The sequence below is a fragment of the Benincasa hispida genome, chromosome 4, assembly GCF_009727055.1.
Source record: "Benincasa hispida cultivar B227 chromosome 4, ASM972705v1, whole genome shotgun sequence".
NCBI lineage: Eukaryota > Viridiplantae > Streptophyta > Magnoliopsida > Cucurbitales > Cucurbitaceae > Benincasa > Benincasa hispida.
Window position 1 is genome coordinate 64,819,964 of NC_052352.1, and position 62,941 is coordinate 64,882,904.

General features: G+C 35.4%; 2 protein-coding genes across 2 annotated transcripts; one reads left to right on the forward strand and one right to left on the reverse strand.

The window, feature by feature from the left end:
• The first annotated feature begins 1,012 nt into the window (after positions 1 to 1,012).
• LOC120075468 (CASP-like protein 5B2) lies at positions 1,013 to 5,139 on the forward strand. The gene is made up of 3 exons (XM_039028884.1): positions 1,013 to 1,905; positions 3,025 to 3,157; positions 3,874 to 5,139. The coding sequence occupies exons 1-3, from the start codon at positions 1,784 to 1,786 to the stop codon at positions 4,072 to 4,074; spliced, it is 456 nt and encodes a 151-aa protein (XP_038884812.1). The 5' UTR covers positions 1,013 to 1,783; the 3' UTR covers positions 4,075 to 5,139.
• LOC120075467 (mannose-1-phosphate guanylyltransferase 1) lies at positions 4,979 to 8,610 on the reverse strand. Its single transcript, XM_039028883.1, has 5 exons — positions 8,407 to 8,610; positions 6,771 to 6,904; positions 6,402 to 6,464; positions 6,080 to 6,319; positions 4,979 to 5,895 (listed from the first exon to the last, which is right to left on the reverse strand). The coding sequence occupies exons 2-5, from the start codon at positions 6,879 to 6,881 to the stop codon at positions 5,224 to 5,226; spliced, it is 1,086 nt and encodes a 361-aa protein (XP_038884811.1). The 5' UTR covers positions 6,882 to 6,904; positions 8,407 to 8,610; the 3' UTR covers positions 4,979 to 5,223.
• Between the last annotated feature and the right edge of the window lie 54,331 nt (positions 8,611 to 62,941).

Genomic DNA, 62,941 nt, shown 5'->3' on the forward strand with positions numbered 1-62,941 from the left:
ATGAAGTTACTTCACTAGAAAAATAAAAGACTACTTTTCAACATACTTAGCTCTTTTAAACTCTCAAGTGAAGATCAATCAAAGACAGAGCTCTATTTTCGTCTATCCTTGATAGACAAAGATAAACGTTTATCTCTATCTATCACATAGAGTTCTATTTTTGTCTATCACAAATAGATAAAGATAAACGTCTATATTTGTCTATCTGAGATAGAGCACTATCTCTGTCTATATGAGATAGATGGGTAATAATACTATACATCATCAATCATTTATGCACTATCAAGTTGAATAAGATGTTGATCACATTCAAAATTTTAAGAATCTAATGTTCCAACTATATAAGCTATTATATACAACAACTGGCTTCCAAAATAGCTTCGCAGTGTTGTATACAACAACTTGTTGGACTTATGGAGGAAAAGTCCAATAACTTGATTTATGAATTGGGCATACAAGAATAGTTGTTGTCCTTTTTTTTTTTTTTTTAGAACAAAGTATTAAAGTGAAGAGAATACTGTGAAATTCAAAAAAGAAGGATTGTTCTTCACTCTGTAACGAAATGTGTGACATTACAAGACAACAGAAGAAGGAGAAGAAGAACTGTATTTGTGTGATCAATGGAATCGACAAAGAAGAATGAAAACTTCCGAGCTGTGTGGGGAAGAATAATGAAATCGATCAATGAAGAAGAAGAAAATGAATTAAAATCGGCGAATGATCAGAATTGAACGAAATTGTTTTGGAATTGAATGAAAATGAAGCTCAAAAGAAGAAGATCGGAAATCGCCATAAGAAATCGAGGGTAATTTTGAATTTTTTTAAAAAAATATCTGTTGATATGATTTTTTGCCATAATATGTAAATAGTTTGTATATTTTTTTTCTTTCTATTTTTTACTATTAATTCGTTTTTAGTAGATTTTCCCCCTCCTAAAGTACCACTATTGTCAATAGTTATAGACTATATAGATAGATATATAAATAGGTTAAAATTATTGACACAAAATTCCAGTTGCATCGAAATCTTTCTTCTTGCAGCAGCCGCACGCCATTCTTCTTCTTCTAGGGCTTCAATACATGGAAAAATGGTTTTAGGTTTAGCTGATGGGCTGTGATCTTCTTCTCCGTTTCCTTCTCCATTTCCGATTGCCGATCACAATCGAAGTCTCAGAGATATAATCGCACAGATAGCTACGTTTCGTCGCTATCGCCGCAGCTTTCAGGACTGGTCGATTCTGCTCTACACAGAGATGGGGGCATAGAAGTAATTTCTCACGGAGAATAACAAATAAATGGAAGAAGAAAAAGCACCGATACGGTATTTTGTAAACAAAAGGATCGACCGAAAGCTTCTTTCGCTTTCCATCAGGACCGCTTTTGTCGAAAACCCCTCTAGAAAGAAGAAATTTTGCTCAAACAACAACCCGTGAACGTGAGTGGAGATAAACCTTCACATCGGTTCACCGGACGTGATATCGCTACCAATAAGGTTGCGCCACGTCCTTAAGGTTCGTTAACGAAAAGGAAAAAGGGTGACAGCTTAGCTTAGCTTAGAGTCAATGGAAAAGAACATTCCTCATCGGGAGTCAAAGATCTCGCAATTCCACCATCCCAATTTTCTTCTTTTCTAATTCTTTCCAACAAACCCATTTCTGGGTTTCACTTTTCAGATTCAACTCTCGGCTGAACTGCTGAGTGCTAAGCCATTGAAGCAAGTCATCGTTCTTAATCTTCTCTTGTTTAGGAGGTTTAGAAGCTCCCGATTTAGAAGGAGAGCTGAGATGTTTGGGAGTCCTGGAAGAATGAGCGGGCTGGCACTCAGATGTGCGCAATGGCTCTTCGCTGCTGCGTCGATTGGGTTTATGATCACTGCTCCTGGCTTCTTCAACTCCACTGCCTTCTGGTAATAATGCTAACCCTTTTCCCATCTGTACAATTTCGTTTGTTTGACTAAGAAATGTGGACTCATTCTTGCCTGGACCCCTTGTATTGTGGGTGTTTCTGAATTTAGAAATTCAATTCAATAGGGGAAAGTAACGAAAATATTGCATGGTTTGCCTGCGCCATTTCCTTTCTTGGAGTATTATTGATTGTTGGGTATGAGATTAAGGTCTTTCTCAAATGACTGAGAACTTCGACCCTTTCGTTGTTCTTACTATTACTTGTTAATTACAAAGTTTCTTACATTATGTTTTTTAGTGCCTAGACTAATTAGAATTCGCAGATTTATTTTTCCAGGTCTATTTCGTCTGTACTAATCCCTTGCATCATGCCTTTAAAACTTGTTTTCTCTTGTATGTTGATTTAATTACTTCGTTCTTTATGACCTAAGGAGATTTTAGCTTGTTGGCATTACATTCCTGAATAGTAGACTAGACTGAAAGTTGTTAAAATGCAATACATATGTCCTGCATGTGCTGTGGTATTTTTTGGGCAGACCCCACGAGCAGTGTTATTGATCTTAGTCTTACAGTCCATCCTAGCCTCCATTTTCGTTTATGTAGGCTACTAGTTGTTTGCATCTAAGTTGCCCATTTGTTTTTATCATAATGTTACTGTTTTATGTGGCAATGGTCCTTCAGTGAACTAAGTATTTGGACCCCGTATTGTGTGATTTAGGAAGAATAATGCAGATACCGGCAGTCTCTATTTTCTAATGGAATTTCAAATATAGCTGTTTGCATCCTTTATTCTCTCCGTAGTGGATTTTTCCCCAAAACTCTTCTTTTTATAGGAATCAACTTTTTAGGATTTCATTTACGTTAGGGATGTGTGGTAGTTTGCAACTTAGCGTACTCAGGGGAGCTCACAGTTCCTGCCATGCTTTTGAATATATGGAACTTTTCTGGTGCCAAAACTTGCTAATGCAAGAACTTTCCACTTCAAATGTTAATTAAACTGCTTCCTCTGATTTTTACCTCATATTTTCATGGTTTTATGAGTCAGCTTTAACCACTCTATCTGTAGTTCTATTGAAAAGTGGTGGTTTTTGTCTAATTTTGGCTCTGTTTATTTCGATCAGTTACTTAATTGCTTCCATGGGGCTTCAAATTCTTTGGAGCTTTGGACTAGCATGCCTTGATTTGCATGCTTTGCGTATGAAGAAAAGCCTGCGGAATTCAGTTCTATTGTGTCTATTTGCAATTGGAGATTGGGTGAGTATCTCTGTCCTTGAACTATCCAAATACATAAATATCACAATAGAATGGACTCAAAACTACTGAATGTTGTTAATATCATTTTATATTTCTAATTTCGTGAAGATTTGGATCGAAATTGGGTGAGTATCTCTGTCCCTGAAATAGTAATGTAAAGGTGTGTGTATTTCGATCAGCTTTAACCACTTAATTGCCTTGATTAAGCATTTATGCTGCTGTAGTGAAGTGTTTATAAGCATGAAGACATTTTTTAAGTGGAATAACTAACTTCTATTGAGAAGAATAAAAGTACACTACGAGAAAATTGATCTATCTATTTTTCTAATTAACTATGTCAAGTTTGAGAAAGAAGAAAACTTTTATGACAAAATCTTTAGACATCCCAATGAATATTACAAGACCTATAACCAAATGATCCGTATGTTATGATTTCTAAAATGTTGCTGTTAGTTAAGTAGTGTCGTAGTTTCATAGTCGTCAAGCCAGTAGATGTAAGCATATTCCAGAATCGCATTCAGAGACCTTGTGATTTTCCAGCGTAGTTTAGCAGCACTATAGATATAAATGGATGTAATAGGATTCCAGATTTTGAAGAATCCAAATTCTAAAACCAATCGAGAATACTATTACCTTATGGAAAGCTTGCTTCATTGATGAATCCACTAATTTCTTTTAGCATGGCAACCTCATCAATTCATCTACTTGGAATGCAGGTCGTAGCAACGCTTTCACTTGCAGCTGCATCGTCGTCTGCTGGTGTGGCCATACTGTACTCAAGGGACTTGGACTACTGCAGATTACCTCCTCATATTCCTTGTAGCAAGATCGAAATATCTGTGGCTTTTGCTTTTATCTCATGGTTCCTACTTGCTATATCATCTCTGGTAACATTTTGGCTATTGGGCACAGTATAATAGAGCATCACAGGCCCCCATTTTCTCTGAGGCTTTCTCCTTAAACGTTAATGAGGCTTGAAATCTCTTCTGTTTTTTGATATAGTAGTCTCCTTAACCTTCTCTTTTGTAAATTGATGATATATTTGCACCAGAGTCGTGCCCTTTTGTCCATTTTCAGATGATATTAGGTTTGCATATTTCTATTGGAGCATACCACCTTTTATGGGATTTTTGTACAGATGGCTTTCTTTGAGGCCCGTGAAATTACCAAAACAACAAAAATACACACGGCAAAGATCTCTCTTTCCCGCTTCTCGATTCTTCCTCCATCACCTCAATTTGCATCTTCTATGGTTAGAAATGTTTTCACTGCTCGATACTTGTTCTTGCTTGCAGAAGTAGAATCAAAAGAGGAAGAAGTTTGGATTTCTTTTAAACAAAAAATGGTCCTGAGAATCTCGAGCACAAATCAAGAAATGAAGGCCATCTACGTTGATTTCTCACCTTTTATCTTCAATTTTTCCATCAATTTAATGGTTATGTGGGTACATACTTATTTTATACCTATTTATCCATAGGACTGCTGTCTTACAAAGCAAACATTCCATAACGGTTGTGTAAATATCAGGAATATGAAATATTTGAAAAAAAAATAACAAAATAATTAAAATACAACAAATGGAGATAGGGAGATTTGAACCTCCTATTATTTCAAGGAACAGCTGAAAGTTGTTATTAGCTGATGCAGTATGCTATATAGTTATGCGAAAGGTTAGAATCTGTCTTTCTTAATATCAAGTATCAACCACTGGGTAACTCCTACTTCAAGCAACTGACGCCTGACGATTATCAAGAAGCTGAAGCAAATCATTTTTCTTTGGAGAAGAAAAAAAAGAAAAAAAAGAAAAAAAGAAACTGAAAATTTATCAATAAATTATTTCCCCTATATACACAAAAATATTACATTGTATGACCATGACAAGAAACGTCCTTTGATAAAGGAAATTGACCCTTCACTCACAGAACTTGAACTAGCAGACACTGACATTACGCTGCGCCCATGAAGAAGAAGGAAAGAAAAAAGAAAAACTAGTAAAATTCGATCACGACAACGTTAAGACACTGCTCTCAAAAAGGGATCCCACTAATATGCAAATACACACACCTTTACATTACTATTTCAGGCTTCAAAATGCTAGATTTGATTTCTTTGTGCGGCAGGACAACTCCACCATTACTGTAAATTTCATCACCCACATGAACGTCTTCTCCTAGTATTGTCATATTCTCTACACGTGCCCATTGTCCGACCGTAGAATGCCAGCCTATGATACTACTCGATATGCAAGCATGCTTCTTGATGCGCACTCCACGCATTACAGTACATCGAGATAGCCTAACTCCCGACTCAACAACACAACCAGGACCAATGGCAACGTCTGGACCGATCAGACATCCTTCACCAATCTTAGCAGTCTCATCCACCAGAACATTCCCTACAATGTGAGACCCAACGGCCAACATTGATGAAGAGTTCTTCCTCAAAGAGTTTAGGTAAAGTCTTAATCCTGTAATATAATCTTTTGGCTGTCCAATATCCATCCAAAACCCTGGCAGTACCATTGCATAAAGCTTTTGTTCTGCGGCAATGCTAGGAAACACTTCTTTCTCAATGGATGTTGGCCTCAGTTCAATTCGGTCTAGAACAGAGGGGTTTAACAGGTATATTCCCGCATTGATTTTGTTGCCCACAAATAGTTTTGGTTTCTCGACAAACCTGTCAACTTTCCCTGTAGATTCTTCCATGACCACCACACCGTATTTGGAAGGCTCATCCACCTACAAGAAGATTTAGATATCAACTACTGACTTGAAGGAAGGAACTGTCAGATGATGAAGAAAAACATATCTGAATTTAAGTGTCTTTTTAAAAAAAAAAAAAAAAAAAGAACGGAACAACATTTTTCATTAATGAAATGAAGAGATACTAATGCTCGAATATATCAGAATGAAAGTGTTTTACCTTGGTTACCATGATTGATGCCTCTCCCCCATGACTCTTGTGGAATTCAATCATTTGTTTAAGTGGGTACTCACTGATAACGTCACTATTGAGGACAAAGAATGGCTCGCCTGAATCATTTACCAGTTTGTCCCTTGCAAGGGCCAGAGGGCCAGCTGTTCCAAGTGGTTCTGTCTCCTGAGAGCATGTGATTTTGATTCCAAGCTTTTTCTCAAATTCTTTCAAGAAATTCAACATTACCTGCAGAAATAAAGATTTATTACATCTATCACTGCAAATCTCAAGTAAAGTAGGTGAATAAAACAGAGTTCTATTTCCATACTTCTGGCTGATAATTGATTGCCAGAACCACTTCTTCCACTCCAATAGCCTTGAGAGCTTCTATCTGGACAGTGACGGAGAAAATGGCTTTTCAGAACAGCAGCACAATTAAACAAAATCATATCCTTAAAAGCAGTTAACATTGCGACATTTTCTAATTTATATTCGTTTGGGATTTGCCAGAAAATGTATATAAATTACCCATATCTAATTTATATTACAACTAGAATTAGAAAAACACTAATTTGATCTCAATATTTCTTTGAAATAAATGGTAAAATTTTAACTATCATATTAGAAGGGTTACTAGAAACTTATTGAACAAAGGGGTCGCGGAGGGAGGAGGATAAAAGGAAAAAAAATAATAAACCTGGTGCAGGATCATGGGTTTATTCGCAAAGTCAACAAGTGGCTTGGGGACACTGAGGGTCAATGGCCTCAAACGAGTTCCAAATCCTCCAACAAGAATAAGTGCCTTCATCGTGATACGGTGATTTCTGCTTTCTGTAGACAACGACAATGAAAATAGTTTTGACTCGTTAAAGAAGACGAGAATTTCCAATGTTAAAAACGAACCAAAAAGAAGAAAAATGTACATATATCTTAGTATGACACCCAGCAGTCAGTAACATCCAGAAGGGGAGCTAGAGAGAGATAGATAAGAGACTCCTAAGCACTTGGGAAAATCTATTGAGAAAAGAGACCAACAAAAATTTGAAAGAACTCCAAAATACAAAAGGCAGCCAAGAGATTAAACAGATCCATGTGATTCCCACAATAACTACAAAATATTTGGCTGTCAATGAGATCTCGGAAGAACAATGTAGCATAATAAATACTGCCAATATTTGAACGTCTCCACATATGGATGGTTGGTTTTTTACATCGTTGAAGATTTAAATAGTCCAATTCCAGATGTACCACCTTGTCCAACCTTACTCACGAGTAACCAACCAAAATTGTCTCACAAAAAGGCAATAGTTTTTTGAAAACAATTTTCAATATATGATGTTTTCGGAATATAAGTTTAGTGTTTGGCTAGTTGGTTTTTGAAAGCTTTCTACCCTACTGATTTTCTTTTTGAACAAATGAGGTGTTCTTCCCTTTTAAAAACAACACATTTCTCAATCTCTGCAAACACAATGACATTGAACTTCACAATTTTTTTAAGACCAATAACAGATAAATCACTTTGGAAACTGTATTTAAAAAACAATCTCCGAGGAAGTCTTCCTTCTCCACCAAAAGGATTGAAATGCAGTAAACGTCAGAATTCAGATCGAAAGATGCTTTAAAAGAAAATGCCTAACAAAACATTTTGACATGCTGCCCAGTATGATTTCATTTATTTCCTCACATTAGGATTAACCAACAAAATTATTTTAACATCAGCGATACAACTTTTCTTTGAAACTAAAGCAAAGACGTTGCACGTCAAATTACTCTCGTCTTTGTTTCCTCAGATGACTTGTAAGAATGAACTTAACAGGCGAATCATAAAAGATACAAGGTTAAGTCCCGAAGCAGATAACTTGAAGCATTTACAATGAAGTACAGATCTGAATGTGAGAAAATGATTATAACCTTAACCGAATGATTCATTGTTCATCTCATAAGAAACCATTGTAATACGAAAAAGCAAAAAGCAAAAAGGTATACATAGAAGAATTGCCGTAGCCTTATCAGATCTGACATCTTAATAATCAAAGCACTCATTCGAAACAAAATACGTCAATGAAGTAGATCCAATTAACAACTTTCTAGCACAAAGAAATCAAATCAGAACAGTCAAACACTTCCAATCAAACCGTAACCACATTATCAAATTCAACCTTCAGTAAACACGAAAGAACGCTTTCGAAAGCTCCAAAATCTCTTCCCGCTCTAAAAACTCATGGAACAAGCAATAAAATAACGGATCTAGCCAAAAAAAAAAAAAAAAAAAAAAAAAAAAAAAAAAAAAAAAAAAGAAACAAGGAAGAAGTCGAAAATGAGGAGAAAATTACCGTAGATCTACGGGGATCAGAACCCGAGCTGAAACGGAAATGAAGTGGAATTGCTGCGACTTGTGAACGGACCGCGAGAGCGCTCGTTTCAGAGTTTTTCCCGCGGTGGGATCTTAACGGTTGGTCCCGTCGGGTTCTGATCGCTGGAAGCCTGCCGAGGGAAAAAGGCAAGCCTTATCGGCCTCCATAAATATGCGAATTGAACAAACATGACCCTATCGGATTTCAATTAATTAATTAATTTTTTGATTGGTTGTATCACGTTTCTACTTTCTAGTGGTTGAAGGAAGTGGTTCACGTCCGCTAAGGCCTTTTGTTTGGGAAGGTGGTTTCAAGTACAGCCAGCTCATCACAAATTTCGTGGACAGCAGCCGTAAAAGCGTAAATTTGGGAGACGTGGCCTTATGTCATTGGCTGTGATGCTCGTAGAATCACGGTCGCGAGTTAAATCTTGAGAGTTAAAAATAAGAGGATAAAATGGAAGTGTCGGTTGCGGATTTAAAATTGTTTTCCATGGATTATGAAAGGGAATATGCTTTCAATTTTTGCCCGTCTTTTAATATAATACTATCATTTTTGTCTTGAATAATAAATAATTTATAAATTAAAAATAAATGGTTAGATTACAAATTTAATTCTTAAATTTTGAGATTTATATCTATTTAATCCTTAAACTTTTAAAAATGTCTAAATAGTCCCTAAATTTTTAAGTTTGTTAGATATGCTATTGAGTTTTAAAAAAACGTCTATATAAGGTTCTTCAATTTTTAATTTCATGTCCATTAAGTTTCTGAATTTTGAAAAATGTCTATTAAATTTTTAAACTTTCAATTTTGAATCCGATATATCCTTATTTTTTTAAAAAAAAAAAAAAATTCACATGTACAAAACATAAATTGAAATTTTAAAGTTCTCATTAGACATAAAATTCAATTTATATCTAATAATAGATCAACCATCAATTAAATTTTTTAAAAAGATAAAATGTTTTTATCAAAAGCATATTACATACAACATTCAAAGTTCAGAAACATATTAGACACAAAATTTAAAATTGAGTTATTAGATATAAAATTGAAAGTTAAAGAATGTAGTCACGTTTAAAAGTTTAGGAATAAAAGAGATACAAACTTACTATTCTAGAGACTGAACTTATAATTTAGTATAATAGTTGAGGTATGCATCCATTTAGTCCTTAAACTCGTGAAAGTGTAAAAATAGTTCATAAATTTTTAAGTTTGTCAAATATGTTCTCGAACTTTAAAATTAAAGTGTTTAATAGATTTTTAAACTCTTAATTTTATGTCTATTAAGTTTCTGAATGTTGAAAAGTGTCCAATAAATCCTTAAACTTTCAATTATGTATCAATAGATCTTTAAAATCAATATTATATCTAAAAGATCAATTATTAATTAAATTTTTTAAAAATAAAATAAATATATCAAAAACGTATTAGATATAAAAATAACAGTAACATACTAAACCCTTAAATTAGTGACTTAGTAGATAAAAGATTGAAAGTATTAAGAATAAATAGATATAAATTTAAAAGTGTAATAATAAACTTAACCAAAATAAAAGAGAAATAATTATTGAGCGTATTCATTACTGAATCTTGTGTTCAACTTTGCTTATTTTAAAGGCCAAAGAGATTGAATTACTCATTGGGCAAGCAATCCAATGTTGTCCAAATTTTGAAAAGCTAATTCCAGAATTGGGAACTGTGCTGTAAATACCAGAGGTTGATTCTTTTGTAAAATAGAAATGTATTAAAATTTTCATTTTTTTCATTTTTTTTTTTTTTTTTTTGGGTTGATAGTTTGACTTTGAGATGATGCTTTGATAAAATAGGAAGCAAAATATAGAAATTAGCTAAGGTTTGGCAGTAGATCCAGGCCCCAAATGCGCATCATTCATCCTTCCTCTTTTGTTTTTGCTTCTTTCCTTGTTGTCAACTTCTTTTAGAGACAAGACAAAACCATCTTTAATTAATTATTTTTTTATTTTCTATTTTTATAAAATTAAACTTTTAAATGAACACTAGTTCAAACTATAAGTGTTACTAGGGTGCGACAATAAGTTTCTATATTTTGCTTTTTCAATTTCTATCTATAGTTTCAAAAACCATGCCAAGTTATAAAAAATAAAAAAAAGTTTAAATACTACTTTGTCTTTGTATTTTTGGTTTTTATTCATTTTGGTCTCTCTACATTCAAAATATTCATTTTGATTCCTGTACTTTCAATTTTTGTTTATTTTGGTTCTTGAACTCTAAAAAAAGTAACAAGGAAAAATAAAGGGATCAAAATGATAACTTTTTAAAAGTATAAAGACCAAAATGAATCAAAATTAAAAATGTGAAGACTAAAATGAAAATTTTATAGTATAGGGACCAAAATGTATCAAAGCTGAAGGTTTAATGACCAAAATGAACAATTTGAAGTATAAATATCAAAATGAAGCAAAATCAAAAGTATAGGAATTAAAGTAGTATTAAAAAAAAGCGCTTTTATTTTTAGAATTTAACTATGGAATTTCAATAGTTATTTAAGGACGGTGAAAATCATAATTAAAATTTGGGAAGGGAACAATCAAATAAATTTCAAAATCAGAAAACTAAAATCGAATTGTTATAAAAAAAAAGGACCTTAATTTCTACCATTTGCGATTTTCAACCAATTTCGTAAAATCTCCTTACAGACTACTACACTAGTAGATATATGACAATCTTTTTAATTATTATATTTACATGCCAATGAAATATTTTTTTATTTTGTAGACAATGTTATTGAATCTAAATATATTGACTTCTTTTAAAAATTTGAACATCCGATCTAAGGAAAGAAGAATAAAAAAACTCAACTCTTTTATTATTATTATTATTGTTTTTCTAAAAATGTAAAATTATGGTTCTACTTGGGATTGAAGATTAAATTTATTGTATGAGAATTTGAACATATAAGAAAATGAACTATATACTAATTGAGTAATCGAGGACAAGTTAACAGTGGGATGAAACTGCATATAGGTAAGAAATATGTTTTAACCTCTCAGCTCTTATTTTTAACAAAAGAATAAACCTCTCAACTCTTTTTTTTTTTTTTTTTTTTTTTTTTTTTTTTTTTTTTTTTAATTCTCTCGACTCTTTTTTTTTCCTTTTTTATAATTCTTTTTCTAAATGTATAAAATTATAGTTTTTTTTTTTTTTTTTAGAAAAGTATAAAATTATTAAGATTAAAATAATGAAAATGTATCGAAATCTAGAATTACAAATACTAGATAAAAATTTAGGATAAAGCTCTGAGAATGAAATCTATCTTTTAAAACTAATGTCCCGTTTATCCTAGTAAAAACTTAATAAATCAATAGTAATGTAAAATGTAGGCCCCATTTATTTATTTTACTATTGTTTACTTGTGTTTGCATCTGCCACATGGGATATACTTCCAAATCTGTAATAAAAAAATGTAAATTGATTGACGTGGAATGTGCTCAATCCAATTGTCAGGAAATTACGTTATAGCGTTATTGTTACCATTACCTTTACTGTTACCATTATTATTACTTTTCCATAAGCAAAATCATTAATTTAATATTTTTACTGTTACCATTACCGTTACCGTTACTGTTTGACTCTCAGAGATAATGGTAACGATAACAGTAAGTGTGACAAAAATTCATAATTCTAAAGTAAACACGATCGAAAGTAATTCAATGACATTTGCGATTCAGGTTCATTATAGTTGATCCATCAATAAAATCTTATTACCATTACACCAATCTTCATTACGATTTAATAAACATAGTCTAAAGGTTTGAATTTTTTCGATAAGATAAGTGACATTTATTTGAGTTGATTAGATGTGATTTTTATTTAAAAAAAATATTTGGCAGAATGTTTTTGAAGATCGTTATTAGAAATAGATAAATTCTTTCAATATCGTTTATGTTGTTTTCCTCGATAAAAATGTTTTCTAGAACCGAATTTGATTAATGAAATTGGTGGACAAAGTTTGACTTTGACTATATATTGTACAATTACCATTATCTGACGCTTAAATTTACAATATATAAAATAAACTTTAAAAGATTTTGTCAAAAAATAAATAAATAATTACGATAACTTAAAAAAGAAAATTTAAAATATTTTAGGAGAAAAATAAGAAAAACTATTTATACATAATAGTAAAATGTTAATATTCTTTGATAGATGTCGTTTTAACTCTATCAGTGATATATATATATATATATAATATATATATATATATATTATTTTTATAATAACTTATCTTTTATGTGTGAAAATTAAATTAAGAACAAAATCACATAAGGAAACAGTAAGTATGATCTCAAATGTTTTTTTCTTAAATTTTTATAGTTTAATTTTAGAAGAAAAAAAATTAAGTAGTCATTAACATTATCACATCAGCCCCACCTCAAAAAAAATAAAAAAAAATAAAAAAAAGAAAAAAATAAAAAATAAAAAAGAAGAAAAAAGAAAAAAAGAAAAAAGAAAAAGGAAAAAAGAAGGTGATTACATTTATGGGTAAAATTGAAATTTGGGGGGGATATTACGGAAACCAACCAATTTGTTGACTGTTTTGAAATTTTCGTTTCTTTTTTTAGGATGAAAATTCCGTTGTTGGCGGAAAGATTGCCCATTACTAACTTTCCTTTTTCTTTTCCCTTACATATATTTTTAATTTTTTATTATTAAGACCAAAATTGACCGATTCATTCTTATTGAACCTAAACTATTCGTGTCACGTGGAGGTCTCGTGAGTTATATAATATTAAATTTTTCTTTTAAAAATATTAATTAAAGTATTATTTATGTGTTGAATATGGTATTTATATATTTCAATTTTATTTTAATAGGTTCATAACAAATTAAGGAGTGACTAGATAAATAGTACTTTTTTTAAAAAAAAATCATTTTTATTCAAAGTCTATTGATAATCTATTTTCTCTTCGGAGGATTCCCTTTAATTATTATTGAAAAATAACGAAATAAATTTCATGGAGTTGGAGAAAAAGATCCAAATACATGTTCTTATTTTTCAATAATCTATTGCAACAATGAAATATTCTCTATAAAGACTATAAATGTCTTGCTTACGTATCATTAAAGTGCATTAACATAAATATGATAGTAAGAAAGAGGTAATATATAGTGTGTATTTGATAAAATGGTTTGAAATTCACTTTAAAAGTGTTTCAAAAAGTTATTTTTAGTTGTTACCAAATATTTCAATTTTTTTCCTAAAATGTCTTTTAAATTAAACACTTAAAAAGTTAAAACCAAACACACCCTAAAAAATCTCTGAAATAATTGACTATTAGATGTATATTTAAATTGTTATGTCTACTGGAACCTTAAACTTTAATTAGTGTCTAGTATATCCATGAACGTCTTCAAAATTTGAAACATCATAGGACTAAATTTATAATTTTGAATGTCTATGAATAAAAGAAATGCAAATTTCAATTTCAATTAATTTAAATTTGATTAAGACATTTAAATGGATATATTATAATTTAATTCTTATAATGATCATTATCTTTTAATTTTGTATCTAATAATAAACCTGTGACATTTTAAGATTGTTGAATATGACATGTAACTAAATTGAAAGTTGAATAAATTATTAACACTTTGAAAGTTATGAGCATTAAAAACAAAAAAGTGAAAACTTAAAAGACATCAATTCTTAAATGAAAAGTCATTATCCGCCGTGGATATTCGAATTTAACCTTTTTTTTTTTTTTTTGTTTATTTTTTTTTTTTTTTTTTTTTTTAGTAATGTTAATCAAATTTGGTGCAGGTAAAGGGAAAAAAAGGCGAAGAATGCTTACTTACCACCAACCTTTTGTAAGGCTGGTGTGATATGGTCTTTTTTGTTTTGTTTTTAACAATTATATCATAAATTCTCTCACTCAAGAGATAAATGAAGACAAAGATCAATGTTAATTACATCTAATAATCAACTAGGATAATAAGAGTTCCAAGTCCTTCCTAAATCTTCTAAATTGAAAAAGATAAAAGAATCAAAATGAGACTTAAAACAAGCAGCATAATAGATAGACTACATAGTGAGCAACCTGATTTCTAACATGAGGACAAAAAGAGAAAGAGACATTTCCTCATCGCTTATCCAACACAACAATCTTGTCAATTGCATTCCTCACCTCAGAGAAGTTAGAAGAGCAGTTGTTAATCAAGTTTATCAACTCCCATGAGTCAAATTCAACCATAATAACATTGGGGAGGGTGATAAGGAGAGAAGAAAAATGGTTCAACCTTTCAATAATTGCTTGAGCCTCCAACTTCTTTATCGACCACTCTTGGGAGATCTTTCAAAACCTAATAGAAATGGAAGATCCAAAGAAGTAATGGGCCACTCACCAAACACTATTGCATAGCATTCCAAGAGGCATCAACATTCATTTTTCACTCGTTCGTCCTAAGGGGACCACAAAGTATGACAAGTTTGGTTCTTCACTCCAAAGAATCTATAAATCTATAAAGGAAGGGAGGGCAAATCAAGTCCAGTCCCTCATTAATTTGTGAGTCTTACTGATGTTGATAGTATTTCAATAGCTCCAAATGCTCTGGTTTATTCAAAATTGGTAAGTTTTTTTAAAGGATTTGTGTGATTTGGTTTGTTTTTATATTTATTCAAATTATGCATTTGCTTATCATTAAAATATACTTTTAAAATTTAATAAATAAAATGCATTAACGTCGCTATTTGTGAAAGGCCAAATAACATCCTAGTTGCTTACATGTTCCTTGATAATTTGGTAAAGCTGCCGAGAACATGTGTTTTCATCAAATGAACCAAGTAACCCCCATATGGATTTGGAACCTACTTTACTTTTAATTATTTATTTTGTTTTTATCAAGCAATTTATTCAACATGCCTTAGACTTATTGTTAAAGTCATTTTATCTCTCCTTGTCTATTTGGCATGTCTCATTATTGTAAAATGTATAAATGAACGTACCAAATAAATTAATTCTATGTCTAACTATATTTTAGTTGGAATATTTCATATATAATAATAATGAAATTGTTTTCCATTGTATTCTTCTAATCAAATGTATAAAAAGAAAGAATCTACGTTAATACAGTACTTTGAATAGAGGTGTTTCATTCTTAAAAATTTGTTTGAAAGTTTGAATGATTTTTTTTTGGATTTTGTTAAAAAATATAGTATTTTTTCAAACTATTGACAAAAATTGGGTATATGAGAGTATTTTTAAAAATAGGTAAGTATTGAAACTATTGACAAAAGTAGGGTAGTGAAATCGTGTACGGGGTACACGATTGCCACGTGGCAAAATCGTATACGGGATACACGATTACCGTTTAATCTAGTCAGCACCACGTCGGCTGACTGGTTGACCGATCGCATGAAAACTTGTGGACCGAGTCCACGATTTGTTTTTCTTTTCTTTTTCTTTTTTTTTTTAAAAAAATAGATTGATTAATTATTTTTTTAAATTGGAGATGTATAACAATATTAAGACTTTAGGAACGGGTCCACAAATTACTTCATTATTAAACTTAATTATTTATTTAATCTACAATGAAAACATAATTATTTTGCACTCATATTAAAAAAAATGTCATGATAGTAAAGAAGATTTACAATTAATTCTTTAATTTATAATTTGAAAATGAAAGTTTACATGAAATTTAAAAATGACCCCTTTAGCCCTTATCCCTCACGGGGGTTGTTTTCGTGTCCCTCTAAATTAGGTTCACCCTGCTGTCGTTGTCATATACGAGGAATACGTCTTCGATCGGTGTCAGCAACATTGAGTTGTCTTATTTGTTGAATAATACCTTCTATGTTGACAAATGTTTGCTAACACATTGAACCCAAGTCTGGTAAGTTGTGTTGCACTAAATATTGTTGTACATCTCCGATAAAATTATTCTGTACAATGAAAAAAATAAATATTAAACAATTTTCATATCATATATATGGAAAATGTCTGATTTTAAATCTCTTACCATGCAGTAATAGTAAGCGCTATTAGGTGTGATAAATCGCCTCGTGATTAAATTGTACCATGAAAAGTAGTCATTTGATACAGCTGACCCATTTGTTAATTCTCCCTGTGCACAATTATCATGTCGTCCATGCCAGTAGGATATACATTCTGCATGGATTCGACGCTAGTTTTGATCGTGCTTACCTCTCAAATCAATCTGGTGTAGTGCTGGGAGTGTATAGGACAACGAAGGTATCGTTTGTCGCAGACCGAATTGTCTCAACACACGATCTGGATGGTGCCACTCTACTATATGGAAGCATATAAAGGGCTAACGGTCAACCAGATGTCTTCATCATCACGACAGTAATTAGGTAGGATGACTAAATCTGTTGTGTGTATGGTGTCCAAATAATTAGACACACACAAAAAAAAAAAAAGAAGATAAGTATACATCCAAAATGTTTTAAATATTCATTTATATATACATTTGTTACCTGATTGTGCATCAGTCTGTCAAATATTTTTCGATACACGAGCAATATATTTGCTAACTGTTCAGAGACAGCTAATACATCACTTCATCTAAAATTATAAAAAATATAATTAATTTATATTCTTACATAAAATGATAACGAAATAAATATATAAATGAAATAATACCTGGCACTAAGTGGACGATGATCTGGGGCCTGTAACTGGACTTGTGATGCTATAATTGGAAATCTATCATAAGCCCACACCTATAGTAGTATCAGTGGCCTTGCTATTTCCATCGCTTGTGCATTGGTAGCCCGACAAAGTTCTCTATACAACCATGCAAGACATGCACCATCCCACGAGTACGTACCATCATGCTCGAAATCAAACAGTAGTGGGAGGAACATGAGATGCACTAGAGTATTTGACTTGTCAGCGAACAAAAATCTTTCAATACGCTGCATGATGTATGCTCGTGCATACCTACGTACACTGATGTCGTCGACATCGGGAGGTAATTTTGGAAACTGGGACGCCAACCAGGGGATACTCAATCTTGATCCTTTCAGATCATTTGGTAGAATGCCTAAGAGCTCTTCACAAACGTTCTTCCAGTCATATTGTAGTGAACTTGTCGATGGTTGCCCGTCCACTCGTAACCCAAACTGTATGGCAACATCCTGCAGCGTGATTGTACATTCCCCACAAGATAGGTGAAATGTGTGGGTTTCTGGTCTCCAACGCTCCACTAGAGCAGTAATAATGTATCAATAAAGCTGGATAAAACCGAATTGTGCAACCTCAAGAAAACCTGCCTGTTTAACGTAGGGAATAATGTGGTGATCAAATAGAATAGTATGTTGTGCAGACGCCTCCCTTCTTCGACAACTCAAAACTACTGTGGAAGAACTATCCCATACCGATTGTGAACGATGCGTATTTTATTGATATAATTGTACAGGATTAGAAGGATCAGACTCCATTACCTAAGAAGTTCAAATTACATTACATAATAAAATCCATCACATAAAAGATACATAAAAAGTACATAAAAAGATACAATTACATGAAAAATAAATTCATTACATAAAAAGTACAATTACATAAAATGAAACAATTACATAAAAAATATAAGTACATAAAAGATACAATTACATGAAAAATATAAGTACATAAAATATACAATTACATAAAAAATACAAGTAAAAAAAAAGACACACCTAATGACCCGAAGACAAAGCACTTAATGTACGTCGTGGACAAGTACGTCTGTTATGTCCTTCTCTTTTGCAAATTGTACATCGAACTTTTTGGCTTGCCTCTCTCCAATCCATTTCATTATGAATATGTGTACTTTTTGGCCAACTCTATTCTCTTAGTAAGTCTGCATTTGGACGAACTTCTGTAAATGATAATTTTGGCCAATAATCTAGGTGTTCTATTGGATGGAAGCGACCTTCATAACATCGCTTGAAATTGGACAATTTGTAGCATTCATCAATAAGTGGTATGTATGTCATACACATGTAATTACAAACTACAATTACATGAGAGCATGGAATCTTGAATGACTGCCACTTATTATAAGAGCATGTTCCTTCTTTCAAGCTCAAAACTTGGGTGTGTTGTCTTTTATAGGGAGAAATCATACTTATGCCAGTTCGTACTTCAAAAGTTTGACTTTCCCTGTCAATAGATGTCACCGTATGTACAGATGCTCGTTTTTTCCACCTCTTAAGTTTTCTTAGGGCATATTTTGTATACATGTCCCCACGATCGAGTGCTTCACTGATTTCTTGTCTTCGACGTTCAAAATACAGTATTATACGATAAAATGTTAGCCTAACCAAAGAAGTAATTGGTAACATTCTAGCACCTTTGAAAACACCATTCATGCATTTAGCTGCATTGTTTGTCATCCACCCATAGCAGTATGCACCATCATGTGATTGGGTCCATTTTTCCAAGTCAATATCTAAAAAATATTCAAGGCATTTAGAGTGCAATTATTTCAATTCTTTCATGCACCGAATGAACTTGCGCCTTTGGTGTTGATTTCCTATCTTAAACACAAATCTTTTAGTTGCTTTGATTTATATTTCGTATTGAAATTACTGGCAACATGACGAAGACAATATCGATAGTACGCTCTAGGTTCACTCCAACCAATTTTCTCATTATTAATTACAGCAAGAATGCCCTTATGTCTATCAGAAATCAAGCAAATACCATCTCTTTGTGTAACATATTCACGCAATGCCCACAAAAACCATGACCAACTGGACGAATTTTCACCTTCAACAATAGCAAAAGCAAAGGGAAATATATGCCCGTTTGCATCAATAGATAAGGTGGTCAATAATTTCCCTTTATACTTTTCGTACAGATGAGTTCCATCGATCTGGATTAATGGCCTACAATGTTTGAACCCTTCCGGACCAAAGGACCAAAAAACTCAACTAAAAATAGTCGTACCTAGCACATCAGAGGGAAGGAAAAATCAATCTGTTCATGTTCCTGGATTGTAATGAACAAGAGCAGTCAACCAATACGGAAGCTCTGAATATGATTGCTCCCAATCACCAAACACAGCAATCAACGCTTTTCTCTTGGCTTGCCACACCCGTCTATAATTAACATTATATCCATATTGTTTTTTAATTGCTTCTTGGGGTAGGGCCACAAGATCAGCTCTAACCAAATTTTGGATTTTGATACTCATAAAATTTGAATTGAATAATCTTGTGTCAATTTTGAAAACAAACACGAGTGTTCTCCTTGAAGTTTGGTGATTTCGAACATCCCATAAGTTTTACGCCGACATGCTCGTAACCTCCAAGCACAACCATCACTCCACTCCATGATTTACATCTGACATACCAAAGATCTTGATTTGATTCCATACAATAATTTCGTAGTGTTTTGTCACACAATATTTTTTTACAGCAAGCTGTAAATCTTCTTTAGTATTAAACAACATTCTTTTTTGTATTAAACTACAATTATCTACACCTATATTCCTTTCCTCCAAAGTAGGCCCTAGTTCATAGAATTTGTAATTTTCCAATCTATTTGGGTGAGCATATCGACGGTACCAATTTAAGATTATGTTCCTAATCATTTTCAAATAATTCATCAACTTCAACATCAATATCACTGTCTCAATCATTTCTAGGTTCAAGAATAACTAAATCTTCAGGGCACATCGACATATTTATTATGATTTTTTCAATTGTTATAGTTGACAAAAAAAAATATGTTAATATGTCAACCCAACAAAATCCAATTTCTAAGTTCAACATATAAGATCTAAATATTATACATTTAAATCAGCCCAAATCTAATATTCATAAACTATATATTTAAATCAGCCCAAATCTAAGATTTATAAACTATATATTTAAATCAGCCCAAATCAAAGATCCATAAACTATACATTATCAGCTCAAATAAAAACAAAATAATATATCCATGAATCGTACATGTAATTCGGTCCAAATGCAAACAAAATAATATATATAGGAAGATTATATATACTATATATATATTATATATATATATATATATATATATATATATATATATATATATAAACCAATCTTTATTTTTATAAACATATAAATATATTTCTAGATTCAACCCAATAAAATAAATCATGGATCCATAAACTACACATTAAGTTCAGCCAAAATGCAAACAAAATGATATATATATGAAATTATATATTGGAAAACAACGTAGAAATTTTTTTTTACCACAGTCAAAGAGAGGCAGAAGCTTTCAGACGATTTTTGACGGACGGTTAAATGAGGCAAAATGATACGTTTGGACGCGCAAGACAAAAGCAAATGGAGAAGGTTTTCAGAGGATTTTGGACGGAGAAGATGAAAGCAAAGAGTGGACGAGAGAAGACGAACGTAAAAGGTAGAAGCTTTCAGATGAGGAAGAAGAAGGGTCGCACGACGATTTAATGGAGAAGGAAGTCGTGTACCCGGTACACGACTTAAGGTAATCATATACGTACACGATTACCTCAGTCAACGCTGCATGACTGCCACATTGGTAGTCTGCGCATGCCAGATCAACAGGCACTCGTGTACCGGGTACATGATTTAGGGCTAATCATGTACCGGGTACACGATTTAAAAACCTATTTTCGTTAATACTTTCAATCCTACCCTATTTTTGTTAATATATATTAAAATACCATTATTTTTTTAAAAAAATCATTCTTTAATCTTTTTTATGAGATCAATTAGGTTATAATTTTTTTTTTATATTAATTTGAGTTTGAATAAGTCAAATCCAAGTGATGTGGGATAAATTGATTATGAAAATACCACCGTGTTCTTCTTTAAGAAAAAGTTATCTATATCCATCTAACTCTTATATATTTAGGCCAACTCCATTTTTCATTAATACAATGTTTGTCCATTTAAGCTCCAATACGAATTATATCGTGGGATACATGTTGTCAACCAATACTCCTTCTCAGTTCACAACCACAACAATTAGAAGCGTTCATAGTTCAGTTTGGTTTGGATTTAGCCAAACCATTAATCAAACCAAAATTGGTTAAAATTGAACCAACCCATTATAAGGTCCAAACAGTTTAATTTGGGATTAAGCCGATTTTTTTTTTACACAAATAATGCTATCCAAACACAGAACAAAAACAAATTAGGATTCTTTAACAAAGAAAAATTGAAAAAAAAAAAGAAAAAGAAATTTAAGGAAGAGAGCAACAAGAGGGAAATAAAGTTCAAACAAAGAAGATGAGGGGAGAAAGGGAGGCTAAGGAGAGAAGGACGACAGTGGTTTCAACGACGAAAATGGATAGTGGTGTTGGAATGTATTCCCTAAAACTTCATAGTTAATATGTTATTTGAAATAATGGTTGATTATTTTGTATATGAAATTATCCATTAAAAAATATCCAAAGTTATTTTATGAAACTTGAATAGTATGTGGGACATACAGGTAGATCATGTTCAGGTAATAACCTAAATGGTTGTAGTATATGGATAAACTTAGGTGTCTTATCCTAGTGACACTACGGATACAACTCATTTTGTAATTGTTATAAAAGTTGTAAAGTGTTACAAACGTTTTGATCCCAATCGTTCATGTGGAGACACACGAGTGGAGGTGTCCTATACAAAGAATTTGTATAAGGCCGGACCATAAAATGATTAATCTCTTTTTATAACACCGTTGACTGAAGAGATTAACATTTCATAGGAAGACCATAGGTAACTCGACCTCAATCCGGAGTGAGTTATGAACTTCTGTATGTAAGAGCAACCATTTGATTTGTATGGATGAGAGTGGCCCGAATCACCAACTTAATAAGCCTACCATTTGGTATTTGGCTGAGTAGGGAGCTAGAAATTGAAGGAAATCAGACATGAGGATTTCAATGAGCAACAGAATGATCATTCCAAATTCCATTCGAAATTGAACATACACAATTACACTACACAAACAGAAACTTACAAGTCATGCACAATACGAAATTACAACATGCTTTACAATGAAATCAAGAGATAAAGTATACATACCTTTGGAGACTCATGCTTCAAACTCCCTTGATCATGAATGCTCGTTCAGTCTCTAAGACAGCAATACATGAACGCTCAAACACAACGACCGCAACATAGCAAGATCAACAATAACCACCACACAAACAATGCAAGCACACAACGAACAGCCTCCAAAACCTCGAACTTAGTCGAATTGAGTGAAGACACTACCACAATAGTTACCTTGGTATTCTTGGTATGAGAATCCAGAAGTGTAGGTTCTGTGTGGACTTGGTTAGAGGAAGAGATTGGAGGAACAACAATCGTGTAGACGATTGAGCAAGTGAGAGATGAGAAGTTTCTATCGTATAGACGAATGCTTAATCATGTAAAAGAAGGCAACCTATCGTATAGATAATGCTCTGTGATCGTTTAGCTACGACCAGCTGAGTGAACTATCGTATAGTAACACTCCACGATCGTTAGTCTCTCCGTGAGCTATCTTTTAGTGAAACGATTTCACTTGATAGTCTTTCCATAAGTACCTTTCCGAATTAAGCAACGCTTCTAAATTTAGGAATTTTTTTTTCCTTTTATCTCACGGCTACCATAAAACTACCAATAATCTCCCACTCAATTGGTTATTAGAGAAAAAGAGATAGTTATCCAATAATTAATATCATTATAAATATATATGATAACCAACCTACCATACTATATTTATAACCTATAATTTTAATATTTCATCTCATGAAACATATAAACCATAGTTCTTTTTCTATTTTATGGTACTTAATGTAAATTATATTTACATTAATCCTCCACTTGATGTATCTCATACATCATACTAATTATATCATATATAATTGAATTTCCTCTTGTCAATTTGAACATTTCAAATCAACCCCAAGAACTGATTCTCAACTTGAATCCATTGAGCTACCAAGGGGACCATATGGACTGTAGCTTGAAGCTTCAACAGTACGTGAATAACTGACTAAATTCTTTAGTCACGGGATCTACCATCCGTTAACTGTCGGGTACTCCATTAAAGACCGACAACTACATTCTCCTTCCTACAAATATATTTTGTGTTCATATCAACCAATCAACAGTGCAATCGCCCTTCACAGTGTTGGGATTGGTGTCCTAATTCTCCTGGAGTCTCGTAGTTTTTAATATGTACACATTGTTATGAATAAAATAAGAGTTATTTTATTTGGCATTTACTCATATCCAATAAACAAAGCCCCATGGTTATTGTATGTAAACTTAAGCATGTATATGAGATACACAAGTGGATCATGCCTTAAGTGATAACCTAAAAAGGTATATAGTATAAGAATTAAGGAGGGATACCTGATCCTAGTGACACTACGGATACAGCCCGCTTTGTAGAGGTTTGCAAGTGTTGTGAACTACTATAGATGGTAGATCCTGACCATTCATGTGGAGACATGCGAGCGGGGGTATCCTAAACAAATAGTTTATATAAGATCGGATCATGAGATGATTCGTCTCTGTATATAACATCGTTGATACTGGAGACTTACATCTCACCTAAACGACCATAGGTAACATGACCTCAATCCTGAGTGTTTTGGGAACTCCTGCCTTTGAGGGCGGTCCTTTATTAGTATGGGTGAGAGCGGCCATATTGCCAACTCAACATGCCTATCTTTTTGGGGATTTGTCTGATTTGAGAGCTGGGAACTCCGTTACATAAGATGGAACTTTTCCGAAGCAGGAGTAAGTAGATAGATTGCTCTCTTAAAGGCTGATTCGAGTCTTGAACATAGTGGCCACAGCTTCTCTTTGAAAGAGAGGACACGGTTATAGTAGGACTATGACTTATGTTCATTAGTGGGATCGGAGGTACTTAAGGAGTTAGATGTAACTACAGAGGCATAACGGTTACTGGCCCAGCTATACTTACAAGCGATCTATGAAGGGTTATCACACTGTTGATAGAGATGTCCATGGGGCGGGGTGGGGACAGGGAAGCCATCCCCGTCTCTGTCCCCGCCCCCTATACTATTCCCTGTCCCCGCGATTTTTCCTGCGGGGAATGAGGTGGGGATTCTGCGAGGATCGGGTTCCCCGCGGAAAAGAAGTCCTCGCCTTTGTTTTTAATTTTTTTAATCATATATGGACTTTTCCAATGCAATTTTAATTGAAACAAAATATTTCTTAGTGCAAATTTTAATAGAATATCATCAATTTTTCTATTAAAAACATCAATTCATAATCCATCAATTATTCTCATTAAAATTCAATATAAACTTAAATAATAAAAACATCCATCTCATTGAAATTCAACTTAAACTTAAATAATATCCATTCCTAATCCATCAACTATTTTAAGAAAAGTTACAACAGGACAACAAACATATTTGTTTAAGACATAACAGACAACAACATGACAATAACATAGCCAAACCAAGCCGCCATCAACGAATTTCATCCAACTTTGCAAGAGATGATTCCTAAAAAAAAAACACACAAATATTATACATATTAATATAAATCAATATTAAAATAATAATAATAATAATAATACACGAACTTATAACTTACATCATCTGGATCTCGATCCTCAAGAACATTTTCCAAAACTTTAGCATCTATAGGAGTTTGCTTATCTATTTAAGACATGTAAAAGGAAAATTAGATCTCAAACTGTAAATAATAAAAGCTTTCTAAATAAATTAAACAATTCATACATTCCGCCCATAACCAATCTTGAGTACACATCAAAGCTTCCAACAAATTTTCATGAATTTGAGAACGATTTGGACCTACGTGTCTACCACCAATATTAAATGAAGATTTAGAAGTAACAATAGTGACGAGAACGACTAGAATACCTTTTGCAATTTGATACAAAATAAGATACTTCACTCCATTCAACTTCCACCATTGCAAAATGTTAAAGTCATCCGACCGCGGTAGAAGAGACTCATCCAAATAATGATCCAACTCTGATTTGACATTATCAACATCATTTTCAACATTATTAACAAACTCTTCAAACTTGAGATATCGATCTTTCCTATTAATAAGAGCAGTTGAACTACTACTTCCATCTCACCTTGAAGTCGAAGAAGTACTAATTGTAGATCTGGAACGTTGAGGTTCTTTTATTATTCTTGAATTTGAACTATAAAACTTCATCAAATCACAACACAAGTCTCTAACGCGTTTAATTTCAATAGTATAATGAGATCCATAGAGTTGAGAAAAATAAAAATGGATCAATCTCATCTTAAATCTAGGATCTAATACTGTAGCTATTACCAATACACCATGAATCACACTCCAATATTTTTCAAACTTAGCAATCATTCTTGATTCCATTACTTGTACCTCCTCAACATTAGAGTTAAGTCGCTTAGAAAGTTCCAATCTAATTTCACAAACTTATTCAAAAAAGACATTGAAGGTTGGATAACTTGACCTAGAAAACAACTCAGTCATCAAGTAAAATTGTTCTAATCTATCACACATTTCTTTTGCAAAATTCCAATCAGTATCTGAAGGAAGACAAGTGTATAGTGATTCATGTTGTTTTAGATGAGGGAAAACATCCTTGTATTCTAAAGCAGTTTTGAGCATCACAAAGGTTGAATTACATACACAATCAAGACTTAGTTTTTTAGTGCATGGAATTTGTACTTGACGAATTCCTTCTTCAAATTTTTCCTTTCATTTTGGAGAAAGAGTCCAAAAATGAACAGTACCTCTAATTTTTTCTATACCATCTGAAATTACAGCCAAACCATCTTTCACTATCAAATTCAAAATATGTGCACAACAACGAATGTGGAACAAACTTCCATGCAACTACAGTGTCCTTAAATCTAACTTCCTTACTAAAATGTCAACCATTACATCATTTGTTGAACAATTATCTACTGTTAAAGTGGATAATTTACGATCTATGTTTCAATAAAAAATACACTTCATTAATGCTTCAGAAAGTAATTGTCCAATATGTGGATGTGGCACGTGTACAAACCTAGTATAGTAGTATTACGTAATAATATGTTAAAATGAAAACTACCAAATGAACAAAAAATACATAACAATATAAAAGATTTAAATTACCTTAAAAGTCTGCTATGCAGGACCCAAGAATCATTAATAAAATGTACAGTGATTGCCATGTATCCTTTCTTCTGACTAGACGCAGTCCACATGTCCATAGTAAAAGTGACCCTAATTCTATTGTTTTCCAAAAATTTCATTGTTTTAATTCTCTCTTCTTCATAAACTTTTATTATATCACTCCTCATCGTGGTTCTTGAAATCATCTTAAACAACAGTTGAACACCACTAAAAAACTTTCTAAATCCTTTCTAATTTTACACCACTCGCCTTGAAGTCGAAGAAGTACTAATTGTAGATGTAGAACATTGAGGTTCTTTTATTGTTCTTGAATTTGAACTATAAACTTCATCAAATCACAACACAAGTCTCTAACGCGTTTAATTTCAACAGTATGATGAGATCCATAGATTTGAGGAAAATAAAAATGGATCAATCTCATCTTAAATCTAGGATCTAATACTGTAGTTATTGCCAATACACCATGAATCACACTCCAATATTTTTCAAACATAGCAATCATTCTTGATGCCATTACTTGTACCTCCTCAACATCAGAGTTAAGTCACTTAGAAAGTTCTAATTTAATTTCACAAACTTCTTCAAAAAATACATTGGAATTATTGGAGTGTGATTCATGTAAAATTATAGCACAAGCAAGATCTCTTCTAGAAGCTTCATAATAAAAAAGGGTCGGATTTAGGACTACTTTTCCTTCATTGGTTTTAGTGGGTCTCAAACATGATTGCCTAATGTCTCTTTGTCTCCGTAAGGGACAAATTTTGAAATGGTCATGTAAATGCTTTGTCCCATTTTTAGATTCACTTCCTAACTTTTTTCCACAATAATTACATATTGCTTTCATTGTGTCATTTATTTTTTGTCTTTTATAATGATTCCATACTACTAACGTCAACCTATTACTTTTTAGTACATCCTCATTATCATTGGTATCTAATGTAATAGGCTTAGATTGATCATTACCACTAGAAACACTGTTTATTAGGGTTCATTCGCTCATGTTCATGGATGTTGGAGTTGAACCACCTTGTTTTAACTCATTATTATTCGATAGAGTCATTTTCAAATTTCACCTACAAATAGTCAAATAGTAACAAAACAATCACAAAATCGAACAACTAGTCAATTTCATACATACAAAATATATATAGTCAACTAGTTAACTAGTCAATTTCATGGTGAGGGTGTGATTTGCGATTTGCAGACTGAGTTGAGTCGTGCGTCTGCGTGCCGCGTGAGGTGAGGGTCTGAGGGATTCCTTAGAGTTTTATAATATATATATATATATAATATAATTAATATAGTATTATATATATTATATATATACTCAGGGCGGGGCAAGGAGTCAGGACGGGGTCGAGGTCAGGGCTAGGGCTGGGGAATATATTCCCCGTCTGCGGCCCCAAAATGTAAATGGGAAAAAATTCCCCACTCCCTGCCCCATTCGGGGCGAGTCCCTGCGGGACCGATGGACATCTCTAACTATTGATTGGTTGATGTGGACAAATAATATATCTGTGGTAAGGAGAGTCTAGTTGTCGATCTTTAGTGGGATGCTTGACAGTTAACGGATGGTGGATCCCGTGACTAAGACTTTAGTCAGTTATTCACGTACCGTTAGAGCTTCGAGCTACAGGTCCATAAGGTCACCTTGGTAGCTTAATGAATTCAAGTTGAGAATCAGTTCTTAGTGTTGATTTGAAATGTTCAAATTGACAAGAGAAAATTCGATTATAATGATACGATCGGTGTGATGTATGAGATACATCAAGTGGAAGATTAATGTAAATGAGATTTACATTAAGTACCATGAAATAGAAAAAGAGCTATAGGTTATATGTTTCATGAGATGAAATATTAAAACTATAGGTTTTAAATATAATACGGTTATTGTATATATTTATAATAATATTAATTATTTGATAATTATATCTTTTTTTTCTAATAACCAATTGAGTGGGAGGTTATTGGTGGTTTCATGGTAACCGTGAGATAAAAGGAAAAATGTTTTCCTAAATTTAGTAGTTGTTGAATTGAGATCTTCCATTCTCGAAAGACTCACGGTTGGCTGTTAAGTGAATAGGATTCACTAAATGATAGCTGAAGAGAGACTAAACGATCGTGGAGTGATACTACATGATAGTTCACTCAGCTGGCCTTTAGCTAAACGATCGCGGAGCATTTGTTAAACAATTGAGCATTCGTCTATACGATAGACCTTTGTCATCTCCCACTTGCTCAATCATTTACGCAATTATTATTCCTCCAGTCTCTTCCTCTAACTAAGTCCACAAAAAAGCCCACACTTTTGAGATCTCACACCGAGAATCCAAGGTAGCCATTGTGGTGGTGTTGTACTCTGCAATCAAAAGAGTTTTGAGAGAGAAACTGGTTTGAAGAAAGGTTCTTCAACAAGGTTGCAGCAGTGAGCTTTTCTCCTTCATCCCTTGATTCAAGCTTGTTTTGAGTCCCACAACTCAATCTAGAGCACCAAGCGAATAGTGGGGAAGATCTTGAGGTGGTCTACAATAAGATATGGAGAAGATTGTAGCTGAAGATGGAGCTTTGAAGAAGTTCTACAAGAGGTATGTCTTGAAACTCAATTTTTCTACAAAAGCATGCTTTATATTTTGCCAAAATTAGTGAATTTGAATGCTTAGATGATCTTTGTGCTTCCGCTGCTATTGATACAATCCTATAATTGGTATCAGAGCATCAAATAAGCATTCAATTCGGTTTCATTTTGGTTTGGTGGTGTTTTATATGAGAAATACGAAACTGGTGCACTAATATGGTTTTTTGAGTTTTGGCTGTTTAATTATCTTTAATTTCTCATTTAAATTTGTAATTGGCTCTTGCTTGATGAGCTTTAATGTGTTCTCAAAAGTCTGTAATTTATTTGGAGTCATTAGAGTTGAAATTAAGCTGTAAATCGAAGAAACAGGCGAAGAGGCCGAGTTGAAGTTCTAGAAAATCAGTCTCTATTTTTATCGTCGTTGAGGTTCCAGTTGCTAAACGATCGTCTAGCTCCAGACGCTACATGATGTGAAGAAAAGCTAGACGATCGTATAGCAATGGGCGCTGGTCGTTGTGATATTGAACACTAGACGATCGTGTACCTGCGGGAGCTAAACGATGTGTTCAATTTGCTATACGATAGCATTAAGCGATCATTTAGCTTTGGCATGGGAACTAAACGATATGTTGAATTTACTATACGATGATACTATGCGATCGTTTAGCAACGATGCGTGCTAAGCGATGCGATGAGGTGCTACGCGATAGCGCTGAGCGATCGTTTAGATGTGGAGCTAAGCGATCGTGTAGACGAAGTGCTAAGCAATTCGTTGAAGTTTCTATGCGATGGAACTAAACAAATCGCTTACCTATGATGTTGGACAACGCGATGATGTTCTATACGATAGAGCTAAGTGATCGTTTAGCTACGACGGATACTAAATGATGGCATGAAGTGCTAGACGATGGTGTTAAGTGATCGTTTGGCTCTATACGATAGAACTAAGCAATTCGATGAAAAGTTATACGATAGCCCTAAGAGATCGCTTACTACGATAATTTATCTTTGATCGGGAGCTAAACAATGCGTCGAGTTGTTATGCCACAACATTATGCGATCATTTACCTCTATGCGGGAGATAAAGGATGCGACTAGTTGCTATGCGATAGCACTACGCAATCGCATACCTTTGTGCGGCAGATAGGCGATGCATTGAAAGTTATGCGATGGCATTAAACGATCATTTACCTTTTGCTCCGTTAAACAATCAAGGATTTACTAAACGATCTGGCAAAATGCTAGACAATGGTCGTCATTGCTAAACGATGAGACTTAGCAAGATGTTGAACATGTGCAAGGGCTGCTAGTTCAACCAGTTCTCTTGTGGTCTGGTCCGGTTCAGCTTCGAATGGTTCTTGGCTGGTCCGGTTTAGACGGTTCGGGTCTGGTTCAAGCTACTTGAGTTCGTTTTGGAGCAGTTCGAGCGGCCCGGGAGTGGTTCGGAAGTTGTTTTTGTAATAATTAGGTTTTGTTTGCTTGTTTTTTTGCCAAAACTAAAACCATATCAGTCTGTGTTTAATTATTTATACATTTGATGTATGTTATAATTAAATAAATCTTGTATCTGCATATAGTATGCCATTTAGATTTAAAATCCCACCATAGGAAGCATGTTACATGCATTGTATGTTATAATTGTTATAATATATAGTATGCATGTTAGGGTTTCTTGTATTTAATATAAATGTTATATTAAATTTGAATGCCTCAAGTATGTTATAGATGAATAGCATGTCTAAGTTTTATAAGTTGTTATAAAATTGGGTTAGACATTTAAAATTCATAAACAATAGCTGCATGCTCATGTAGGTTGACCACATGTTTTAATTATTAAAACTTATAAACCCTAGGTTACAAACTCAACCGGTATATAATCCTGTCTAAGGCTAGGGGTACTTAAGTTGACGGTTTACGAAACACCTCCTACCTAGGGATTATGGCCGAATTATTGAGCATTGGTAACCAGTTTTATAGGCATACGTCAGTGATGTGAGGTAATAAAATGGTTTATCACCTAGACATCGTAGGTTAAAGTCCAATTATAAGAGTTATACTTGGATAAACCACATAGACTTAGGGTTGTTTTATTAGCCGAAAAGAACCTAAGTATAAATCTACCCAAAATAGAACACTTCAGTGGCAGTTTAATAACTTCTATATGATAGAGTTATTAGAAAACTTCAGTGGGAGATTAATAACATATATGATACGTTATTTTTAGCTCTCACGTCTCTAAGAGTTCACAATTCAGATTTAAGCGATACTTCGTGTCACCCTGGAAGTGACCTCCCTACGGAAAGTATTTTTAGCTTAAATCTAGATTTCGGTGAATAAGAGGAAGTTGTTCAAACATAATTCTATTATACAATAAATCAACTGCCACGTCTCCACATAGTTTACACCGTGAGATTCATATGACGCTTCGTGTCACCTTGGAAGTGGCCTATCTACGAATAGTGTTTTGTATGAGTCAATATCAAGGTAAACGGAGGAAGTAGTTCATAGTAAGTGGGTGAAGGATACGTGTCAATATATCCTACGGTCTTCTCCATTGGTTTGAACCGTGAGATTCCTATATTGCGCCTGCTGGTTAGCTTTAAACGACCCTTTGCTAGTCGTTTAGCGACGACTATCCCCACAGAGGATTGTAACATAGGATTCGGAACAACCCAGGCTTCAATAAAATGAATAGGGTCTTATAGTTCCGTCTTGGATGTTGTCTTCTATTTCGGAGGCAAATTCATACCGTCCTATAGGATCTGAAAATGGCGGGTCACACTTACAAGAATTATTAAGTTGTTAGTAAAGATCTTGACCAGTGATAACTAAACGACTATAGGAATAAGAGTTATTCTGGGGATAGTGTTTGGTCAAAATTGTTTGTTTTAGTGAAGGAGTATCTGACTGCCTCACGGTAGTGCATATTCTGACTTACTAAAATATCATTGCAAATAAATAATGGTTATGGGTACATTATTACTTTTTGCTAAAATTTGATTTTGGATTTTGTTACAATTTGCTAATTAGAATTTGTTTGAATTTATCAGCATGTCGAATTCTAGTATACTCACTTCCGATGTACATAACAGTAAAATCAAATTGACAAACAAATTACTAGCGGTTGATTATACTAACAGAGTGTTAACAGATGACTGTCCTCTATGCTGAATTCGAGCAACAAGATAAATATGATTTACTTGTTATCAAAACATGTTTAGTGGAAAACGATAAAATCTGGATAATTGATTCAGGTGCCGCTCATGTATGTACTATCTCATAGGAAATAAGTTCTTGGAGACAGTTGACAGAAGATGAAACAATCTTTAACGTAGGGACAGAGAGATTGTTTCAGCCAAAGCAGTAGGAGATAAGAAGTTATTTATAGGAGATAAGTACATTTATTTGAAAAATGTATATTATATTTCTTTTATGAAAAGGAATCTAATATCCGTCTCTTGTTTGCTAGAACAAAATTATAAAGTTTATTTCAAAAATGGTGAAGTGTTCATCAAAATGAGAAGTAAACATATCTGCTCTGTAAAATTAGGAAATAACTTGTACATGTTAAAACCAACTGAGGTCAAAGCTTTTTTTAACATAGAGATGTTTAAAACTGCTGGGACTCATAAGAAGAGGAAGATTTCTCCAAATGCCTATCTTTGGCACTTGAGACTGGGTCACATAAATCTCAACAGGATTGAGAGATTGGTTAAGAACGATCATCTAAATAAGTTGGAAGACAGTTCATTACCACCATGTGAGTCTTGTCTTGAGGGTAAAATGACAAAAAGATCTTTTTCTGAAAAAGGTCTTAGAGCCAAAGTACCCCTAGAGCTGATTCACTCAGACCTTTGTGGGCCTCTAAATGTTAAAGTAAGATGAGGGTATGAATATTTCATCAGTTTTGTAGATGATTATTCCAGGTATGGGCATGTTTACCTAATGCGCCAAAAGTCTGAAACTTTTGAAAAGTTCAAAGAGTATAAGGCTAAGGTTGAAAACCAATTAGGTAAAAAGACTAAAACACTTTGATCGAATCGAGGTGGTGAGTATTTGGACATAGAATTCCAAAACCATTTGATAGAACATGGAAATCAGTCTCAACTTACAGCCCCAGGCACTGAAGGAAATCGAACTCGAGATTTCTTCTCCACGCTCCGATGCGCACTCTGAGCGAACAACAGCAACCACGAGCGCTCGATCTACACAATCGCAACACCGCACAAACACAACACGAACACTTCGCGCTCGTCCTCAGTCACGAACTCCTTCGCAACAGCGAACGGACTCCTTTACAACACCACGAACAGCCTCCNAACTCCTTCGCAACAGCGAACGGACTCCTTTACAACACCACGAACAGCCTCCAGAAAACTCGACGATGTCGAGTTGAGTCTGACACCACCAACAATGCGACCTTGGTATTCTCGGTGTGAGAATCTAGAGGGTGGGCTCTATTCGGACTTGTGTGAGGCAGACGAACGGAGGAAACAACGATTGTGTACACGACTGGGCAAGTGGGAGAAGTTGGAGACCTATCGCATAGGTCGATGCCCAATCGTTTATATAAAACTATGTAATAGTTTAGCTCTATCGTCTAGCTGAGTCTGTCGCGTACAGACTCTACATGATCGTTTACCTTGGGCCAGCGATCATCCAGTAAAAACTATGCGATCATTTAGTAAACACTGCACGATCGTTTAGCTCGCCCAATCGTCGTTTAGTAAATCTGTATTTACTTGATGACTTCAGTGAGTTTCTTTTCGCCGGAGAAAAAACTCAAAATCTTTTCAAACTTTTGTGAAAAAAAAAACTTCTTTTCAAAAAATAGGAAACCACTTTCCTTTGTAGTCACGGTTACCATGATCCAATAACCACTCACTACATTTGGTTATTTAAAAGAAAAAATATTAATTATTTAATAATTAATATTATTATAAATATAAATAATAACCAACTTATCATACTATATTTTTAACCTATAGTTTCAATATTTCATCTCATGAAACATATAAACCATAATTCTTTTTCTATTCCATGGTACTTAATGTAAATCTCATTTACATCATTCCTCCACTAGATGTATCTTATACATCATACCGATTATATCATATATAATCTAAATACCTCTTGTCAATTTGAACATTTCAAATCAATATCAAGAACTGATCCTCAACAGAATCCAAGCTACCAAGGGGACCTCATGGACCTGTAGATCCAAAGCTCCAAGGTACGTGAATAACTGACTAAACTCTTTAGTCACGGGATCCACCATCCGTTAACTGCCAAACACTTCACTAAAGACCGAAGCTGAACTCTCCTCACTACAGATATATTATATGTCCATCTTAACCAATGAGCAGTGCAACAACCCTTCATAGATCGCTCGTAAGTACAGTTGGGTCAATAACCGTTATGCCCCTGTAGTTACATCTGTCTCCATAAGTACCACTGATTCTTCTAATGAACATAAGTCATAGTCCTACTATGACTGAGTCTTCTCTTCCAAAGAGAAGCTGTGACCACTATGTTCAAGCCCCGGAATCAGCCCTTAAGAGAGCAATCTCTCTACTTATCCCTGCTTCGGGAAAGGAGTGAATTCCATCTTGTGGATTGAGTTCCCAGCTCCCAGATCAGACAAGTCCCCAAAAAGGTAGACATGTTGGGTTGGTAATCTGGCCACTCTCACCCATACTAATCAAAGGACCGCCCTCAAAGGCAGGAGTTCACATAAAACTCAGGATTGAGGTCGTGTCACCTATGGTCGTTTAGGTGAGATGCAAGTCTCTAGTATCAATGACGTTATATACAGAGTCTATTCATCTCGTGGTCCAAGTCTTATACAAACTTAGGAAACTCCAACTCCATGTCTCCACACGAATGGTCAGGATCTACCATCTGTAGTAGTTTACAACACTTGCAAACCTCTACAAAGCGGGTCGTATCCGTAGTGTCACCAGGATCAGGTATCCCACCTTATTCCTTATACTACAGACCGATTTAGGTTTATCAACTTAAGGTATGATCCACTTATTTTTGCTTAAGTTTACATAAGATAACCAAGGAGCTTTGTTTATTGGATATGAGTAAATGCCAGAATTAAATAACACTTATTTTATTCATTTAACAATGTGCATCTTTACAAAACAAAAGACTCCGGGAGAATTAGGACACCCATCCCAACAGGCACACCTTAGCAGAACGGTGTGGCAGAGAGGAGAAACAGAACCTTGTTGGACATGGTTCGTTCCATGATGAGTTACGCTTAGTTACCAAATTCTTTTTATGGACACGCAGTTGAAACTGTGGTGTATATTTTGAACAAAAGCGTTTTTGAAACGCCTTATGAGCTCTGGATGGGACGTAAAGGAAATTTACGTCACTTTAGGATTTGGGGTTGTCCAGCACATGTGTTGGTGCAAAATCCTAAAAATTTGGAATACCGTTCAAAAGTATGCCTATTTGTAGGCTACCCAAAAGAAACAAAAGTGGTCTCTTTTATGATCCTCAGGAAGATAAAATATTTGTATCGACAAATGAAACCTTTTTGGAGGAAGATTATATAAAGAACCATCAACCTCGCAGTAAGCTAGTAATAGAAGAAATGTCCAGAGAAACGACAAATGTATCAATAAGAGTTGTTGATCGGGTAGGTCCTTCAACAAGAGTTGTTGATAGAGCAGGTCTGTCAATAATAGTTGTTGATGAAACTGATACTTCACATCCTTCTCAAGAGTTAAGAATTTCCCGTCGTAGTGGGAGGGTTGTGCAACAGTCTGACTGGTACATGGGTTTAACTGAAACTCAAGTCATCATACCAGATGATGGTTTAGAGGTTCCATTGTCTTTTAATCAAGCAATGAACGATGTGAACAAAGACTAATGGATTAAAGCCATGGACCTTGAAATAGAATCTATGTATTTCAATTCTGTCTAGGATCTTGTAGATCAACCGAAAGGGGTAAGACCCATCGGTTGAAAATGGATCTACAAGAGAAAACGAGACCAAGCTGGTAAGGTACATACCTACAAAGCTAGACTAGTGGCAAAAGGGTTCACCCAAAGAGAGGGGTTAGATTTTGAAGAAACCTTCTCTCCATTTGGCATGATAAATTCTATTAGAATACTCTTGTCCATAGCCACATTTTATGATTATGAAATATGGATGTCAAGACAGCTTTTCTGAAGAGAGTATCTATATGTCTCAACCAGAAGGGTTTATACAGCAGGGTTAAGAGCAAAAAGTTTGCAAGCTTAATCGATCCATTTATGGATTAAAACAAGTTTCTAGATCCTGAAATATGAGATTTGACGCTACGATCAAATCTAATGGCTTTGAATAAAATATTGACGAACCTTGTGTCAACAAGAAAATCGTCAACAAAACTGTCGCTTTTTTGGTGTTGTATGTTGATGATATTCTACTCATTGGGAATGAGGTAGAATATCTTGCTGACGTTAAGAGATGGTTGGCTTCACAATTCCTAATGAAAGATTTAGGAGAATAGTATGTTCTCATAATACAAATGGTTCGGAAGCGCAAGAACAGAACATTAACATTATCTCAAGCATCTTATATAGACAAGATGTTGTCTATATATAAAATGCAAAATTCCAAGAAAGGATCTTTACCTTTTAGGCATGGAATTTACTTGTCTAAGGAGCGGAATCCTAAGACACCTCAAGAGGTTGAGGAGATGAATCGAATTCCATATGCATCTGCAGTTGGGAGTTTAATGTATGCAATATTGTGTACTCTTCTCGACATATGCTATGCCGTAGGAATTGTCAGCAGATTTTAGTCCAATCCTAGTCATGACCATTGGACTGCTGTTAAAAACATTCTCAAGTATCTTCGGAGAACGAGAGATTATATGCTCGTGTATGGTTCTAAGGATCTGATCCTTATTGGAAACGCTAATTCTGACTTTCAAACCGATATTGTTTCAAGGAAATCAACTTTGGGGTCAGTATTCACTCTGAACGGAGAAGCGGTTGTGTAGAGGAGCATCAAGCAGAGTTGTATTGCGGACTCTATAATGGAAGCCGAGTATGTAGCTGCAAGCGAAGCAACAAAAGAAGCAGTATGGCTCAGAAAGTTTCTGACAGATCTAGAAGTATTTCCTAACATGCATCTGCCTGTCACTCTCTATTGTAACAACAGTGGAGCAGTTGCAAATTCAAAGGAACCACGAAGCCATAAAAGAGGAAAGCATATCGAACGGAAGTACCATCTCATCAGGGAGATTGTACACAGAGGAGACGTTTTTTTTCACTAAGATTGTTTTCCAAGACAACTTAGCTGATCCATTTACGAAGGCCCTCTCGGCTAAATTGTTTGAGGGTCACCTAGTAGGACTAGGTCTACGAGTTTTGTATCACTAGGGCAAGTGGGAGAATTTATGGGTATTGTAATGCCCTAGTTTATTGTATTTGTACATTTTATTCTCTCCATGTAAATTCAACATTGTATATATATTTATATATATTGATCGACTGGAGTTTTACTCCAAGTGGGAGTATTGTTGGGTTTTATGTCCTAAAACTCGCAGTTTGTAAAATGATAAACATTTTCTATTATCAATATACTTGTTATTGATCTCATAAATTGTATAAAAGTCTAAATCTAATAAACTAAGACCCATGACTATTGTATGAGTACTTGAACTTTATATGGAGACATAAGAGTGGATCGGGTTCGAGTAAATAGTCAAAATGATCTATGGTACATGAATGAGGTTGGGTACCTTATTCTGGTAAGACCATTGGATGCGACCTACCCTTTAGTTGTTACAAAGAGTTGTAAAGTGCTACATACGATGTGATCCTAATTCGTACATGTTATGACATAGGGAGTGGAAGCGTCCTATGCAATGAGTTTGCATAAGACCAGGACCAAGAAATAAGTCACTCTTACTTTATAACGTTGTTTACTGTTTAAGACTGACTATTTCACCTAGATGACCTAGGTAACTCAATCTTAATCCTGAGTTAACTATCAACTCCTGTTTATTCGGGATTGCCCTTAGATTTGCATAGTTGAGGGTTGGCTCAACAGCACCGACTCAATAAGACTCCATTTCAGGGGTAAGACCGGATAGATAGCTGGGGACATAGGGTGCAAGACGGAGTTCACGCCTACCCGATTTAGAGATAGGAGAAAGGTTGTTCTCTCAAGTATTGAATCCATGTCTTGAACAAGAGGCCCCACCCTCTCACTTGGCTGAGAGAGTTTGGTTTGGTGATTGGATCACAAACCAGTTGTTCATTAGAGAATCAGTAGGGACTTGAGGAATAAGACGTAACCTCGGGGGTAAAATAGATATTGACCCAGCCGTTATTACGAACAACCTGTGAAGAGTCGACTTGCTGATTATGGTTAAATCATGTGGACATAATATATCTACAGTGAGAGGAGTGCAACTATGGGCTTTAGTGGAGTGACACATTAGTTAACGAATGAGGATTAATTTTGTCTAATGAGTTTAGCCAATTAATCTCAGATCATTGGAGCCCATGATCTGTAGGTCTACGAGGTCCCCCTACTAGCTCGTAACGGACTAGCTCTATAATAGCGTGATAAGTTGATTTGAAACGTTCAAATTAGAATTAAGGGAATTAATAATTATATGAGATATAATTATGTTTATTGTAAATATGATTTAAATATACAAAGATGGATGTGTTAAAATTAATTTAATATTTATATTAAATTAATTAAGTTTTATTTAATAATTAATTTATGAAATTAATTAATTTTTCATTTTTAAAATCAAATAGATTTTTTAAATCAAAATTTGATTTTTACATAAAATTGGAAAACAAAAACAAAAAATGGAAAAATGATTTTTTTCCATTATCCATCTTTGAACTAACTCACACATGAAGCAACATCTTGCCTTTGTCTTCTTCAAGCATGAGCTGCAACTCATACAACTCTTCTCTTTGCATGTTGATCTGCAATATAATGAAGAGATTGGAGTGAAAATCGGGCATGCAATCAAAAGTTTTTTGAGAGAAAAACTGGTTTGAAGAAATGTTCTTCAACAAGGTTACAGCAGTGAGCTTTTCTCCTTCATCCCTTGATTCAAGCTTGTTTTGAGTCTCATAAATCAATCTAGAGCACCAAGAGAATAGTGGGGAAGATCTTGAGGTGGTCTACAACAAGATATGGAGAAGATTGCAGCTGGAGATGGAGATTTAAAGGAGTTTTACAAGAGGTATGTCTTGAAACTCATTTTTTCTGCAAAAGCATGCTTTATATTTTGCCAAAATTAGTGAATATGAATGCTTAGATGAACCTTGTGCTTCCTTGCCGTTGATACAATCCTACATACTCAACTTGACTGAGTCGAGGTTTTTGGAGGTTGTTCGTTGTGTTTGCGGTGTTCGTGTGGTGGTTGCTGATTGATCGTGCTATGTTGCGATCGCTGTGTTCGAGCGTTCGTGAGTTGCAGTCTTGGAGATTATACAACGTTCATGGTCGAAGGATTTTGAAGATGAGTCTTCAAAGGTATGTTTAGCCTTTCCCTTGATTTTCTATTAAGCATGCTGTAATTTTATTTTGTGCATAACCTGTTAGTTTCCGTTTCTTAATTGTAATTGTGTATATTCAAATACGAATGAAATTTGGAACGATTATTCCGCTGCTCATAGAAATCCTCATATCTGATTTCCTTCAATCGGTATCAGAGCCAGGTTGTTCTGATATTCCAAATTTCACTTCTATTTTAAACTTTTTTCACAATCATTGTGGGTTTTCTGTATTGCGTTTAAATGTTAAGTTTGTTTGTGGATGCCGTTGATGAATGTTTCTGGGTTAATTGCCTCTATTTAAAAACTTTTTTTAAATTACAAAGTGTTAATTTGTAAGGGCCCCTGTGTTTTTGGGCATAATTAACATGCAATCGAGTTTGTAATTCAAAGTGTTTGAGTTTGTCAAGTCATTTGTGATGAAGTTTCGAAGCATGGAGATCCGGTTCTCAGCGAAGAAGAAGACCAAGAGTTGGTCGTGTCGTGTAGCCTTAGGTAAACGATCGTTGGGATTTGGCTAAACGATCATGTAGATTTTTCTATGCGATCATGTAATATTTACTAAACGATCATTTAGCTATGCTAAACGATGGGGTAAAGTGTTCGCTCTATCGTGTAGCTGTTCTTGCCCGATCGCGTAGACGTTGGAGGTAAACGATCGAGTGGGAGCATTTAATGCTCATCGTTTAGAAAAAGGCACGCGCTAAACAATCGTGTAGTTAGCATGCCTTATCGCATAGTTACTGACTACACGATCACGCGGTATATGATACATAGGCGGTTGCTTAGCGATTGTTTAGACGATTCTGCTTCACCGCATTGTTTTCATTTAGACGATTGTATAAGGCTTGCTTAAGGAGTTGTGTGTTACATGATCGCGCACCTCATGCTTCATCACATAGTAAAAGGTACACGATCGTTGCTAAATAATCATTTAGCCCTAGAAGCATAGGTAAACGGTTGAGTAAAGCGTTTACTCTTTCATGTAGACAATCGTGAGGAAGTTTGGTACACGATCAGTGGAGACGCGGACTTCGACCAAATGGTTCAAGACTCGGTTCGCCTGTTTGAACCGGTGACTCTTTGCATTTGTAATAGTTAGCTTTTAGTTTTAAGTATTTGAGGCAATTTTTCCCGATTCATCAACTTTTGTTTATTATACATAAGATGTATATGGTTTATATGGTATAGTGTATGACATATATATTTGAAACCCACCTTAGGTTTACAATTATTCATGCATCATGTATTATAAGTGTTATAATATGGCATGATGAAATTACAAGAAAGCATGCACGTGCGTCATGAAAATATAAGAGTTATATTTATGCATGTAGTAAGCATATTCATGCATCATCTTTATATTATAAGCGTTATAGTATAAGGGTGAATGGAAGCATGTTTTGCTTGGTTCGTTGCTTGTTTGTATAAGAGTTATGTAAAAGTAGCAATGAATGAAAAATGCATGGAGCATGACACTTAGGCTGTTTATAAGCGTTACGAATGCCTTGTATGTGTTTGCTTTGCATTGTGAATGGTTTTGGTTGTTTCTGTTATAAGCGTTATAATAGAAATTAGAACTAAAATCGATAAGAAAAAGTTGCATGTGGACTTAGGTAAACTCATGTTTTAAAAGGGTTTTAAAATTGGATTGAGATAGACCTATGTTCAAAGGTTCTAATGGGATCAGCAACCTAGTTTAATTTTTTTAAATTGGTTTAATAGGATTAAATTGATTGGCATAAAAGATTAAAATTGTATCAAATCTATCTATAAGGGACCTTTTGTTTAATGCGAGTTCTGTCTAGGTTGGGGTACTAAGCTGACGGAAACGGAATACCCCTACCTGGGAACCTACCTAGAAAGGTGAATTAGATAGATTTTCTGCAAGCATGCGACAATTGGTCAAAGACTCCGTTAAAGAGTTTAATGGATGATAATCAAAAGTTGTTCAACTATCCAACGTAAAAGTTACTCTTGGGAAAACTTAAACAATCACTTAGTTAAAATTCTTAGCTGTGTTTTTTTCTAAGTAAACGAAACCCTAGGTTATAAAATACTCAATGGGAGGAAGAGATGTATCTGATATGTCAATGATTCCACTCACGTTTCTCCCTGAATGTTCACGCCGTGAGATTCATGCTTGGCCTCGTGGTGCCCTGGGAGCATCCCCTTTCGAATGGTGTTTGCATGAGTCAATATCAAGGTGGACAGAGAGAGTGTTTATATTAAGTGAGTGAAGAGTGTGTGTCAACACGTCCTACGGTCTCTGTCATTAGTCCCCGTGAGATCATTTTGTACTCCCTCGTGGCACCTTGGGAGCATCCCTTTTCGGATGGGTTTTGTGCAGTTGGTCAATATCAAGGTGAACTCTAGAAATGGATAGGTCACTTTAGTTTTTGCCCTAATCAGATTTTTTCCCTTTGGAATGGTTGCTTAGGGCGGAACTCTAGGGCCTAAAATGACGGGTCACACTTACGGAAAATTGTTAAGTAAGTTAATGATTTCTTGACCAAATCAATGATGGCTAGTCGTTATAGGAGCAAGAGTTGTTCTAGTATTAATGGCTGGTTGAGAATGTCTGGGATGAATTGACCACCCTTCGACGGCTTTTGTCCTAACCTTTGGAGCGACATTGCGAAACTAAATGTCACACGGGGTTCATGTTAGTTTTACTAAACCTTATTGGATGTTGTAGGTTTTTTCAACGAGTAATTTACTTAAAACATAACATAGGTCAATGTGTTTTTGTTTTCAGCAACATGTTTGATTTTCTATTTAATGCCTCTAATTTGACCGGTTACATACAGTGAAAAGAGTCTTGTGAAACGTATTTCGTGGTAAATGACCTCGAGTTTATCATGGTTGAGGAGTGCCCTCAAGTCCCGATCCTTGATGCACCGCGAACTGTTCGTACTGCATATGAGGTGTGGATGAAGACTAATTCATTGGCCCGACTTCACATATTGGCTAACATACCTGATGTTTTTGCCAAAAAGGTTGAGAATATGGTAATTTCACGTGAGATCATGCACTTGTTGCAAGATTTGTTTGAACGTCAGTTCTTACTTTTGAAGCACAAAGGGATGGATGACAAAACCAGTAGTGTCAGTTCCCAAGTTAAACTTCAAGAAAAGAAAGAAAGTGTTGCTGACTCTGTTAAAGTTCATAGAAGAGAAGTGTTCTCTGACATGGAACTTGGAGCTTATTTAGGTTCTGATACTGATCCCACTACTCTCCAAAAGAGAAGGATGTCTAAAGACAATAAATGTGATTTATTGGTCTTGGAGACGTGTTTGGTAGAGAATGATGATTCTGCCTGGATCCTTGATTCAGGTGCTACTAACCGCATCAGTTCCTCTTACCAAGGATTTAGTTCCTAGAAAACGCTGCCACAGGGAGAGTTGACTCTTCGAGTCAGTACTAGTGAGGTTGTTTCAGTTGTTGCTATAGGCAGGCTGAAGTTATTTTTGGACAAGAAACGTTATCTATTGCTGAATAATGTTTTCGTAGTTCCTCATATTAGGAGGAACTTAATCTCAATTTCTTGTCTCATTGAACAAGGTTATACAGTCTCTTTTTCTTAAAATAAAGTGTTTATTTTCAAAAATGGAATGGAGGTTGGTTTTGGTTCAATGAAAAGTAACTTATATGTACTAAGACTGTTAGTCATAAAAGCCTTATTTAATACTGAAATGTTCAGTACGGAAACAATAGCTAAAAGGCCAAAGGTTTCTTCTAAGGAAAATGCTCATCTTTGGCATCTAAGGTTAGGTCACATACACCTCAATAGGATTAAGCAGTTGGTGAAAAGTGGACTTCTAAATAGTTTAGAAGAAAACTCCTTGTCGGTGTGTGAATCATGCCTCGAAGGCAAGATGACCAATCGACCTTTTACTGGAAAAGATTACAGAGCCAAGGAAGCCTTAGAGCTTGTACATTCTGACCTCTGTGGTCCGATGAGTGTAGAGCTAGAGGTGGGTATGAATATTTCATCTCTTTCATAGATAATTATTCAAGGTACGGGTATCTCTACCTAATGCAACGTAAGTCTGAAGCCTTTGACAAGTTCAAAGAGTATAAGGCTGAAGTTGAAAACTTGTTAGGAAGAAGATAAAAAAAACTATGATCTGATCGTGGTGGAGAGTATATGGACCTCAAATTCGAACTATATGATAGAACATGGAATTACGTCCCAACTTTCAGCCCGAGGTACACCTCAGAAAAATGGTGTATCAGAAAGGAGAAATAGAACCTTGTTGGACATGGTTTGGTCTATAATGAGTTATACTCATCTTCCAGACTCGTTTTTGGGTTTTGCAGTGGAGACTGCATGCTACATTCTGAATAACGTTCCCTCAAAAAGTGTTTCTGAAACACCTTTTGAGTTGTGGAGAGTCCGTAAAGGTAGTTTATGCCACTTCAGAATTTAGGGGTGTATGACCCACGTTCTTGTGGCTAACCCAAAGAAGTTGGAACCGTGTTCGAAAGTTTGCCTCTTTGTAGGCTACCCCAGGGAAATGAGGGGTGGATACTTCTATGATCCGAGTGAGAACAAAGTATTTGTTTCTACAAATGTTATCTTCTTGGAAGAAGACTACATCCGAGATCATAAACCACGAAGTAAGCCTGTTTTACATGAGATTTCTAGTAAGACTGAGACTACTGAGGATTCAACAAGAGTTGTTGAACAGAGTGACAGATAAACAAGAGTTATTGAGGTCGGTACATCTAATCAACCAACTCAAGAGTTGAGACTACCTCGATGTAGTGGGAGGCTTATAAACCCACTGGATCGCTACATGGGTTTGACTGAAGCCCATGATGCCATTTCTAATGATAGGGTCGAGGATCCATTGTCTTTTAAGTAAGCAATGGAGGATATTGATAAAGATGAGTGGATTAAAGCCATGAACCAGAAGATGGAGTCTATGTACTTCAATCAAGTCTAGGAGCTTGTGGATCAGCCTGATGGGGTAAGACCTATAGGGTGTAAGTGAATCTATAAGCGAAAGCAAGGTACAGATGGAAAGGTGCAAACCTTTAAGGCTAGACTCGTGGCAAAGGGTTATACCCAGGTTGAAGGAATGGACTATGAGGAAACTTTCTCACCTGTTGTCATGCTCAAGTCTATTAGGGAACTCCTGTCCATAGCCACATTTTATGATTGTGAGATATGAAAAATGGACGTCAAGACTGCCATGGTAATCTTGAGGAGACCATCTACATGGCTCAACTAGAGGGGTTCGTAGTTCCAGATCAAAAGCAAAGAGTTTGCAAGCTTAATAGGTCTATTTATGGGTTGAAACAAGCGTCTAGATCATGAAACATTAGATTTGACAGTGTTGTCAAACCGTTTGGCTTTGATCAGAATGTTGATGAGCCTTGTGTTTACTAGAAAATCATCAACAACTCAATAGCTTTCCTGGTATTGTATGTGGATGATATCCTACTCATTGGGAATGATGTAGGATTTTTTACTGACATTAAGAAATGGCTAACTGCCTAGTTCCAAATGAAAGATTTGGATGAGGTGCAGTATGTTCTAAGGATCCAAATCTATGTTCTAGGGATCCAAATTATTCGGGACCATAAGAACAAGAGGTTAGCCTTATCTCGGGCATCGTACATAGATCAAATGTTTATCAGGTACAGGATGTAGGATTCCAAGAAGGGTTTATTACTCTTCAAACATGGAATCGTTTTGTCTAAGTACCAATATCCTAAGACACCTCAGGAGGTTAAGGAGATGAGACGAATTCCCTATGCTTCAGCTGTTGGAAGCTTAATGTATGCAATGTTCTGTACCAGACCTGACATTTTCTATGCAGTAGGGATTGTCATTCGTTATCATTCAAATCTAAGATTTGATCACTGGACGACGGTCAAGACGATCCTCAAGTATCTTCAGAGAACGAGGAACTACATGCTCGTGTATGGAGATAAGGATCTGTGCCTTACAGGATACACAGATTCTGACTTTTAGATCGATATAGATTCTTGTAAGTCGACATCGGGGTCAGTGTTCACTCTGAATGGAGAGGCTGTAGTGTGGCGAAGCATCAAACAGGGATACATCGCGGACTCCACTATGGAAGCTAAATACGTAGCCGTTTGTGAAGCAGCTAAAGAGGTTGTTTGGCTGAGGAAATTCCTTATAGATTTGGAAGTTGTTCCAAATATGTATTTTCCAATCACTCTTTATTGTGATAACAGTGGGGCTGTGGAAAATTCGAAGGAACCTCAGAGACATCGTTGAGGCAAGCATATCGAACGAAAATACCACTTGATCAGGGAGATTGTGCATCGCAGTGATGTGATAGTCACGAAGATCGCGTCGGAGCACAACATTGTTGATCCATTTACAAAGGCTCTCACGACTAAAGTGTTCGAGGGCCACCTAGAGAGTCTGGGTCTACGGGACATGTGGCATCTTGTCTAGGGCAAGTGGGAGATGATACTGGGATATAGAGTATGCCTAGTTAATTGTATATTGTACTTGTATTTTTTTCATGTATTGTACATTAATCTCCCGAGGCATTAGGACAAGTGGGAGATTGTTGGGATTGGTGTTCTAATTCTCCCGGAGTCTCGTAGTTTGTAATCTGTACACATTGTTATGAATAAAATAAGAGTATTTTATTTGGCATTTACTTATATCCAATAGACAAAGCTCCATGGTTATTGTATGTAAACTTAAGCATGTATATGAGATATACAAGTGGATCATGCCTTAAGTGATAACCTAAAAAAGTCTGTAATATAAGGATTAATGAGGGATACCTGATCCTAGTGACACTACAGATATGGCCCACTTTGTAGAGGTTTGCAAGTGTTGTGAACTGCTATAGATGGTAGATCCTGACCATTCATGTGGAGACATGCGAGCGAGGGTGTCCTACACAAAGAGTTTGGGACCACAAGATGATTTGTCTCTGTATATAATGCCATTGATACTGAAAACTTACATCTCACCTAAACAACCATAAGTGACATGACCTTAATCCTTACTGTTTTGAGAACTCCTGTCTTTGAGGCCAGTCCTTTGATTAGTATAGGTGAAAGTGGCCAGATTGCCAACTCAACATACCTACCTTTTTTAGGATTTGTCTGATTTGGGAACTGGGAACTCAGTTACACAAGATGGAATTCACTCCTTCCCTAAAGCAGGGATAAGTAGATAGATTGCTCCCTTAAGGGTTGATTTTGGGTCTTGTACATAGTGGCCATGGCTTCTCTTTGGAAGAGAGGATTCAGTCATAGAAGGACTATGACTTATGTACATGAAATGGGATCAGTGGTACTTAAACAGTTAGATGTAACTACAAGGGCATAACGGTTATTGGCCAACTGTACTTACGAGCAATCTGTGAAGGGTTATCGCACCGTTGATTGGTTGATATGAATACATAATATATTTGTGGTAAGGAGAGTTCAGCTGTCGATTTTTAGTGGAGTGCCTAGCAATTAATGGATAGTGGCTCCCGTGACTAAAGAGTTTACTGAGTTATTCACGTACCGTTGGAGCTTCGAGCTACAGGTCCATAAGGTCCCCTTGGTAGCTCAATGGATTCAAGTTGAGAATCAGTTCTTGGTGTTGATTTGAAATGTTCAAATTGACAAGTGGAAATTCGATCTAACTATACACTTGAATAGAACTGGATCTCCAGATTAGTGATAAATTCATGAGATATATATCTTGAAAAGTTGTGAAAACGACAGATAGGCTAATTCTAAGAATGCGCTTTATTTAAAGTACCGCCTATGAAAATAGAAAAATGAACTATCGTTATAGTATGTGATTCATGCGTCATGTAAAAATATATAAACAAACTAATAGGTAATATAATTTATAAATAATGGTAAGTTGGCTATCAATATATTAATTATAATAATATTAATTATTAAAATAATTATATCTTTTTCTCTAATAAACCAATTGAATGGGAGGTTATTTGGTGGTTTCATAGGTAACCATTAGATAAAAGAAAAAATGTTTTCCTAAATTTAGTAGTTGTTGAATTTGAGATCTTCCATTTCTCGGAAAGACTCACGATTGGTTGTCGTCAAGTGAATAGGATTCACAAAAATGATAGCTGAAGAGAGACTAAACGATCGTGGAGTGATACTACACGATAGTTCACTCAGCTGGCCTTTATAGCTAAACTCGAATCGCGGAGCTTTTGCTAAACAATCGCAGAGGATTTATTAAACGACTTGGGCATTCGTCTATACGATAGACCTTTGTCATCTCCCACTTGCTCAATTCATTTACACGATTTGTTATTCCTTCGGTCTCTTCCTTCTAACCAAGTCCACACAGAACCCACACTTCTGGATTCTCACATCGAGTCGAGGTTTTTGGAGGCCGTTTGTTGTGTTCGCGGTGTTCGTGTGGTGGTTACTGATTGATCGTGCTATGTTGCGGTCGCTAGTTCGAGCGTTCGTGAGTTGTAGTCTTGAAGATTGTACGAGCGTTCGTGATCGAGGTATTTTGAAGATGAGTCTTCAAAGGTATGTTTATTCTTTCCCTTGATTATCTGTTAAGCATGCTGTAATTTTGTTTTGTGCATAACCTGTTAGTTTTCGTTTCTTGATTGTAATTATGTATGTTCAAATACGAATGAAATTTGGAATAATTATTCTACTGCTTATGAAAATCCTCATATTCGATTTCCGTCATACACATCGCTCGTAAGTATAACTGGGTCAATTAATTGTTATGCCTCTGTAGTTACATCTAACTCCTTAAGTACCACTGATCCCTCTAATGAACATAAGCCATTGTCCTACTATGTTTGAGTCCTCTCTTCTACAGAGAAGTTGTGGCCACTATGTTTAACACCCGAACTTAGCCCTTAAGGGAGCAATCTATCTACTTACCTCTGCTTCGAGGAAGGAGTGAATTCCATATTGTGTAACTAAGTTCCCAGCTCCTAAATCAGACAAATCTCTGATAACGGGCAGAAATGCACGTTATCATAGTGTTAAGTTCTTAAAAAATGTTGGATTGCGTTGATGAAATATGTTACTTTCCGTCCATTAAGCATCAATTTAGTAATATTGCGGTCGCATGCGTTCAACGCATCGGAACAGTTGATTTTTGTATTTTTGTGCAGACTATGCGTTAACGCAATACAAAGATTGCGATAATAGGAATTCATTGGTCGAACGCAACTTCACTGCAAGGCTTTGCATTGATCATGCTTGTAAACATCCGCCCGAGAAGGATCGCTACAACTTGATCAGTGCAACATGGTGGGCGCATCTGGGAGAAAGGCTAATTAAGAGTGATAGGACAAAAAGTTGATGACAATTGAATCCAAATTAAGATGATAGCCGAGAACGGTCACAAACTACATTCAGCTTTATTGGTGATAATTATTCGGTGCGTCAATCAGGAATTAAAGTTGTCCCATCTGTACAATCGGGAGAGAGAACCCGCCTTTCACCATGGATGCTTTATAAATACAAAGTGCATTCTTCAGAGAAGGTGTTCACCATTTTTATAATCTTTTATTCCACAAATTCACGCCTCTGTCCATAATTTTCTTTCATTTTAAGGCGGACGCGAGGGAGGAAGTTGTGCTGGTAGATCATTCCGGTAAGCTTGGGAGAGCGCCAGAAGCTCCAAAGATAGAGAGAGGGCCGACGCCTGTGGAAGCGGGAACATACTTAGATCAGATTAGAGACTTCAGTGTAAAAAGCCTTGGTCAGCAAGGAATTGCTACCAGGCTCTCTACCTTTAACTTCCATTGACATTTTGTACTCAACTCATTTATAAGAATGTAATTTCTTTCTCTATATCTGTTCACTTTCTGTGATTCACGCATGAGTAGCTAAATCAGTTGAATGGGTTGATAATCATTTAGCTAGCACAACTAGGGAATCTTTATTCTTTGTGATTATCTTGTTTATGTATGATTCATTCGTCCATTAGAGATACTCGGAAGGGTAGTCTAAGGATAGGATCTAGACTTGGGAAGGTCAGGTTAGAATCTAGGTTTGGAAGAACCAGATTAGAATGCATAAACAAGAGATAGGCGCTTAGGAATGAGCACTATTTGTTATCAACGCATCGCATGCATCTTAGAGATAGGATATGATTATAAGCGGTCACATTGTTTTCATGCATCTTGCATCAACGCATAGGACAAGAGTAGAGACTTAGGGATGAGCTATATGGACATTTTGCATTCAACACATGCGTTCTAGATTTAGGAGCATTGCATTTACATTGGAAAATGACTTTTTGTGCATGGTAGTAACATGATCGCATAGTCTGACGCATTCCCGAGTAACGCTAGCTAAAGATCTTCTCAACCTGATCATCACATACTCATTGCATCTATCAATGCAACTTTCGTTTCTTAAATCCGCCGCATTTATTTATTTCTTTTTCATCAACGCAAACAACAAACTAAACACTTTATTTATTTACCCGGTTACCGCAAAGTTTTAATCAAAATTACCAACGTAATCTATTTTCATAAGTCCCTGTGTTCGACCCTAGACTTACCAAGAAACTCAGAGGAATTTACACTTGAATTCCGCTAGGGAAACTTAAGTGTACAACGCAAATCCACCAATGCATATCATCTATATTTCCACTGAATAAAATATTGCATCAAGTTTTTGGTGCCGTTGCCAGGGACTTCGACAAAATAGTTTGCTAACGATAATTTTTTGATTTCTTTGCAGAATTCTCAATCTCTGGCGAATTACAACCCAGCGATTGAGAGGACTTTTAGAAGAAGATTGCGAGACCGCCAATAACAACCACAATCCGATAAAAAAAGAGATGGTAGAGCAGCCTGAAAATGGAGCACCAAATGATAATAATGTCATGGCGAATTCGATTCTGTTGGCGAACAATCGCAATAGGCCCATCAGGGACTATGCATTGCCAAACCTCTATGATTTCTCTCCAGGAATCATGAGGCCTTCCCTCGACGGAAGTAGATTCAAAATGAAACCGGTGATGCTGCAGATGATCCAGACTACAGGTCAATTCGGAGGAAGGTGTGGCGAGGACCCGCACGTCCACCTCTAAAGTTTTATTGAAATCTGCAATACTTTTGTGTTCCCAAACATTTATGCTGAAGAAGTTCGACTAACGCTGTTTCCATTTTCTCTTTGTGATCAGGCTAGGAAATGGGCATATTCACTCGAACTAGGAGAGATCACTTCTTGGGAGCAGGTAGTGGAGAAATTTATGAAGAAGTATTTTCCACCTACCGAGAACGCAAGACGAAGGAAGCTTATTACAAATTTTGAACAAGACTTGGATGAATCGCTCAGCGATGCTTGGGCAAGGTTTAAAAGGTTGGTTCGGGATTGTCCACATATTGGGTTACCAGACTGCCTTCAAATGGAGATTTTCTATCATGATTTGAATCCCACTTCCCAGACCACTGCCAATGCTGCAGCCACTGGTGGTTTGCTTGACAAAACTTATGATGAGGCGAAGAATATCCTGGATCGCATCTCCAAGAACCATAAAGACTGGAGAGAGAGTGACCAGAGATCGAGACTTAAAAATTCTGACGCAAACAATGGTGCTATTGTTTCATTGCAAAACCAAATGACCGCAATAATGAATTTGATCCAAGGAATGGCGATCAGCAGCCCAACACCGCAAGGTGGGCAAATCAACGCAATCAGTCAGAACACCGCAAGGTGTGCGACTTGCGATGATGGGCATGCGATGGAAGATTGCCCACAAAATCCACAATCTGTTTACTTTGTGAAAAATAATCCTTTTTCAAACATCTACAACCTCGAGTGGAAAAACCACCCTAACTTTGCTTGGAAGAATCAACAACAAACTTTTCAACCTGTGGAGCAAAAAGAAGGGCCACAAAAATTCTTTCAACGCAACAATGGTCAACGGAGCAGTCAAGCAAGTAGCTCACAAAAACCACCGCAATCCTCTTATTTAGAGAGCCTATTGAAGCAATGTATAGAGAAAAACGAGATAGTGCTTCAAAGTCAGGCCACGTCCATCCGCAATCTCGAATTGCAAATGGGCCAGATTGCGAGTGAGCTAAAAAGTCGACCACAAGGGGCGTTGTCAAGTTCAACCGAACTTCCACACAACTCGAAGGGATCAGGTAAAGAGCAATGTCGGGTTGTGACATTGCGCAGCAGGAAGACTGTGGAGGGAGAAAAGAATGAGCATAGTAGAACAAATTCCATTGCAACTGAGCCTGAGATTACGGTAACGCAAGAAGAAGAAAGAGAAAATGAAGCAGCAGAACCTGAGGTTACGTCGACCTCGAAGCCTAATGAAACGGGAACCGTGAAAGTCCAGTTACCACCCTTCCCACAGATACTAAGGAAGAATAAAAATGAAGAGGTACAGTACCAACACTTCTTATCTATGTTAAAGCAATTACATGTTAACATTCCTTTCAGTGAAGCGATTGAGGAAATGCATGCCAAGTTTCTGAAAGACATGGTAACTAAGAAGAGGGGCGCTGGAAAATTTGCCACGATGGCATTAACGCAAAGTTCCAAATAAATTATCCCACCGAAGATGAGCAATCCTAGGAACTTCACTATTCCTTGCTCCATAAGAGGACTCTATATTGGGCAAGCCGTGTGACTTGAGGGCCAGCATAAATTTGATGCCACTGTCAATTTGTAGACAATTAAATGTGGGGCAACTTGTGCCCACATCAATGACTCTCCAATTGGCTAATAGATCTCTGGTTCATCTAGAAGGTAAGGTGAAGGATATGTTGATCACGATTGATAAATTTATTTTTCCAGCTGACTTCATCATTTTAGACTACGAGGCCGACAAAGATGTGCCCATCATTTTGGGGTGACCTTTTCTATCAATGGGTCGTGCTCAAATTGATGTGCATAAGGGAGAAATCACTTTGAGTATAAACGGACAGAAACTCAAATTTAATATAATTCGTGCCATGAAATTTACGGATGAAGAAGACCTACAAGATTCTGATGATGACCTGAATTTGATTGAAGAAGAAAAGTCTGATGAAGAGTGTGAAGAAGAGGATGTGAACGCATCCGTTGCTGCTTGTAATGCAATCATAGCAAAAACAAACAAAGAAGAAGAAATGATCGCAAAGCAAGAAGTAGAGTCGACAGAAGAAAGAAAAACAACGCAACCTTCCTTAGTGGAGCCACCAACACTTGAACTAAAAACCCTACTAACCCATTTGAAGTACGCATTTTTGGGGCAAAATGAGAAGCTGCCAGTGATTATTTCCTCTGCGCTCAACAAAGAACAGAAGAATGCATTGATGAGTATTCTCAAGAAACATGTGCGAGCAATTGGCTGGATGCTCGTTGACATCAGAGGAATTAGCCCCGCGTACTGCATGCACCACATTCGTCTTGAAGACGACCACAAAGCAACAATTGAACATCAACGCAGACTCAACCCTGCGATGAAGGAGGTCGTCAAGAAGGAGATTATCAAATGGCTGGATGCAGGCATTATCTATCCCATAGCAGATAGCACGTGGGTCAGCCCCGTGCAATGTGTGCTGAAGAAGGGCAGAATGACGGTAGTGCCAAATGAGAACAACGAATTAATACCGCAAAGGACCATCACTGGATAGCGCATATGTATAGACTACTGCAAATTGAATGCGGCCATAAAGAAAGACTATTTCCCTCTTCCATTCATCGATCAAATGGTAGACAGACTAGTAGGGAATGATTTTTACTGCTTCTTGGATGTGTATGCCGGATACAATCAAATCATGATAGCTCTTGAAGATAAAGACAAGACCATATTCACCTGCCCATATGGGACATTCACTTTTCACCGTATGTCGTTTGGTCTCTACAATGCGCCGAGCACGTTCCAAAGGTGCATGATGGTGATCTTTTCAGATTATCTAGAGGATTCAGTGGAAATATTTATGGACGACTTCTCGATTTATGGGAACACTAATGAAGTATGCCTAGCCAACTTAGAGAAAATTCTGAAGAGATGTGAGGAGACGAATTTGGTGCTCAACTGGAAAAAATGTCATTTCATGGTGAAAGAGGGTATAGTGTTGGGACATAAAGTCTCCCAGGATGGGTTGGAGGTGGACAAAGAAAAGATCGACGCAATTGAAAAACTTCCACCTCCAACCAGCGTGAAGGTTGTGCGAAGCTTCTTAGTGCATGTTGGATTCTATAGACGATTTGTCAAGGAATTTTCTAAGATAGCACGACCATTGAGTGTGTTGCTAGAGTCTGACAGAAAATTTGAGTTCGACAACAACTGCCTCAACGCATTCAGAGTTTTAAAAGATGCGTTGATTACCGCACTCGTACTGATTGTGCCGGACTGGACATTGCCATTTGAAATCATTTGCGACGCAAGCGGGTATGCGATTGGGGCAGCTTTAGCGCAAAAGAGAGAAACAATTTTGCACCCCATCACATATGCGTGTAAAACTTTAAACCCTGCTCAAATAAATTATACCTCTACAGAGAAAGAACTCCTGGCTGTGATTTTTGCGTTGGAAAAATTTTGGGCATACTGTTGGGAACCAAGGTACTCATCCACACTGATCATTCAACGATCAAATACTTAATGACAAAGAAGGACGCAACGCCGAGGCTGATCAGATGGGTTCTCCTCCTTCAAGAATTTGATATCGAAATAATTGATCAGAAGGGGATAGAGAATCAAGTTGCAGATCATTTGTCTAGACTGGAAAATCCTGAAGTTGACCGCAATGAGACTGAGGTGAGTGCCGTATTTCCGGATGAGCAGTAGTTCCACATAGAAGAATTACCTTGGTATGCGGACATCGTTAATTATTTGGTTTGTGAACAATTTCCTGAAGATTACACCTACCATCAACAGAAGAAGCTTAAGCACGAATGCAAACATTATTATTGGGATGAGCCAAATCTATAAAAGAGAAGTGCATACCAGATTATTTGATTATGCGTACCAAATGCTGCTCAACAACGCATATTGTCACAATGCCACGACTCACCATATGGTGGGCACTTTAGAAGGCAACACACTACAGCCAAGGTTTTACAAAGTAGATTCTTTTGGCCCACATTATTCAAGGATGTTGTTGACTATGCAATGAAATGTGATCGGTGTCAACGCACAGGCAACATTTCATGGAAAAACGCAATGCCAATGAACACTATCTTAGAGCTGGAATTATTCAACGTATGAGGGATTGATTTCATGGGACTATTCCCTCCTTCGCATGGCAAGTATTACATCTTATTGGTCGTCGATTATGTCTCTAAGTGGGTAGAGGCAATAGCATGCGCCGCAAGTGATGCGGCGCTAGTCTCCCAGTTCCTGAAGAAAAATATCTTCACTCGTTTTGGCACCCCTCATGCCATCATAAGTGATGAAGGATCACACTTTGTCAATCACAATATCAAGGAGTTGCTGCGCAAGTACAATGTCCTTCACAAAGTGGCCACCGCATACCATCCACAAACGAATGATCAAGTTGAAATGTCCAATCGAGAAATTAAGTTGATACTTGAGAAGGTAGTAAAGCTTTCGCGGAAAGATTGGGCAATGAAGCTTGGTGATGCGTTATGGGCATACCGGACCGCATTCCAAACACCAATAGGTATGTCCCCCTATGCGTTGGTATTTGGAAAGGCGTGTCATTTGCCTTTGGATCTGGAGTATAAAGCATTGTGGGCAGTCAAGAAGCTGAATTTTGATTTAAAAAAGGCAGGGGACGCGCAAAAAATGCAACTGATCGAGTTGGAAGAATGGAGGAACAACGCATATGAAAATATGAAGATTTATACAAGAGTAGAGACTTAGGGATGAGCTCTATGGACATTTTGCATTCAACACATGCGTCCTAGATTTAGGAGCATCACATTTACATTGGAAAATGACTTGTTGTGCATGGTAGTAACATGATCGCATAGTCTGACACATTCCCGAGTAACGCTAGCTAAAGATCTTCTCAACCCGTTCATCGTGTACTCATTGCATCTATCAACACACCTTTCGTTTCTCAAATCCGCCGCATTTATTTACTTCTTTTTCGTCAACGCAAACAACAAACCAAACACTTTATTTATTTACCCAGTTATCACAAAGTTTTTATCAAAATTACCAACGTAATCTATTTTCACAAGTTCCTGTGTTCGACCCTGGACTTACCAGGAAACTCAGAGGAATTTACACTTGAATTCCGCTTGGGAAACTTGAGTACACAACGCAAATCCACCAACACATATCATCCATATTTCCACTGAATAAAATACTGCATCAATCCCCAAAAAGGTAGGGTTGTTGAGTTGGCAATCTGACCACTCTCACCCATACTAACCAACGGACCGCCCTCAAAGGCAGGAGTTCTTAAAACACTCAGGATTAAGGTCATGTCACCTATGGTCATTTAGGTGAGATGTAAGTCTTAAGTATCAACGGCGTTATATAATGATACTATTCATCTCATGGTTCGGTCTTATACAAACTTTTTGTATAAGACACCCTCACTCGCATGTCTCTATATGAATGGTCAGGATCAACCATCTGTAGTAGTTCACAACACTTGAAAAACTCTACAAAGCGGGTCATATCCTTAGTGTCACTAGGATCAGGTATCCCTCCTTAATCCTTATACTACAAATATTTTTAGGTTATCACTTAAGGCATGATCCACTTGTATATCTCATATACATGCTTAAGCTACACAAGATGGAACTCACTTCTTCCCTTAAGTGCTGACTTCATGTCTTAAACAATGGGGTCCCTACCTCTTACTCTTCCGAGGGGGTTTTGTTTATGGTAGGACCATAAATAGGTTGTTTATTAGATGATCAGTGGGACTTAAGGAGTTGGATGTAATTATAGGGGTAACATGGTAATATGTCCCAACTGTAATTACAGGTGATTCGTGATGGGTCAACTTACTATTGATTGGTTATATGCGTGGACACAGAAATATATATACAATGCGGAAAGTTTATTGGAAGTAGCAAGCAATCAACTGAAGAATTTAGGATCATTAAGCACTCCAATTCATTAATTTTAGCATCAAATTAAGCGTATTCATAGAATATCAAGAGGGTTTCATAATAACTCATCTTTGAAGACTTCAATCCACGAAATCAATTGTAATCTCCTTCTCTATACTCCACTGATAACTTATTCCTTATTTTAATCCATTCTTTATTCATCCTTAAAAATATATCTTTTTTGACCAACTTGTAATCCAAAACAATAACCTATATTATAGGACAAAGTACAAATCCTTTATTAAGTATGAATTTTGATTAATTTAATTAACAATTCCAAGTTTGTTCGGAGAATTTAAAATTTTAAATAACCTCTAATAGGTGATTTGACTTGTGTATACACAACATCCATGGAATATAATTTATATCAAACACAACCCATTTTCTCATAGGTATATCACTTGTCAACTACCTCACAACATTCAAGTCAAATAATAAACCTCATACTCTAGGCAAAATTAACTAAGCATTAATTCAACCACCTCAACACATATTTCCACCCAAATAATGACATTGTGATCTCCAATAAAACACTTCATATGCCCTAAATTCATCAATTATTCCTACCCTTGAGACTTTCCAAATCTCCAAACACTCCATCCATGTCTTCATTCTCATGAAAGATATATACACCCACATTCCCTATGACCCTTGTACTCTAAGTTAAACTTGTTGTGATCAAAACGCATCATAATATTTTCAATTCAATTTTAAAGTTCAACAATGCACCATAATTTTTCCTCCAACCACTGGTGTTGCCTCTGCCAACAACCTCCCACCATATTCAAACTCCCAAAACAATCAAAGTAAACTTTCAATCATAATATGTATATTCAATAACAATAACAATAACAAAATTAATATGTATATTCAGTAACAATAACAAAAACAAAATTAATATGTATATTCAAAACAATAACAAAACAAATATTAGATTTTGATTTTGATTATGCCACCAAAACAAACGAAGCAAACTTTCAATCACAATATGTATATTCAATAACAATAACAATAACAAAGTTAATATGTATATTCAATAACAATAACAATAACAAAATTAATACATATATTCAATAACAATAACAATAACAAAATTAATACATATATTCAATAACAATAACAANTATATTCAATAACAATAACAATAACAAAATTAATACATATATTCAATAACAATAACAATAACAAAATTAATACATATATTCAATAACAATAACAATAACAAAATTAATATGTATATTCAAAACAATAACAATACAAATATTGAATTTTGATTTTGATTTTGATTATGCCACCAAAATAATTAAAGCAAACTTTCAATCACAATATGTACATTCAAGAACTAAAACTTGTTTTCTTACTATTTTTTTATCTTGTATTTTCCAAAAAACAAAGATGAGAGAAATATTTTAAGAGAGAGAATTTTCAAATTACCTTTTAGGGATCTTCTATCGGCGGCAAACGACGACGAAAGGCGACGAATGACGGCGGCAGCGAATGATGAGAGGCGAACGATGGGAGCGGCAAATGATAGTAGCGGTGATCAACTGCTAGGGTTTCAAATTGGGGAAGAAGAAAGGCAGTCGATCTGCCTTCTGCCCAATCTGGGTTTTATAAAAATCTTCTGACGGCTATTGAGGGCCATCGAGAGTTCCTTAGGAATTCCCGACGAATAATAACCCATCGGGAGTTATAGTAATTTCTGACGGGTAATGTTCCAATCTCCCGACGGATAGTATATGTCGTCGGGAGTTTTTCATAACTCCTGATGGGTCCTTTACGTCGTCGAGAGAAACCCTATCTCCTGACGACCGATCTCTCGGTGGAAGATTTAAGCATCAGGAGACCCTCTTTTTCTTGTAGTGAATGTCAGTGGCTATTTACAATTTAACCTTGACGCTACACACAAATATATATATAACTCTCTCTCCCTTATACATATATTCTCTCTCCTCCATGCATATATTCTCTCCCCACAATAATACATAATACATTTCATATATTCTTTTCCCCATGATTCATACCCATTTCTTCCTCCTTCCTTTCTTTTCTTCTTCCCTCTCTCTATTTTCTCCTTCCAACGGTGTGAGTTGCAGATGGGAGACAACGGTGTGGGGCGAGCAGATCCAACGACGAGAGACGACTAACATGAGGCAAATTGATAGTGCAACATGAGACAACACGAATAGCTTGAGACAAATTGACGGCACAGATGGAATAGGGTGAATTGACGACGATGGAGCGAGTAGATTTGGTCAACGACATGACAACGCGTAAATTCGATCGGCGACGATGGGGCGAGTAGATCTAGTCGACGACACGGGAAAAGAGATCTGTGAAGGCCATGGCTAAAGAAGAATAAGAGATGAAGATGGAGGGTTATGTGTTATAAACCCCCATATGAAGATGGAGAGATGAAGATGGACTTTGTTCATGCCACCTATATAGATCCGCTGCACCAAGACCAAGGAGAACTTTTCTTTTCTTTTAAACCTTAAATATATATGTTATAAATCCCCAAGTCAATATGCATTTCTTTATTTGATATATGTGAATTATATATTATGGTATATACCTTTTGTTTATTTAATATATATTGTGGTTTATATTGAACATTAAGTCAATATGTGATTTATATACTGTGAGATAACTGATAAAGAAATTCGATTAAATAATATATACTCTTAATTTTGTATATTGTAATATCTAACTTATTATTGTATAATGTAATATCTACTCTTAATTTTGTATATACTCTGAGGTAAATTGACAATGTTCCAAGGTATATTGACAATGTTTCAAGGTATATTGACATACATATCAGAACATCCGGGGAATATATTACCATCACAAGTGATACCTAAGTGTATACATAAATAACTTGTATATAAACCAAATAAACAATGAAATATATTACATAAAACAAATAATACTCAAAACAAACAAGGGTATATATCACATAATATTAAAAATCAAGCATGAAAATCAAGAGACGCTAGAAATCGTGAAATAAAAAATAAAATAATGCATTTTTTCTCTCCAATTGAAAATGAAAAAATATATATTAAATATGTTTTCTCTCTCCAAATAAAAATGAAAAAAAAACATATTAAATTCATTTTCTCCCTCCATAATAAATGTATCTCTCTTCATCATTAAGGAAACTTCGAAAATAGAGAAACAAACGTGGCTCATTAATGAAAAAGCATAAATACGCAATTAAATAGGATGAAAAACGAAAATAGGAAAATGACAATTTTATCCAAAAATAACACTAAAAGCCTTTATTGAAAAATTCAAAATTAAAGACATGTTTTAAAAATATATGGTCAAAGATGGTTTTTTAATGTAGAATTCGTTATTTCAATCACAACCCAATGACTATTGGGTTATTTCACTTAAAAGTGAAAGACCCAATCTAAAGCCCATTTGGGCTTATTAGTTTTGTAGGTTTTGTTTTAAAAACCAAGCAGCAATCGCCGTTAATTTTTGAATCATCACCTATACCGAGGACATTGAAAACGACAGTGAGAAAAATTGAGAAAGATTCATCCGACCAGTGGCGTTTTTAAGCCATTTGGAGATCGAGCTAAAATTTTGACATCATGTTCTTGCAAGGGTCTTCCATTTGGACGATGGAGATTTTGTTTGGAGCTACCTACCGTTAGATACCATGGGTAATTTATTGGCACTTCAAGTGAGATGTTTCTAATTTTGTTCTTCTCTATTTAATGTTGTTTGTTGTCGAGATTGTTAATCTTGAGATATATTTGCATATGCCTCTAGTTGTAACTATGGAGAACTTGTTTATGCTCATATTTGATTATAGTGGAGCTTTTGACTTCGGTCCGTGGTTTTTTTTATTCTTCACATTGAGGGAGTTTTTCCACGTTAAAATTGTCTGTATCCTTACTTGATTATTATTGTTGTTACTAGTTGATTAGTATTCTATTAGATTCACACAAGAGGGAATAATTGGTCCAAAAAATATCATGTTTATCCCAAAAAAGTGGTATTAGAGTATTGGTTAAATTAATTGTGATTACCTTGTGTTGAATAATGGATACTAGTTCAGCTAAAATGGTAAACCTTATCGGGTCAAATTATCAAGTTTGGAAAAGAAATATGGAAGATATTTTATATGTGAATGATTTACATCTTCCAGGTCTTTTTTAAGAGAAGCCCGACGATAAAACGAATAAATAATGAAAATTATGTTATAAGAAAGTGTGTGGGATTATGAGACTATGGGTAGAAGATAATTTTCTAAACCATATTGGTGATGAAACTCATGTACATTTTATGTGGAACAAGCTTGAGTCGCTATATGCCCCTAAAACTGGTAATAATAAAATGTTTCTGATTAAACAAATGATGGAGTTGAAGGATCAAGATGGAACATCCATGTTAGCTCACTTGAATACACTCCAAGGTATCATGAATTAGTTATCTAGGATGAATATCAAGTTTGAGGATGAAATACATGGGTTATGGGTCCTTGGTACATGGCCGGACTCATGGAAGATATTCAAAACTTCCTTATCAAACTCAACCCCAAATGGTATACTAAGTATGAACTTAGTAAAAAGTAACGTGTTGAACGAGAAGATGAGAAGAAAGTCAGAGAACTCTTCTTCACAGTCAGATGTTCTCGTTACTAAAAGAAGGGGGAAGAGTAAGAGTAAAGGTCTGAGGGGTAAAGACAGAAGCAAAAGTAAAAGTGACCAATTTGCAAATGTCGAGTGTTATTATTGTAATGTGAAAGGACATATAAAGAAGTATTATCGGAAATTTAAAAGGGATAATAAAAATGATAAAGGCAAGGAAAAGAAGAATGATGATGACAGTGATGCAGACATAATTATTGTAGCCATCGAAGATTTTTACATTTTATTCGATGGTGATGTTATAAATCTTGCTACACAACAGAGAAGTTGGGTGATTGACAGTGGTGCCTCATCAAAGAGAGATTTCCTTGCATCATATACACCTAGTGATTTTGGTAGTGTTCGGATGGGTAATAATGAATCAACAAAAGCAGTTTGCATTGAAGATGTACACTTGGAGAACAAGAATAGTTCTAAGCGAAGATTTTAGCCAATTCTGCCGATTTTCTCTTCAAGAGATTCAAAAAAGTCCACCACATCCAAATTTGTCATATGAGATGGTCAAATATGTCATTATCCTAGTATGCAAAATTTGCTTGCACATTTTTCTCTTTTTCCTTCAGGGATGTTTGATAGAGATCAACTAAATGTTTTGACGTACGATAGGTACGTGACCAATGCCTAGTCATTCCGCATTGGAAGTATTTATTTTCAACACTTTTTGAACTCTTATCTTGTGGAACTTTTTCTTTGCGTTCATTATTTTGTGTGGTTCTTTTGAAATTTGAATGATTAGAATGATCACCACAAAATAATTATTATTTCTTCATCTGCCACGGTCACGACTTCAACCTCGATCATGATTATTATTAAAATTCACAACATTCACTTTAGGGAATGGTATCATCCCCGTTGATCGAGATTCATGATTTTTTTCATTAATAACTCGTTATTTTGTTCAATCACGAGAAGCATGAAATTAGTTCAAAATATTGTTTAAAATCTTTCTCTCGATATTGCTGCCGCAGGAGCATATTCGAGATATAAAATATATAAAATATCTTCTCTAACATATAATTTTCTCTCCGCATAACAATAGTTTTGAACTGATTTTGAATAATATAGAGTTGTAATCACTTACTGATTTGAAATCTTGTAGCATTATGTGCATTTACTCATAACGAGCTTTAGGAAAAATAACTGTTTTTTTTTTTTTTTTTATCATAACTCTCTTTCAAATTTTTCCACAAGATATGGGGATCTTTTATTGTAAGATACTCTATTTTCAATCCCCCGTGGAGATGATGAAGGAAAATCATAGTTTTTGCTTTATTCTGACTGGATGTCGTATTTCCTTATTTAATAGTCTCGACAAATAATTATTGTCATCAATATCAAGGGTAAAAAATTCTAATTTTGTAAGATTTGTCATGGCAACACTATCATAAAATATTATATTTATATTAAAAATTTATAGATATTAAATATGCAAAATAACGTTGAATTTATTAATTACAACGAAGAAGGAAAAACCGACATACCTTCAGGACCTACCTTTAGGGAGGAAAAGTATAGAAACTCTTGTTGATGACGTATTGTGAATTTGAGGAGCAGAACGACACAAAACGAGAACACGAATACGGAGAAAATATAATATAATAATAATATATAATAAAATAAATAA

Bases quoted from the DNA above. Each gene is read 5' to 3' on its own strand.
- LOC120075468 (XM_039028884.1), top strand. From the start codon at position 1,784: ATGTTTGGGAGTCCTGGAAGAATGAGCGGGCTGGCACTCAGATGTGCG. The intron at 1,906-3,024 runs GTAATAATGCTA...TATTTCGATCAG, and splicing joins TTCAACTCCACTGCCTTCTG to TTACTTAATTGCTTCCATGG. The intron at 3,158-3,873 runs GTGAGTATCTCT...CTTGGAATGCAG, and splicing joins TATTTGCAATTGGAGATTGG to GTCGTAGCAACGCTTTCACT.
- LOC120075467 (XM_039028883.1), bottom strand. From the start codon at position 6,881: ATGAAGGCACTTATTCTTGTTGGAGGATTTGGAACTCGTTTGAGGCCA. The intron at 6,465-6,770 runs GTTTATTATTTT...GTCACTGTCCAG, and splicing joins AACCCATGATCCTGCACCAG to ATAGAAGCTCTCAAGGCTAT. The intron at 6,320-6,401 runs GTATGGAAATAG...TTATTTCTGCAG, and splicing joins CAATCAATTATCAGCCAGAA to GTAATGTTGAATTTCTTGAA.